Below are 67,379 nucleotides of genomic sequence, written 5' to 3' on the forward strand. Positions count from 1 at the left end.
ATGTAACCACTAGAGACCTCACATCCCTGGGGTTACAGGTAGAGATGCTCTTAACACTAGTCTGGTAACCTAACAGGATATAAAAGTGTCCTTTCAGGGTTTTGGAAAAAAATTCCAAAACCATAGTAAATCCTTTCATGAGCTTATAGTCAAAGACTACTACATATGGAAAAAGTGAGAAATTTGTAAAATATCTCATGTCTTGGTCACAACAAGCCTCCAAAGTTGATGGACCATTGCATTTTGCCCAAAACAGCCATTTATTACGGTTGATTGCATATAAATTAGAGTGGGGATTTTTGTAGGACATGAGATAAAATTTCTCATTTAACTTCAATGGGTTGGGGATCAAAACATATGGTTACTTTTGCCTCACTATTTTTTGGGGCAAACAAAATAGGTACAAAAAAGTTGCATTTTTTCCATTTTGCGGACCTACCATCAAAGTTTCTATAGTCACGCTCAATACAGATATTATAAACATGTTTTCTTAGTTCCCTTTGAGCCTTTGGATCCAAAAGGAGCCATGGAGCATGCCAAAATAACAATGGATCTTTTACTAAGTGGAACCTTGGGGACAATGATGAAGTGCTAAATACAGCAAACATGATAAAAGTGGGTTTAGCATTATGAACTCTAGAATCCCATAGAAACTACTCAATATCTAGCCAAATTTATACTTTATGATTAGATATGGTTCCTATCTACAAAATACAAACAATTGGCCTAAGAAACTAGCAATATTGAGAAAGCTATACTTGCTACACTAAAATGTCTCGTATCTTTCAGTAATCAAAAAATTCAACTATCATTATATACTATGCTATATAGCATATTAGACCCCCCAAAACTCAAGGAAAATTAGCTTTATGTTATACATAGTACTTACACAATCAAAAATTTATTTGCATATAAAGAAATCCACCAAAAAAATCATAAAAGTGCTAATTTTGGCCAAAAAACAAGATTAGGCAATTCTTGTAATTTGGTCACGACTTTCAATTTTTACACTTAGTTCTCCCTAGAAGTGTCAAAACATGTTGAGAACTATGAAGGCTTATCCTCTAGAAATCTAAACCTCACAAACATGAAGTTTAGAGTGGTATAGTTGCAAAAAAAAATTAAAAAAAGGCAAAAACAGGACCCATTTTTTACACAGTTTAGGTTCAAAAATGTTGTGCAACAGTAAGGTTAATGGTGAGATTAATATTACCAAAAAAATTGTCAAGTTTTTTTCAGCTCATAAGGCAACTTTGTGGATATATAGCATCTAGAAATTCATTTTCATAGTCTTCAAATAATTCAAGCAAAATGGTCACTTAATAGGACATAAACGTGTCCAAGGACATAAAAGTGTCATGTTACCAATCTAATGTTAAGCACACAACCAACATATTAGTGCATGAAGGGCATACGCCTTCAAATATAAGAAATGTTGATACAAATGTGAAGTGTCAAAAGAGTTATGGATTTAAGGGTCAAAGCTGACCCAAGTGAAGGAGTACGAGTGGAAGTGCGACGCGAGAGAGAGTGCGAGAAGAAGAGCACGACGATATGGTGAACTCGCTCTACTGTAATGTGTAGAGCATAGTGAGTTCTTATTAGGTTTTTACAAAATAATATGTGTACATACCTGGCGGCCCGCCCACTTACCTGGGCGACCACATTGGGCTTTATACCCCAACAACCTCCCACTTAAAGTCCAATGTGGTACTTTAAGTGTGAGAGAAGCTACTATACAAGCTAATATACAAGAGATGTAGAGAAGTGATGTACTACCCTACACCTAACTGCTTGCGAAAATGCGCAAAGCTCTCTGAGGGAAGTCCTTTTGTAAGTAGATCAACAGGATTTTCTGTGGTGTGAACTTTGACAAGCTGAAGTTGCTTATCCTCGAGCATTTCCCTGATGAAATGATACTTCACATCCACATGCTTTGTCTTTGAGTGATAAACTGGATTGCGAGCCAATTGTATAGCACTTTGACTATCACAATATAACACAGGCATCTCTTCTTTGATTCCCAAATCTGTTACTAGTCGATTAAGCCAAATTGATTCTTTGCATGCCTCTGATGTTGCAACATATTCAGCCTCTGTAGTAGACTAAGTAACACAATCTTGTAATCTAGAACGCCATGATACTGCTCCACCAGCCAATGTAAAGACATACCCTGACGTAGACCTTCGATTGTCTAAGTCACCTGCATAATCTGAGTCTGTAAAACCCTTTACACTTAGCTCCTGACTCCCATAGCATATACGCATACTCTTTGTAGCTTTCAGGTATCTCAATATTCCTTTCACTGCCTCCCAATGTTTCTTGCCTGGGTTTGACATGTATCGACTTACTACTCCCACTGCAAATGCAATGTCTGGGCGAGTAGCAATCATTGCATACATCAAACTACCCACTGCAGACGCATATGGAATCTTATCCATTTCAGCCTGCTCTTCCTCAGACACGGGACAATCTTGTGTGCTAAGTTTCACATATGGTGGCAATGGAACACTTAGTGCCTTTCCCTTCTCCATATTGAAACGTTGCAAAACCTTGTCAATATACTCTATTTGAGATAACCAAATCAACTTCTTTGATCTGTCTCTCTCAATGCGCATACCAAGTATATGACTTGCCTCACCCATGTCTTTCATGTCAAACGATTTTGCCATCTTTGACTTCAAAGCTGAAATTTCTTCCAAGTGCTTGCCAGCAATCAACATGTCATCCACATACAAAATAAGGATCAGCCAACTACCATCCTTAGCCTTCTTTGTATATAGACAGTGATCGAACTCACTACGTTTGTAGCCTTGAGAAAGCATAAACTTGTGGAATTTATGGTACCATGCCCTCGGTGATTGTTTTAAGCCATAAAGACTCTTTAACAACTGGCATACCCAATCTTCCTTGCCTTTCTCAACAAACCCTTCTGGCTACTGCATGTAAATTTCCACATCTAAATCACCATGCAAGAACGTTGTCTTGACATCCATTTGGTGCAACACCAAATCTAATATGGCAACCAATGCAAGAAAGCATCTCAATGTAGTCATCTTCACCACCGGAGAGAAGACTTCATCAAAGGCAATGCCTTGTTCTTGCTTAAGCCCTTGGCAACAAGCCTTGCTTTGTACTTTGGGTGACTATCATGAGCGGTGATCTTATACCTGTAAACCCATTTACAAGGTAGAGCCTTTTTGCCCTATGGTAATTTAACTAGCTTCCATGTCTTGTTTTTATGCAGAGCTGTCATCTCTGACTGCATGGCCAATTGCCAATTCCCGGAGTCCTTCATTTGCACTGCTTCCTTGTAACATGAAGGCTCATTGCAATCAGTCAACATGACATAGTTCATAGATGGAACAAACCTATCAGGAGGTCGCGTGACACGTCCAGATCTACGCACAATAGGTGGCTCAGGCTCAGCCACAACCTGTGGTTCCACTCTATCCTGTCCTTGCTCCTCTTGAACCCTGACATGTTGTCTTGCACGTGCAGGTCCATCTTCTTGGAAGACAACTCTTCTAATCTCCTCAACCCTCTCTGGTTTAGAATGATATTTGGATTCATTAAAGTGAACATCATTGCTGCAGACAACCTTTCTGGATTCGGGATCCCAAAGTCTGTACCCCATCTCACCAGAATTACCATAGCCTAGAAAGATGCACTTTCTACTCTTTGGCTCAAGTTTGTTCCTAAATTCCTTTGGAACGTGAGTATATGCCTCATAGCCAAAGACTCTGAGATGCTTGTATGAGGGCATTTTGCCTGACCATACCATCTCTAGCACTGAATCCTTCTGCAAAACCTTGCTAGGAGATCTATTTACAAGATGAACAGCTGTTGATACAGCTTCAGCCCAAAACCCATTTGGCAGCTGTGCATTAGACAACATACTTCTGACCTTCTCTTGTATGGTCCTATTCATCCTCTCAGCAACACCATTTTGATGAGGATTGTAAGGAGCAATAAGTTCACGGTTTATACCTTTTGACTCACAAAAGTCTTGAAAGGCCTTTGAAACATACTCTCCACCATTGTCAGTGCGTAAGCATTTAACCTTCTTGCCACTCTGATTCTCCACAAGTGTCACAAACGTTTTGAAAACACTAAACGCTTCATCCTTGTGCTTGAGAAAGTAAACCCATACTTTCCTCGAGTAATCATCTATAAATGTCATAAAGTAAGAAGCTCCCCCTAGAGATAGGTTAGGCATAGATTCACACAAATCACTATGAAGCACTTTGAAGTGTTTAGGAGCACTTGGAGCCACATTGTCCTTCTGAATCGGCCTAGATAGGGCCTCTTGCGGTAGCTGCTCTTTCCGGGATGTCTTCATTTCCACTTCAGAAGGTGCTGGTGGATTCCATGCCTTGGTATCGGAGTCATAGAGAGTGCATTCTTTCCTAGTCAACCTGACTCTGGCCAACTTATGGCAATATGATGCAGTATGCATCCATCCTTGTGGCAATGGATGATTGCACTTGGTGCGGGCTTCAAACAGGAATTCAACCATCTCTTTGAACTGGGGTTCAGAGACTGACTTATTGGCTAGGTCCTTCTTAGGTATCTAAGGCTTCCACTGTTAGCTAGAGAAGCTAGTTTGTAATCTTGATGAGGCAACTAAGTTGCACCTTTCATTGATCCATCTTTACCTGGAAAACCTGAAGATTTGGTCCTAGCTCTTTGACCTGAGTTTTCTTTAGTGCATCCTAGAGCATTTGATTTGAGGACAACTACTCTCTAGTAGCTTCCTCATACCATTTCATTCTATCGAGATGTAGTGTTGTTGATTTGCTTGCTCAACGTGTGGAGGATATAGTGCTAGAAAGAAACAAGGTAACACTGCTTCTTTGGTAGGAATGGCATACAAGAGTGTTGGGGAATCATGGACAAATTCCAAAAATTTCATTAGCATCCGGTTTTCGTACTACACCATCGTCTTGGAGATCTGAACCAGATGAAACAGAATTTTCAGATGCATCTCTGAGAGTCATATTGGTCTTGGTGTTGGGGTATAAAGCCCAATGTGGTCGCCCAGGTAAGTGGGCGGGCCGCCAGGTATGTACACATATTCTTTTGTAAAAACCTAATAAGAACTCACTATGCTCTACACATTACAGTAGAGCGAGTTCACCATATCGTCGTGCTCTTCTTCTCGCACTCTCTCTCGCGTCGCACTTCCGCTCGTACTCCTTCAACTGGTATCAGAGCTCAGATCGAGGCTCGGGGTAGCACTGCAGGAGGCTAGAGTCACCAACTCAGATTGGAGTGAAATTCGACAGGCGAAGACACGGCCCCAAATCTCGTGGGAAAGCCACCGTTCGGCTTCGACAAAGGTCTGCGCAGGCCATTTTCGACTACGTGGTCTTGGCGGGTGCAGATCCGACTCTGCAAATTTGGGCTTTTCGGCCTACGACTGCAGGTGCTCAGGATATCGACACTCCCAGAGTGTTGATTTGTGGCTGTCTACACATCGAAGGACGGCTCACAGTTCTTGGAGGCGTGTCACATACGAGACGAGCGCATCTACACACAGACTGTAGGCGACATCCACTAGTTCATCAGGTAGCTTGTGTTTGCTGCTTGATATTCCAAATTTCATCCTGACATTGCAGGTACTTCCACATGGGATGTATTGTCAGAGATGATGTATGTTTGTTGAGGGTTTACTGGCTGTGAGTCGCGCAGCAAACAACCGCTGCAGCGGTTACAGCATATAGTGGGAAATTTGTGGATGTATGACTGTGTGGGAAGTCTATGTACTGTCAGATTTACTGCAGCCTTTGTTGAGGGTCGAGTGAGGTTTTATTGAGCTGGGGGATTCTTGAATGTTGAGATCCTTTCGGTGATACAGGTCTTGGAGCGATCCCTCGAGCACCCTTAGATAGGCAGCTAGGATGTATTGACAGTGAGTTAGACAGTTGGGATTGCATCTTTGCTTTACTGCCGTTGAGGCATTGTCGCAGTCTATGCTTACAGGACAGTGACAGGACAGTCAGAGACAGTACAGGTGCAGGACAGGTTTACCCACATCTTACAGTGTTAGAGAGACAGTGGTTTTTTGAGCTGTTTTTTGGTCTGTTTTTAGTACACCAGAGCCATTTTACAAAGGAGACTCTGCCAAAATTTCTACAGAATCTGAAGCTTTCTTGGTTCATTTGACAGGTTGATATTGGTTCAGAGGTCAGTTTACAAGGGAAACTCTGCCGAACTTTTCCCAGGAAAGTAAACTACTGTGAAGCATAGCTATGGCTGGATCACAGGACACTGCTCTTTACAATATCAAGAAGCTGGATGGAACCAATTTCTCATTGTGGAAGAAGCAGATTTGGCACGTGTTGGTACAAAAGAAGCAGGTAAAACCTATAAAGCTCAAGGGGATAAAACCAGAAGATATGGACGAAGATGAATGGAGCGAAATGGATGAATTGGCACTTTCTACCATTATGCTGACTTTGGCAGAAAGCGTTTACTTCAATGTAGTAGACGAGATGTCGGCTTATCAAGCATGGTTAAAGCTGAGTGATCTTTATGAGAAGCAGAGTGCAGCTTCACAGGTATACTGGCTTACGAAGCTTGTTGACTTGAAGATGAAAGAAGGGACACCTATGTCCAATCATCTGAATGAATTCAACACAATCTATAGTCAGTTGTCAGCTCAAGGTGTCAAGTTTGATGAACCTGTTAGAGCTATGTTCCTGTTGATCACATTGCCGGAAAGATGGGACACTTTTCGCACAGCTTTCAGTAATTCTGCACCTCCAGATGGTTTGAACATAGCAGGTGTAGAAGGAAGTCTGCTTACTGAAGAAACCAATAGAAAGACAATGGACAAAGGCAAAGGAACATCCTTAGTTGTCAGGGGAAGGACCAAAGAAAAGTACAAAGGTGGAAAGAGGAATCAGTCTCGTAGCAAGTCCCGCAGTGCTAAAGGCAAGAGTGACATAGAATGCTACCATTGTGGCAAGAAGGGTCACATGAAAAGAGACTGCAGAGAATGGAAAGCAGAAAAAGGCAAAGAGAAAGCTGAAGACCATGGTGAGAAGAACAAGTCCTCAGTGAAGATTCAAGAAATAAATGTGACAAACACTGTTGCAGAGGATGACAGTCTAGTGTCAGGAGACATCTACTTCTTGAAGAATACAATGGACTCGGCTCTTCTTACAGCATCTGATGAAAATGCACTGAGTGACTGGATTATAGACTCAGGGGCATCACTTCATGTGTCTCCAAACAAGGAGTGGTTTACCCCTTATGTGACCACTAAAGATCATGTTCGGCTAGGCAATGGGCAGACATGTGAGATCTTAGGTGTTGGAGATGTTCAATTGAAGTTTCAGAATGGCTCTTCTTTCACGCTAAAGAATGTGAGACATGTTCCCGCAATTACAAAGAGCTTGATCAGCACAGGTTTACTTGATGATGCTGGCTACGTCACCACTTTTGGACAGAACATGTGGAATATATCCAAGGGTTCTATGACAGTAGCACATGGAGTAAAGTCTGGAGGACTTTACATGATTTATGTATCAAATGTCTCTAAAAATGTAATCAATGTAACCGAGCAGCCGAACGTTTCTTTGTGGCATAGCCGGTTAGGACATATGTCCAAGAAGGGAATGAAAATCTTGTCTCGTTCTAGTTATTTGCCTGGCTTTGCATTTAATGATTTTGAATTCTGTGAACATTGTCTGTATGGTAATCAAACACAGTAGCCACATAAGCATAGAAGCAGTAGAAGAGATACACAGTTGGCACTTGTTTGTGTGGACCTATGCCTAACCTATCTCTAGGGGGAGCTTCTTACTTTATGACATTTATAGATGATTACTCGAGGAAAGTATGGGTTTACTTTCTCAAGCACAAGGATGAAGCGTTTAGTGTTTTCAAAACGTTTGTGACACTTGTGGAGAATCAGAGTGGAAAGAAGCTTAAATGCTTACGCACTGACAATGGTGGAGAGTATTTTTCAAAGGCCTTTCAGGACTTTTGTGAGTCAAAAGGTATAAAACGTGAACTTACTGCTCCTTACAATCCTCCTCAAAATGGTGTTGCTGAGAGGATGAATAGGACCATACAAGAGAAGGTCAGAAGTATGTTGTCTAATGCACAGCTGCCAAATGGGTTTTGGGCTGAAGCTGTATCAACAGCTGTTCATCTTGTAAATAGATCTCCTAGCAAGGTTTTGCAGAAGGATTCAGTGCCAGAGATGGTATGGTCAGGCAAAATGCCCTCATACAAGCATCTCAGAGTCTTTGGCTGTGAGGCATATACTCACGTTCCAAAGGAATTTAGGAACAAACTTGAGCCAAAGAGTAGAAAGTGCATCTTTCTAGGCTATGGTAATTCTGGTGAGATGGGGTACAGACTTTGGGATCCCGAATCCAGAAAGGTTGTCCGCAGCAATGATGTTCACTTTAATGAATCCAAATATCATTCTAAACCAGAGAGGGTTGAGGACATTAGAAGATTTGTCTTCCAAGAAGATGGACCTGCACGTGCAAGACAAAATGTCAGGGCTCAAGATGAGCAAGGGCAGGATAGAGTGGAACCACAGGTTGTGGCTGAGCCTGAGCCACCTATTGTGCGTAGATCTGGACGTGTCACGCGACCTCCTGATAGGTTTGTTCCATCTATGAACTATGTCATGTTGACTGATTGCAATGAGCCTTCATGTTACAAGGAAGCAGTGCAAATGAAGGACTCCAGGAATTGGCAATTGGCCATGCAGTCAGAGATGACAGCTCTGCATAAAAACAAGACATGGAAGCTAGTTAAATTACCACAGGGCAAAAAGGCTCTACCTTGTAAATGGGTTTACAGGTATAAGATCACCGCTCATGATAGTCAGCCAAAGTACAAAGCAAGGCTTGTTGCCAAGGGCTTTAAGCAAGAACAAGGCATTGACTTTGATGAAGTCTTCTCTCCGGTGGTCAAGATGACTACATTGAGATGCTTTCTTGCATTGGTTGCCATATTAGATTTGGTGTTGCACCAAATGGATGTCAAGACAACGTTCTTGCATGGTGATTTAGATGTGGAAATTTACATGCAGCAGCCAGAAGGGTTTGTTGAGAAAGGCAAGGAAGATTGGGTATGCCAGTTGTTAAAGAGTCTTTATGGCTTAAAACAATCACCGAGGGCATGGTACCATAAATTCCACAAGTTTATGCTTTCTCAAGGCTACAAACGTAGTGAGTTAGATTACTGTCTATATACAAAGAAAGCTAAGGATGGTAGTTGGCTGATCCTTATTTTGTATGTGGATGACATGTTGATTGCTGGCAAGCACTTGGAAGAAATTTCAGCTTTGAAGTCAAAGATGGCAAAATCGTTTGACATGAAAGACATGGGTGAGGCAAGTCATATACTTGGTATGCGCATTGAGAGAGACAGATCAAAGAAGTTGATTTGGTTATCTCAAACAGAGTATATTGACAAGGTTTTGCAACGTTTCAATATGGAGAAGGGAAAGGCACTGAGTGTTCCATTGCAACCATATGTGAAACTTAGCAAACAAGATTGTCCTGTGTCTGAGGAAGAACAGGCTGAAATGGATAAGATTCCATATGCGTCTGCAGTGGGTAGTTTGATGTATGCAATGATTGCTACTCGCCCAGACATTGCATTTGCAATGGGAGTAGTAAGTCGATACATGTCAAACCCAGGCAAGAAACATTGGGAGGCAGTGAAAGGAATATTGAGATACCTGAAAGCTACAAAGAGTATGCGTATATGCTATGGGAGTCAGGAGCTAAGTGTAAAGGGTTTTACAGACTCAGATTATGCAGGTGACTTAGACAATCGAAGGTCTACGTCAGGGTATGTCTTTACATTGGCTGGTGGAGCAGTATCATGGCGTTCTAGATTACAAGATTGTGTTACTCAGTCTACTACAGAGGCTGAATATGTTGCAGCATCAGAGGCATGCAAAGAATCAATTTTGCTTAATCGACTAGTAACAGATTTGGGAATCAAAGAAGAGATGCCTGTGTTATATTGTGATAGTCAAAGTGCTATACAATTGGCTCGCAATCCAGTTTATCACTCAAAGACAAAGCATGTGGATGTGAAGTATCATTTCATCAGGGAAATGCTCGAGGATAAGCAACTTCAGCTTGTCAAAGTTCATACCACAGAAAATCCTGCTGATCTACTTACAAAAGGACTTCCCTCAGAGAGCTTTGCGCATTTTCGCAAGCAGTTAGGTGTAGGGTAGTACATCACTTCTCTACATCTCTTGTATATTAGATTGTATAGTAGCTTCTCTCACATTTAAAGTACCACATTGGACTTTAAGTGGGAGGTTGTTGGGGTATAAAGCCCAATGTGGTCGCCCAGGTAAGTGGGCGGGCCGCCAGGTATGTACACATATTCTTTTGTAAAAGCCTAATAAGAACTCACTATGCTCTACACATTACAGTAGAGCGAGTTCACCATATTGTCGTGCTCTTCTTCTCGCACACTCTCTCGCGTCGCACTTCCGCTCGTACTCCTTCAGCTAGTTGGGACAATACTTTGAGGGCGATGAATCCAATGCAACCATACCAATCACTACTAAGGGATTAACTATGAAGGGAATCCTTGATGGTGGCACTGAGGTTAGCATTGTGACTAAAAATTGCTGGGAAACTATGGGAAGACCTCACTTGCGGCCACAACCATAGTAGTGAAGATGGACAATGGGTCTATTGTTAAACCTATTAGGATGCTAGAAGATCTCAAGATCAAGGTCTTTGGACATAAAATAAGAATTACCTTCATTGTTATGGATTTCTCCAAGCACACTATGGCATCGGAGATGATCTTAGGACGTCCTTTCAAGAGGGAAGCAAAAATGGTGCATGACTGGTCTAAAAACCATGTCTACTTGCAGTTCCAAGATTCTATTATTCGAGTGGATCTTGTAACTGGTTGAGCACATTTCCTAGGAAACAGGTTTATAATTGATCATAGATTTGACACCACATTTCACTCGGCCCCATTGCAGTATTGTTACACGTGTAAAGCGGACACTGATGTTGGGGAATATTCTTCTTATATGGATGTACTACCTGGGATGATTGAGTCAGACAATGTGGATTGGGTCCACCTAGCAGCAACCATAGACACTTGGGGAAACAAGAGGACGACCTGGGTAACACGAGGGGGATGAAATGCCACCACTCGTACCCTTAAATATGCTAGAAGCACTGCATATAGCTTCTGACAAGACTCATCCTAATATAACAAAGAAAACATACAAGTGGGTCCCTAAAGCTTCTTTAGCGACCATAGCTAGTGCTAAAAAACAGAAGCCTTGTAAGAAACGTCCCACTCACTCTAAGAAATGTAAGGAAACGTGGCAGTGGATTCCTAAACAACTATTGGAAGCCCAAGGCTACTATCAAGGAAATGATCAAATCTGGGTGCCAAAACGTAAATTGTGTTCTTACATGTCACCTGACCCATGTGAGCCCAATCCTGTAGCTCCAAAACGAATTGACGATCATGGGAAGAAAAAAATCACAGAATGCTACACACTCGCTCTAGAGCTAGTTTGGGTACCGAAGAAAGAACGATTTTTTCCACCTAGCTCAGGAAGAGGGGAGTCCCATGAAGCTTCTAGCTCCTCATGTAATGCATCCATAGAGGTAAAGCTTCTCCACAGCCTCCACCTACAATAGTGGACCTCCATAAAGCTACAAAGGAAGCCGACCTCCCAGTGTTCAAGAATCACCTGATGAACCACTTCAAGTTCGATCCTGGGAGAGTACCTTACCACCCTTACAACTTGATGAGGCACCTAAGGTAATAGAAAACTACTGGCAAAAATCATCACCTATTACATACTGGAACAATTGGTTTCAAAGGTGATGACATCTTTCCAAAAAGTATGATCTACCCAAGGAAGAGGGGAGTGTTTGCTGACATCCATCATTCACTTGCTTCCCTCTCAACCTTCCTCCCTGACCTCTCAATCTCCAATCCTAGGGAATGTATATGTAAAGCCTTTTACTCACAAAAACAAGACAAAAATAGTAAAGAGCAAGAGCAATTAGCAAACGAGTGTGCACAATAAAAGTCAAAACATTGACCCATACCTACATATTCACATCCGGTACACTGAAACAAAAACCTATGTCATCAAACACCTTTGATCCTCATCACTAGAGTGATGGAGGGTAGGTAGGATTAGTACAATAGGAGTGTTTCTGTTTTAGAGTTTAGTGATTAGCAAAGTTCTTTCTTCCCACTGATGTGCCTCCTAGAGGTATTGTTTGTGTTTCTTCGTGTGTATAAGAACGTGTTGCTGTGGTTAGGATTTAGAACTTCATGGAATCTTTCTCTCATCCACTTTTCAAATCAAGTGCGATCATCAACACAAACAGGTGTTTCTTGTCCATTAGCATGGCCCCTTATCTTTTTTGCATCTATGTTTGTCTGCTTTAATTGTGGTTGGTAGCATAATATTTAGCACATTTGCTTAGTATCAAACATTAAATTCAATGTAATTTTTTGTCATAATCACTTGTCTAGGTTTAAAAATCAAGCAGTCCGACTAAGCTAGTTTGACCAAGCTAGGTGTTACAGATCTTCTCTTAATACCATGGGGAATGCCTTCCTAATAATCAATGGTTACTTAGGTTCTTAATCCGATTTAGGCAGCATTGTGTGCAATGTACTAGGGCTTTCTTGTGGGCTTAGTCCATATTGACCTTTAGCTTAAGTATTATAAAGGGAGTCTACTAGTGTGATGAGCCTGGGGAGGGTAACAGTGTTATATGACCCCCTAAAGTTACAAAATTAAAATGCTGAAAACGCACAAACAAACAAAAAATCAAAGTGCCACAATATAAAATCTTAAGCTGGAAGAGAAATCTCAGCTTGATTTGGTACTTCACTCACATGTATCGCCTATGGTACTAGAGCCCTAGAGGTTCCCAGTGTGGGCGCTTTTCCTTGAAAAGCCAAAAACCCAAGGCATACAAAATAAGCACACACACACACACATCAATATTGAAACAATGTGAAAAGACTTTAAAAGGAAATAAGGCAGGCGATGATTTCATGAGAATTCCTTTTATCGTAGCTTAACTACTAGGTCTTCCAGGTATAGCCTCTAGTCAGCCCTCGTACATGAAATACTTGGCTCTCGCGATTAAACAACTTAATTGACCAGAGAAAATTGAGAAGCTTGCCCATGGTATTAATAGTTGATCTTTAGTGCCTTTTGATCGTTAAATTAGCGATCCTAAACTTGTTTAGTTTTTTACCTTTACAATTGTTTATGCGTTTGATTATATTACAATTTAATGTTTATTGCTGACAAATGGTCTAAAATTTTGTTACCAATCAACTTTTATGTCTACAACTGCATATGATTTTTAATTGTATATGAGAATGCAATTACTGTACCAATTTTGTTTGATTTTGCAATGACTGAAGAAGGCTAAGGAAACTCATCTCAAAGGCTCTTCCACCTCAACGAAGGAGCTTCAACTCAATAGCTTCGGAGGACAGAATCTACATCAGGAAGGGGGCATGTTAACCCTCACACACATTCCTATCACCTACGACAGATGCCGTATTATTTATTTGGTACAGTCAGGTACCGAGCTTGTCGGTCCAATAGAAAAAGGGTAAGAGTGATCGCCAATGAGAGGCGCACTCTAACAGGAACATTCAAGGGTTAGTTGGCTAAGTATGGGCGCCCAAGTGTGAATGGGGTGAGTTCATATAAAAGTCACCTAAACCTAAAAATCTCTCATTCTTTCATTTATGCAATTGAAGAGTGCTCTTGCTCCATCTCCATCTTCTTCTTCTTCACCTCCTTGTGTGTGTATGCATGAGAGAGAGAGAGAGAGGGAGAGAGAGAGAGAGAGAGTGTGCGCGATCGAGCATTGCGACGATGGCACGGCAGCGAAGCGGTTGAGCGCAGCACGGCGGTAGCTCCTTCTTCTTCGCCGGCGAGGAATCCTCCACGAAGGCGAACGGAGGGCAGTGAGTGACACACCCTTGCTCTCTTGAGCTTGCTAGATTAGTCTAACTGTGTGCTTGGAGCCATTTGTGGCTCGCACACAGTGTATCGGCAAGTCCCTTGCATTGACACGTGCGACGGACCCGCACAGTGCTACATGAAATTGGGAACATCCCTTAGCCGGATGACTACACCAGAGGATTTTAGAAGCAGTGATCCAAAGACAGTGATCCAATCAGCTATAAATAGAAGCCACTACTTTATTTCAAGTCTATGAATCTTTCTTCCCATTTACCCTGAATTGTAATTCAAAGCCCAATACTTGTATCTTGAGCCATTGACTGATGTACTCTGCACTCTCATTAAGCTAAACACTTATTCAGTACTAATTCCAGTTGTACTCTTGTATAATCTGAATAATAAAATCCCAATTCTAGTTGTCATTTCCAATGTCTTTTATATTTTCAGTTCCAGTGTACTAAAAATTGAAGTCTTATCTGAAGTCTTTCGTCTCAACTAAACAAACTCTAACTACCAACCTCGAATAGATGTCTGAACACATTTAGCTCATTCCAGAGTAATATATAGACACCAAGCCAATCAAACCGATGCTGGTATGCACAATCGCATGGTTAGAGTGACATGGATTTAACATGGACAAATCAGCCCCAATATAGTTCACTTTTGGATGCATGCCTGCTCGCCGACCTCATGATACACCAATGTCATGGACTGAGTATACACATTGCCTACGTGCAAGATACATCATCACATATATTAGAGATAGGGGTTGACATATATAGAAATGAGAAGGAGGAGTTGAAGGAACGGGAGCGACGTTCCAAGAACATTGTTATTCGTGGAATTCCCGAAGAGAAGTTAGAGACACCTCCTTCTCTTGCCATTGTTATTGAAGATTTCTTCAAAACCCACTTTGGCATGTCCGGAGTTATGGTCTATGGAGCACATAGAGTGGGGAAGCAAGGAGCTCCTCGCTCGGGAGAACGGCCAATTGTATGCACCATGCCGGATGAGACCAAGCGAAAGATTATCCTTGATAATAGTTGGATCTATTTGAGGGATACAAAATGTTTTGTATGTGAAGATCGCACTATTAAGCAACAAAATATGCGTCGCAAGGCATATGAGGAAAAGAATAATAAAAACAAGGAGATCTCTCATGAAGAAAATGTGCCCAAGGAGGAGGCAAGTCTCTCAAGCAAATAGGGATGCGTGACCTATGAGACCGAGTTACAATTGAAAATATGCTTTTGGAATTGTAATGGATACCCATGGAATGCGGGGGTTGGCATTGATGAACTAACAAGCAAAGCCGATGTTGTACTTCTTGTTGAAACTTGGGAGCATGATACACAAAGGATTGACAGCTTGGAGGATTACAATGTACATTCATTGATGTGGTCAAAGAATCTCAAGCAACGAAGAGGACAAGGAGGGTTAGCATGTATGGTTAAGAAAGGATTGGAAGATTTTGTATCAATTGTGAAAGATGACAAGTACAAACGTTATGTATGGCTGAAAATTATGACACCAAAAAGAGCACCCATTTTTGTAGCCGGTTGCTACATTCCTCATCATGATTCTCCCTTTTATGCTTGCATGGATAGAGATCAACCATTTTCTGATTTGGAAGAGGACATTGCTTATTTCAAAGGTGAAGGTGATGTTATTGTATTTGGGGATATGAATGCTCGCACAAAAACATTGCAACACGATACTCAACAATTTGATATGCCATACATTTCAAGGGAGTTGGAGGAAGTTCACTTGTATGATCGTACTTCAATGGATGAGAAAGAGCCGGATCACTATGGAAAGTTACTTTTACACATGTGTAATAGCACGGGTATGCTCATTGCCAATGGTGTATCTTTGTGGAGTGGAACCAATGGATTTACATGTAGAAGACATAATGGGGATAGTGTGATTGACTATATGCTACTCTCTGAAGCCATCATGTATCGCATAAAGAGTTTTATGTTTGGTCAATGGACCCCGGAATCCGACCATCGCACCTTCCTGATATCAGGCATCCTCAACACTAATGTTTATATTAGCTTTTTTTTTTTGGAATTATACCTAAGAAGCCAAGCGTGTGAATACTCCAAGATATGAATACATGTACATAAGCAAGAGGAAATGGTTTCAAAATCATTATTGAAAGGCATAGAGAGATCTCAAGGTGAGTGCCAACCCGTTTCAATCCGAATAGGATCTCATCATGGCAAATTTTCTAATCTATGTGGTTCTTTATATAGGCATGGGGGCTTGAAATAACTTGACCGTGGTTAAGGAGAGGTAGGTAGGAGGCTTAAGTGGGGTATCATTTTCAAAGGTGTATAATATGAAGCTTTTCCAAGAGAAATTTGAGACTTTAATGCTTGAATTGAGTATCCACTTGAAGGGGTCATGTACCCACAATCAAAGGGTGTAAAGATAGGGGCTTGAAGTTTTAGGACATTAAAACTTAGACAAGAGGGTTGGGAGGAGGTACATCCTACTTACAAGGTGGAAGGGACTCAAAGTTTTAGACAGATCTTAACTTTTGGAGGAGGTGGTTTGGAGGCTATCACACTACCCAATGTTGAGGGTGCAAGTGGTTAGTAGAAAGGGATACCAAAGCATTGACACTACATTGTATGCTATTGGGGCAAGGACTAGAGAGAATAGTTGAATTGAGGGTAGAACATGGGTTGTCATGATGAGCTTTAACGGTTGGGCTTGGGGTTTTGATGCAAGTTCTTAGGGATAGGGCTTAATTTCAACTAGGGGACAAAGGTTGGAGTGGTAGGTCAGCAAAATTAAGCTAAGGGCTTTAGCATAAACAATTGAGATTTGAAAACTAATTCTAGAGTTTGAGTGGTAGTCATAAAAGATTGGGATATGATAGGTGAAAGGTTTTTAAAGGATGTAGGCTTTTAAGACTAAACGATGGAAGCAACATGATTTCCTTATAGAAAGCTAGAATATTATTCGATTGGAGGTGCTATTCAAAAGTATAGGCTTGACATATGCCTTCAAATCAAAGAAATGCTAATACATATTGCAAAGTGCCAGAGGAGTTCTGGATTTAGGGATCAAAGCATTACTGGAGAAACATGCAATTAGTACGATGGTAACTGACAGTACACAGTCAATGTGACATCAATCAAAGGCTATAAATAGGAGCCACTACTTTATTTCAAGTCTTTGACTCTTTCTTCCCATTTACCCTTAATTGTAATCCAAAGCCCAATACTTGTATCTTGAGCCATTGACTGATGTACTCTACACTCTCATTAAGCTGAACACGTATTGAGTACTAATTCCAATTGTACTCTTGTATGATTTAAATAATACAATTCCAACTCCAATTTTCATTTCCAATGTCTTTTATATTTTCAGTTCTAGTATACTAAGAACTTAAGTCTGATATGAAGTCTTTAGTCTGAACTAAACTAACTCTAACTACCAACGTGGAATAGTTGTTTGAACACATTCAACTCATTCCAAAGTAATCTAAAGTCTGATATGAAGTCTTTAGTCTGAACTAAACTAACTCTAACTACCAACGTGGAATAGTTGTTTGAACACATTCAACTCATTCCAAAGTAATCTATAGACACCAAGCCAATCAAACGTATACACAATCGCATGGTTGGAGTGACATGGATTTTAACATGGACAAATCAACATCAATATAGTGCGCTTTTGGATCCATGCCTGCTCGTCGACCTCAAGATACACCAATGTCATGGACTGAGGTATACCCATTGCCTACATACAAGATCCATCGTCATAAATATTAGAAATACGGGTTGACATATATAGCAATGAGCATATAGATCCCTCTCTCTCTCTCTCTCTCTCTCTCTCTCTCTCATTACACCACCTTTATTGCTCTCGACTACAAAACCATGTTCTTCATCATAAGAGGAAACCATACTCACCTTTCCCCTTGTCAACAATACGCCCATCGCAATCATTCAACTTAGGTCCCACTCCATTCGAAGCGAGACAGGGCATCGAGGCAACAGAGAAGTCATATTGAATGTGCGCGTTACGCTCACTAGTACCACACACTTATAATGTGCTCAACTTCTAGTCAAATGCAAAATTGCTACCCTCACATTTTTAGTTAGATCTACACACTTTCCTCTCCCAACCACAATGTGGTCTCTCCATTGATCACCACAATTCTCAAGCATCAAGAATCACTTATCAACCCCATACATACTACATCACATGTAACTTTGGTCCCATAGGTTATATTTGACCTCCGTGGACGATAAAAGAATCGCTCTCTCTCTCTCTCTCTCTCTCTAACATTGATAATGCTCTTTAGGGACCAATGCAAGCATTTAAACAACACCCGATGCCAAGCATTCTCAACACTGATGTTCTATGTTAGCTTTTATGTTTTATTTTACGCTCTTCAAGGACCAATTCAGACATCCTTAGACAGCACCTGATGCCAAACATCCTCAGCACTGATGTTTATATCAGCTTTATCTTTTATTTTCCTTCATTTTATCTTGTACCCAGACATTTGTATTAGATCCACCAAGATTGTATCAGTTTGGTCTCAAAGGTCATTTTGGCCTTTTGAGGTCATTTAATAGAACATTTCATCTCAGCATGAGCATGTTGACGGCGGAAATGCATGTACGCACACCAAACTAAAAAGACACCGATCTAGAGCGGCGACTGCTTATGAGCAGCTTTGGCACCATCAATTCGCTGATTGCAATGGTTGTGAGCAACAGTGATTCATTGATTACAATGGCTGCACCTTGAATATATTCAAGAACGTGGCATGAAATTACACACCCAAAAAAAATCCTTACAGGCCAGGCTTGTGCTGGATGTGGTATATCAAGCTACATATCAAACTTTACAATTAGAGGAATCAACCCTTCATAGAATGATCAGGTCCTACTATTCTGTTTGGAGCCTCAACTAGCTGGTTCTAAATGGCTACACAATTCAGCGTCATTGAAATCTGGAGTTTTAAGTAGACGTTTTCATCCTTGAGATTCTCATTCAGCGAGAATCCACAACTTCACTTCTGGTTTCAAGACATGGTTGAAGAGAGCCTCCTGATTGGACGAGGCTTTCCATTACGTGCTGCTGATGCCAAAATTTAACGACCTATCACCCACATCCTTGGCCCCTGGGTAACACTGAAGAATCAGGTAGAGACGTCTGTTCAGCCCTCATTGATCGACACAGACGAGAAGTTTGTAGCTGGAACAATATTAGGTACCAGCATCAGGACTGCAAAAATGTATCACAAGCAAAAGGTCACTCCCATAAACTTTAAAAGTGACATGGTGCAAAATAAGGATTAATCCTTACCATAGGATTGTGCTGAGCTCCTTGAAAATTCCCAGAACGATCAAAAGCAGCTGTACCTCTTGAACCTGACAGCCTACCCTTGCCATGATAGAAGCTAGCTGCCTCATTACTAAAATCTGCCCAGGCCTCTCGTTGCCTGCCCATATATCCACCCATACCAAAGGCGCCCATTGCAGCCTGAACAGAAAAATAGCAACAGCTTCTGTGAGAAAACTACAAAAAAGGCATTTTTAGCATGCTCCTACCAAGCTTGCAACTACCTGTTGCTGTAGCAACAATAGTTGGAAACTCGGATCCATCATTCTACACCCTGGAAAACCCCACACTGCTTGCAAACACTCACTGAGAAAGAAAATGACACAGGTGAATGAGTCATCACAAATCAGATTGTTGGACTCTCCTGAGAGACGACGCACACTCAATACCTCTTGGTCGCTCTGAACAGTTCAATGTAGCGGGAGCCCATGTTTTGCTTGTGCCGTTCCATTGCCCTTTGTGCCTCATCCACACTCATGAACTCTACAAAAGCTTCTCCAGTCGGACGATCTGCAGCTCCAGTTACAATAAGAATCCCATTCGGAGCAATCTCGTATCCTTCAAAAAACTTGACAATATCGTTTTTCTCCGCATTAAATGGAAGACCTCTCATCTTTACGCACACATTTTCAGAAGTGTCTTTCATCGTTCCATCTAAAATGCTACTAAGCCCCATTCCTGCAGCACAGTTCATTAGTCCCAAACCAGGCAGTCCAATCGCACCCATCATTCCTGGTATCTGATCAAAAAGACTAGAGTGTAGTTACAAACAGGCTCACAAAAAACCTTCAGTGAGAATCCCTGTAGGCTTAAACTTCACCTGTCCATGACTGGAATATCCCCCCATACGTGAAGAAAGACCATACATCTGCTGCTTCACAACCGACACCATCTCACCTTTAGTGCTTCGGAAAAGCTCCACATAGCGCTGACAAGAAGGTCTAGAATCAAAACCACAACTATTGTAGAAACGAACTTTACCAAATCATTCTACAGCATGGTGAATCAAAGATATAAACTTGCCATTAAAATTATTTTCCTGAGGGTAAACAAATGGTCTTACAGATCCCATTGGTTCTCGGTGTAGTTTCATCGCCTGTGAAGCCGTTTCTTCATTAATGAATTCCACAAATGCCTACAACAAGAAAAGATCCAACAACATGAGCAATTTTCAACGTGACACCTCTATCACAAGCATTCCAGTCAAACTAAATACGCACAATAAGAACAATTATTCGCATCTATCGTAAACGATATATTAAGCCCAGTTCTTTGCCTTATTGCTCTCAAGTGCTACTTGTACAAAAGGGTCTTCATGAATGTGCACTGATTGTCGTGTGATCATAAAGATTACAATAAAGAACCAGTTCCCCATTCCAGGTATCAATGACACCTTGGATAGACTTTAAAGACCCCATTGCTATAGTTAAAGTGGCCATCATTAGATTCACATCAAATCAGAAGACGTTCAAAAACTGCTTTCTGAACAACCTTTGGTCGATACGAATTCCTACTCCATGCCCTTTGGGGATTGACAAAACGCACTTGGTAATGTGAACAGAATGATCCCCTTACAGTCCTCAACTCCCACCAAAAAACAGAAGGACTTGTGGTGCTGGCACCACGTGAGCATTGGCCAAGCCAAGGTAGTGAGAACTGCACGTGAACTGTTCAGTATATGTCTCGCCTCTCAAGTAAGGATCATGGCCTCAGCAAAGAATATGAATAAATACCAGGCCAGCAGGCATCCCTTACAAACAGAGCGAGAGAGATGAAGCCATCAACCAATATGACCTCTGATAGTGACAGCGCTAGAAGTGGATCAATATAGAGCCGCAGCACCTGCAATCCACTGCTCTAGAAAGCCCATCCTCTGCCTCTAAGAAATATATACTTATATGAATCCACGATAAACCCCAATCCACCCTTCTCAAAGTCGAGAAGAATAATAGCCAGTCAACAGCCTCAAAAAAGATGAAATCGGCTTCAACAGTGAGGTTAGCCTGAAAGATTGACCTGACTCAGGCGCCCACTCAACAGCCTCATATAACATGGTCTAGGATGCATCAGTCCTAAACAAAACCTGAAACCGGCCTGTTCAATCCAAAAAGGGCGGTAGACTTTACTTTAAACCTTGATTTAGCTTTCACCCATTATTAGTCGTCTATTTTACCTGCGCTATAGTGACACAAGAGAGGGGAATGGGATACAGATGCTAGAATGCACCTGTATGAGAAAACCGACACCAGATTGGCCCCTAACTTAGGCGCCCCTTTCGGTATTTCTTTATTGTTTAAAAGAGGGAATATATGATGTGGTTCTTTCCAAGCTGCCCCGCACAACCTTGGCTGAATTTTGACTGTTCTGACTTGATTTCGGCAACATAACTGTACTAGAACCCTTCACAGTCAGTATTCCCACGCATTGGCCGACTTTCCCGACGCATACGGGCACTTTGCAAAACCTGGCGAGAATCTGCAGCACGCTGAATTCTCTGTTTTCAGCCCTGAAAATGCGCCAGATCACCTGTACAGCGGTCCCCTTGCGTCCCCGAACCTCCTGGGGGTATTAGGGTCCGTTTAGGGCCAAAACCCTAAACCTGCAAAAATACACAGCAGGCTGTAATTTACTGTTTCGGGCTCTGTTTCGCGTGCCGGTCGCATCCTTAGCAAGTCCTCGAGCTCCCGCACCTGTAGGGCTACTTGCCCTTTGAATCGGACGAGATTTCTGGCGTGAAACCTCTCCGAATTCACCTGTACCTGCGGGGGGATTAGCCGCTAGCTAATCCAGTACCTGTGCAAGAGGCTCTTGCCTCAGCAATCGCGCATGAACCCACACAACTGTACATTGGTCAAATGAAAAGCCCACTAGAGGGGCATAACATACTGCCAAAGGGGAGAGAGAGAGAGGGCAGTGCGTAGCGTGCAGGGCATCACTCCTGGCACCGCACTGTGCATAAGAGGGAAAGCAAGCACTCCATAGCTCTTAACCTGTGACAAAAACTGAAAATGAGGCTCTCCCCCTCCTAAATTCAGCGCCACTTCTTGTTGCATGAGGCAAGTGCACCAGAAGGTGCCACTTGGCACATTTATAAGCATTTTCCCGTTTCGGGGTTGCCGCCTAAAAATCTCCCAGCCGGTTGCCCAGTTGACTTCATGGCAGAGTAAGAAAATGTTCCCCTTGTCATTCCGGAGGTAATGACGTCAACACATTTTCAGGTCCCAAAATAGCAGTTCCCTAAATTTTAGGAGATGCTGCCATTGTATCTTTCTAGGTCATCCGACCCTCTTTGTACACTGCGGCCACACCCAGAATTGAAATGTAGCCTCTGTAGCAAAGGATTCCACTTTGGCTAGTCAATGACCCCACTTTGGCTAACCATAGTCTTTGTCCAACCTTAGTGCTCTCTTGCCCTCAGGCCTGGACTCCCTCTGGACAGTTCCACACTAGCTATGCAATGCAGGGCAGTTAGATTTTCTGAGGGGTGTTTCCAAAAAGTGAAAGTAAATAGATAATAAGAAAGAAATCAACAAAAAGGATAGATAGTAGTCACACGCTCTTGACATACCCCCCTCTTGAAATCTCAAACGTCCTCGTTTGCATCTATGTCGTTCATGCTCCTAGTCAACACTGATGTATTCAACACCTGTTGACACATGTACGACACATACATGCTCATTGTCAACCCTGGTGTATTCAACACCTCGTCGACTCATGTATTGCCTGCGTGTGAACCCTGTCCCAATGACATAGTGGTAGCTTCGCACTGTGCCATTGCTTTGAGTCACTAACTTTCCAATGACAAAATGGTAGCTGCACATTTTGCCACTGTCTTATAGTACACGTTGGATCCCGTAACACTTTCGAGCATACCCAAACCGACAGTTTAAGAATGCAGTTACACATGTACTCTTCAATAGAAGCAATCACTGTATCCTTGAAAAACTGACAAGAAATACTCACTTCTATAGCACTAACCAAACTTTTGGACATTCCATAAGAGCAATTGCCAAACTGACAATCTGTACAGCTCTAACATTCATGTAACAAGTATTTCATTTGAGCTCACTTTAAATACCATGTACATCATTTGTTTCAGAAGCCATTGTCACACTGACAATCCATGTAGCTTTGAAACTCAAGGGGTCAAGGTAGGTTGCAAATCGAAGGCTTCCAGGTAAAGTGATAACACAGTTGGTGACTCTGCAAGTTCACCTTCTTCCATCCACTTAGCATCCATTGGTGGATAGTTTCTGAACTTTACCAAGTAACGCCTAGCAACCTTGCCTTTCACTTTCCTTTCTTTGTGTGCCAAAATCTGTTCAGGGACCAAGATCTCGTCAAGTTCCTCGACTTCCGGCTGATCTTCAGCTGGCATATCTTCTGGCACATCACCCACATAGGGTCTGAGAAGACTCACATGAAACGCATTGTGAATCTTCCAACTGTCAGGCAATTTCAGCCTATACGCAACATCACTGATTATGTCGCACACTTGAAAAGGCCCATAGTAACGCATGCTGAGCTTTGGAAACAGTCTTTCCTTGCCCTTCATCTTCTTTAACCTTGCCTTTTCAAAGCGTAAAAGCACCCAATCACCAAGTGAATATACCACTTCACGACGGTGACGATCAGCTGCTTTCTTTTGCTTTGCCTGAGTCGTTTCTAAGGCCACTTTGACCTTCTTGTACATTTCATCCATGTCCTGAACATACTTATCTGCTTCAAATATCTTGTCCTTTGTATGCAGTATGGGAGGAACTTTCTTGCCACCTTCAACTATCTCAAAGGGTGCCTTGCCAATTGATGAATGCACTGTATTATTGTATGCATACTCCACCAATGGCAAATACTGGTCCCACTTTCCTTTATGCTCTGACACATAACACTTTAGCAGATCTAGGACAGTAGAATTTGCCTCTTCTAACTGCCCATCTGTTTGAGGATGAAATGACGAAGAGAATTTGAGCGTGGTGCCCATATTCTCAAACAAGCCTCTCCAGAACAAACTTGTCATGCGTGGATCACGGTCGCTAACAATCGACTGTGGCATGCCATGATACTTGAAAATATTGCTCATAAACAAGCGTGCCATCTGATCTGGCTTTATCTTCTTCCTGACAGGAATAAAATGAGTCTGTTTGCTAAATCTGCAAATAATGGTCCAAATACCATCGTTTCCTGTCTGCGTTCTCGGAAGATCAAAGATAAAATCCATAGCAATATTTTCCCATGGTTTATCTGGAATAGGTAGTGGTTACAATAACCGTGGTGTCTTTTGCCTGTCAAACTTGACCTTTTGGCATATTAGGTATTCTCGCACAAAGGCATCCACATCCCTTCTCAATGTAGGCCAATAGAAGAATGTCTCAACCGCTTTAACTGTAGCATCGATACCACGATGCCCTGCATATGGTGGGACATGACTCTCTTCCATGACTTTGCGTCGCAATGGCTTTGTGACACACAATCTGCCATGCATCATCATGAACCCATCTTTGAGAAGATAGTGTTCATGACGTTGTCCATCCATTAGCTACTCGAAGACCCTTGCAAAATCTTCATCATTTGCATACTGTTCTCTCATATCATCTAGTTCATGATGATAAGGAATCGACACAGCTGAAATTTGTGGCTTCCTTGACAAGGCATCAGCCACAACGTTCTTCTTGCCTTCCACATGCACGATCTGAAAATGGAACATGGACAAGATATTTGCCCATCGCATATGCTTCTCAGATAACTTTGTCTGTGTCAAGAAGTATCGCAAGGTCTGATGGTCCGTTTGGACAACGAAATCTGCACCTAGCAGGTAGTGTTTCCAACTTAAGAGCGCATGAATCACAACCAGTAACTCTTTCCCATAGACCTGCATGGTCATCTCTGGCCCTTGCAAAATTCTGCTCTCATAGGCTACTACCCTGCCATCTTGCATTAGCACTGCACCAATGCTACTACCGCAGGCATCACACTGGACCACAAATGACTTCCTAAGATCTGGCAACACAATGACTGGATCTGAAGTCATCTTTTCCTTTAAGAGATTAAAAGCTGAAATCTCTTTTTGTGTCCATCTAAAGGTGACTGCCTTCTTTTGAAGAGCATGTAAAGGTGAAGCAATCTCAGCGAAATTTCGGATAAACCTTCTGTAATAGGAGCATAGTCCCAAAAAGCTTCGGACATCATGCACCGTCTTCAAATTTGGCCATGACTTGATCGCTTCAACTTTTGCAAGATCCATTCTGACACCATCCTTTGAGACAATGTGTCCCAGAAAGTGAATCTCTTCCAGAAAAAACTCACTTTTCTTTGCATTGATGAGCAACCTATGACTGCGTAGCTCTTTGAACACAATGGCCAAGTGATGCCTATGCTCCTCTTCATTCTTTGAGTAGACTATCATGTCATCAAAGAATGTACCAACAAACTGCTGGTGTGGACGGAAAATTCTGTCCATCATCCTATTGAACATAGCAGGAGCATTTGTGAGACCAAAGGGCATCACTAAAAATTCGTAAAGGCCAAACGTCGTTCTAAAAGCAGTCTTGTGCACATCCTCTGATCTAATGCGGATCTGATGGTACCCACTCTTTAGATCTATCCTGCTAAACATAGCTGCTCCTTCTAATTTGTCCATAATATCATCAATTCTAGGTATAGGGAACCTATTCTTGATGGTATTCTTGTTCAGTGCACGGTAGTCTATGCACATACGCCATGAGCCTTCCTTTTTCTGCACCAACAACACTGGAGAACAGAATGGAGATGAACTCGGCTGAATCAGCCCCTTTTCTAACAGCTCCTGTACTTGGCCCATTATCTCTTTCTGCTGAGCCGCACTAACCCTGTACGGAGGCTTATTTGGTGGGCTACTGCCTGGCACCAAATCTATCGCATGGTCCTCGGGTCTCTCTGGCGGTAATTGAGACGGTAATGAATCGGAAAAACAGTCACTGTACTGTTGTAAAAACATTGACCTTCCTTTATCTAGCATAGATAAATTTGATTCATCACAATCTGACACTTCACGTGCAAAAACCAAGTACGCAGAAAGATGCTTTTTCATTACAGAAGTAATAGCAGAAGCTGCTACAGTAGGAATAGACTCCCCTTTAAGCTTTACATCCAGAATGTGAGTCTTTCCCCTGCTCTGTACAGTGATCTTTTTGTTGTAGGCATCCATGATTCCCTGTACACGAAACAACCGAGGAATACCTAACAACACATCACATCCGTCCAATGGCATGATGTAAAATTCTTCAGCATCTACATAGGACTGGATATGTAGACGCAACTTTCCAATGATGGGTGTCACAACCTCTGTATGGCCAGGACATGCCAAACCTGCCTCTGTTGTATACCCCATCTCTTCAGGTCTGATTCCCAACTTTGAAGCCAATTCTGGGGAAATGAAGTTGGCTTTGGCACCTAGATCAAAGAAGATAAGCACTGTTTGATCCCTGACCTTTCCCCATGCTCTGCAAAGCTCACTTGCATCTGAATTTGGCTTGTCGCCCACCATATCTGGCACTAGACCAGCCATGGGCTTCTTTCCTTTCTTGTCCTCCTTGTCTTCAGAATCAGCTGGCCTTTTCTTTGTAGGACAATTGTAAGCAATGTGGCCAGGCTGCTCACAAATAAAGCATTTGTTCTCTGTCCTCAAGACCTTCTTTTGCTCTTCTGACTTGCGAGGAAAACGTCTTTTCCATTTCTTTGCTGGTCCTTTTTCTGATTCAGCCGTAGCTTTGTCTTTCCCTGCGTTGGCTGACTCCTGAGTCCCTTTAGGAGCCTCATTGGGAACATGCTTCTTGGCTGAATTTTTCTTGCCTGATCCTGCCTTGACGCCAGTGTTAAATTCACAATCTTCTCCCTTGAGCAAACCATTGCCAGTGTTTGCTACCTCGATGAGCTGCGTCAAAGTAGTGACTTTTGTCTTCGTACAGTACTTTCTCAATCCTTTAGGTAGGCCACAACAGTATTTTTCAATCTGTTCTATCAATGGCACAAACCTATAGGAAGTTACTGGAAGTAGAGCTTTCCAAAACTTCCGATTGTAATCATCCAGATTTCTGCAAGTGGCAACATTTAGCTGGTGCCATTCTGTCATGACATCTGCTTCAAAGTCATCAGATAACCATGCTGCTGCAAAAATCTGCTTGAAGTAAATCCATGTGGACGGAGCTTGCCCTTGAAGCAATAAAGTTGTCCACCATTGTCCCGCATTCCCTGTCAAGAAAGTGGTTGCCTTGCGGACCTTTGAAGCCTCTGTAAAGTTTCCCCCTGCATAGGCCTTGTCAAACTGCTGGAGGAATGAGAGAGCCTTCTTCCTGTCATCAAACCCTGTAAAGGTCGTGAATGACACACCTTTGCCACCTTCTTTGTACGGAGTTGGCCTCTCCAGCGGCGTTAGATTGTCATATGGAAGTGACTGAAACATGGGAACACTATTAGGGTTCAGCTGTGTTCCTTGGCCGCTATTAACTTGACCTGGAAATGCCATATTTGGCTACTGATTTGTAATTCCAGCCATACCAAAATTTGCCTGTGGCATCCCAAATTGGCCATGAGTGCTCTGAAACCCTGGTAGCATACCCGTGACACCATACATGGGGTTAGGCATCATCGTTTGAGCACCCCCAAACACTGTTCCTGGCGTGTAAAACTGATTTCCAGGTGCATGACCAACCATGCTCTGGAATACGGATCCACCTCCAAAATAGCCAGGGTGTACTGAAGGTGGTGGGAAGACCTGTTGCATAGCCTGTAGGTTGCTTCCCTGCCCATTAGAACCAGCTATAGGCTGCTGAAAGGTGGCGGGCTGAACTGGTACAGCTTGAAAGACTGGCATCTCAGCCACCTGTTCTTGCACTTTAGGCATAGGTTGTGGAGACTGCATGTTCTCCGTCAAGTGTACAGGTGTTTCCATTGACTGTGCGGTATGAATCACCTGTGCTCGAGCCTTAACAGGCTTTTGAATATGATCCAGTGACCCAACTTGCTGAGACGGAACAGGAGGTTGCAGAAAGGCTAAAAACCTCGGGTTCTGCATTACTTGTGTGAACATAGCCACAGCAGTAGCCAACTAGGTCCTGAATATATCGTCATCTGTCTGTGGTGGTCTTGAGGAATCACCCACTTCATGTGTCTGTTGACCCTGTGAAGAGGAAACCTCTTTAGTCACATCATCTGGTCTGTCAGCCATAATTGCAATTCCCTGTGTCTGGTCTATGATCCCCTGTGTCTTCAAGCCCAAAACTGACCAAGGCTCACTTCTATGGGAAAAAGTGATTTAGTCCCGTCGATGGAACCATGAAACCGGCCTGTTCAATCCAAAAAGGGCGGTAGACTTTACTTTAAACCTTGATTTAGCTTTCACCCATTATTAGTCGTCTATTTTACCTGCGCTATAGTGACACAAGAGAGGGGAATGGGATACAGATGCTAGAATGCACCTGTATGAGAAAACCGACACCAGATTGGCCCCTAACTTAGGCGCCCCTTTCGGTATTTCTTTATTGTTTAAAAGAGGGAATATACGCTGTGGTTCTTTCCAAGCTGCCCCGCACAACCTTGGCTGAATTTTGACTGTTCTGGCTTGATTTCGGCAACATAACTGTACTAGAACCCTTCACAGTCAGTATTCCCACGCATTGGCCGACTTTCCCGACGCATACGGGCACTTTGCAAAACCTGGCGAGAATCTGCAGCACGCTGAATTCTCTGTTTCCAGCCCTGAAAATACGCCAGATCACCTGTACAGCGGTCCCCTTGCGTCCCCGAACCTCCTGGGGGTATTAGGGTCCATTTAGGCCAAAACCCTAAACCTGCAAAAATACACAGCAAGCTGTAATTTACTGTTTCGGGCTCCGTTTCGCGTGCCGGTCGCATCCTTAGCAAGTCCTCGAGCTCCCGCACCTGTAGGGCTACTTGCCTTTTGAATCGGACGAGATTTCTGGCGTGAAACCTCTCCGAATTCACCTATACCTGAGGGGGGATTAGCCGCTAGCTAATCCAGTACCTGTGCAAGAGGCTCTTGCCTCAGCAATCGCGCATGAACCCACACAACTGTACATTGGTCAAATGAAAAGCCCACTAGAGGGGCATAACATACTGCCAAAGGGGAGAGAGAGGGCAGTGCGTAGCGTGCAGGGCATCACTCCTAGCACCGCACTGTGCATAAGAGGGAAAGCAAGCACTCCATAGCTCTTAACCTGAGACAAAAACTGAAAATGAGGCTCTCCCCCTCCTAAATTCAGCGCCACTTCTTGTTGCATGAGGCAAGTGCACCAGAAGGTGCCACTTGGCACATTTATAAGCATTTTCCCGTTTCGGGGTTGCCGCCTAAAAATCTCCCAGCCGGTTGCCCAGTTGACTTCACGGCAGAGTAAGAAAATGTTCCCCTTGTCATTCCGGAGGTAATGACGTCAACACATTTTCAGGTCCCAAAATAGCAGTTCCCTAAATTTTAGGAGATGCTGCCATTGTATCTTTCTAGGTCATCCGACCCTCTTTGTACACTGCGGCCACACCCAGAATTGAAATGTAGCCTCTGTAGCAAAGGATTCCACTTTGGCTAGTCAATGACCCCACTTTGGCTAACCATAGTCTTTGTCCAACCTTAGTGCTCTCTTGCCCTCAGGCCTGGACTCCCTCTGGACAGTTCCACACTAGCTATGCAATGCAGGGCAGTTAGATTTTCTGAGGGGTGTTTCCAAAAAGTGAAAGTAAATAGATAATAAGAAAGAAATCAACAAAAAGGATAGATAGTAGTCACACGCTGGTGACAAAACCAGTCTGAGAAGCATGAGTAATATCTCACACGAAATGATGTAATCGTGCACTGATGATCATTCGAGCCCATATGGCCTCCATTGTCATACGTAGGAGGAATTTCCGCCCTTTGGTATAAGAGATATCACCTGGAAGACACAGTGGGAAGCATTGTCACTAGTTGTAACATGGCAAGCATTGTTAAAGTTCAGGCCTGGGTTTTGGCTCTGTTCCATGGCTATTAGGCTCCTCCACGGTGGGAGTATTTTTCCCATCCTTGCCGGTATTTTTCCCTGGGCATCTGCTACATCTCCACCCTATTTTCCCTACTTCCCCCATTTTATGCCTGGTGATGATGGCTGGCTGGCTGGCCGACCTGACCCTTCTTGGGTATATAGGTGAGGGTAGGAGCGCTTGGGGAGAGCATTGTGTGCAAGCTTTGGGGGAGCACAGGGTGCCCCCTAGGAGGCGCAGTGGGCACAGGGTGAATGAAACCCTAGCGTTTTACCCATGCAGCCCAGCGTTTTTCTTTCCCAGCCACAGGGCAGCACTCAGCCCTAGCATTTTTGGTGGGCAACAGTAGCAATGCTTGGAGATCATCTCTACGGTGCAGTACCATCTCAGGGCAGCCTATAAATGGCCCTTGCAACCATGCAGTGGCAGGTTTCCTCGACCGACATCTAGATCCACATCTAGATCTAGCAAGGAGGAGATGCACCAGATCTATGCTCTCAGAGCATGTTGGAGGTCATGCCCATGTGGAGACCGTATCAGTGGTCTCAAGCTGCAACAGAAGGCAAGCTTTCACGCGCGCACACTCATCACACCTGAAAGCAAGCCTTGAGAGGACAACAAGCAGCACACATACACAAACTCTAAAGGCATGCTTCCACACATACACATACGCACACACATGCATTCTCACGCACGCCGAGAAACAAGCCAATAGAGGGACACACAGACCAAAAGCAGAAAGCATAAACCACCACAAAAGAAAACAAAACAAGAACCAAAGAGAAAAGACCAAACCCGAGACTAGAGCATCGACGAACGAGCAGGATTAACATAGAGAGAAACGCCCGAACAAGTATCAGGGAGTCTGTAGCACCACTTGGGGCAGCTGGTGGGGGAGCAAAGCTGCAAAGGCAACCTTCTCCGGGTAGAAACATTTGTCTGAACGGGCTTCCTGTCGAGGAAGATGTCACAAATCGCTGACGTATCAAGCCTACTTGCAGATCTCGGCCGAGGTACCTAGACCCAGAAGCAGCATAAGAAGTTTTACCAACTTGCAAAGTCTTGCCGAGTGGCCTATTTTGAAAGAGGAGTTCCCACCAACTTATGGGACCTCGTCCGATGGTGGCCCAAGTGAAGTGACTAAAGGCAAATCAGAACCCCCACACACACACAGATGTCAATGTGCAAGCAACGGATGATGACGTGGCAAACCTATATGGAATTCTACATATTGCGCTGACAGTGCCACGAAGCAGCATGTACGGACTTTCGCGTTTTACACTGCTGTTGATGACGTGGCAGGTGTACGGATTTCTGCGTTTTCAATTGTTCCACGCTTTTGGGACCATATGCTTTTCGAACTTGAAGATTTTCATGTAAATTGCTTTGAGCCCAAGGGCCTTTGAATATGACCCATGGGCTCTCACTCTGGCAATCTACACGCAGGGGATGCAGAGCAGAGCCATGGGAGTTGTACCATGTCAATGCAATATAAAGGAGTATCGAAAAGGGCGCCAAGGTTGGGGCCAGTGCTCTCTCGGGTTGGAACTCCGCCACTCCCCATCCCATGAGTCGTACATCTCTTTCAGTTCATTTGTTATTTGAAGTGCTTAAAGTTGTTCAACTTGGTCTTTTCCGTTGGCAAGTGATGCCTGTTCCAATTACAGAGGATGGGGCAATAGCCTAGAAATCGGGCTTGAAGATGGAGAAGCTGAGGGAGAGGCCACGAAGCAAAGAAAAGCATAGGCCAACGGCAGGGCAGCAGTAGCCAGCAGGGGCAGCGCTGTCGGTTAAAAAGCTCGCGAAGCTGTGATCTACGAAGACGGAGGGGAAACCAGCCAGCAAGGAAAAGAGGGGAGCATGGTCATGGAAAAGGGGCGCAAGTTGCATGGAGTTGGTTTCGATGGCTGAGCAGGGCGTGAGGAGGGCAGGGATAGATGGCGGGGTAGGGGCAGATGATCACAGGGCTGCGAGGGAGCTGTCCGCACAAGGGAAGCCTGCCGCGAGGAGCAGCCTGAGCCAGTGCAAGTGGGAGACTTCCGTGATGTGCAGCCATCGCAAGGGGTAGCCTTCGTGAGGAGAAGCCTGCCGCGAGTAGCACGAGCCATCTCTCTCTCTCTCTCTCTCTCTCTCTCTCTCTCTCTCTCTCTCTCTCTCTCTCTCTCCAAGGTGAGCTTCTTCAAGTCAAAAGTGGGCGACTTGAAGAAGGGGAATTTCAGCCTTCCATGATGGAGGAGCTAAACACAATGAAAGAACAAGTTCGGGTCATCAAGGAGGAGGAGGAAAAGAAGTCATTTTGGGTCGAGGTCATCACCAAGACACAAAAGAAAGTGGCCGAGGAATGGATCGAGGTCGCCAAGAAAAGGAAAGGTAAAGAGGCTTCTTCTACACCTGCCATCATTAACATGACCCTCGAAGAAGAGCAAAGAAGGCGGCAACGTGCCTTACAAGTGAGGGTCACCGGCCTCAAGGATGTCAATAATGTTGAAAAAGAGATCACAAGCCTCACGTCCATGATGGGAATGGAGGAGGAATAGAGAAGCCTCTACACACAAAGGTATGGAGGGTGGGCAAGAGGAGTGAAGGCACGGAAGAGTCATCAAAGCAAACAGCACTCATACTACGTTTCCCCTCCTTGGTGGAGGAGGAGTTCTTGAAGAAGAGGCCAACCCTCAAGAAGACAGGTATTTTTCTCAATGATAATCTCACCCTCTTGCAACTAGCTCACATGAGAGAGGTGATGCCAGAGAATACATCAACAAGGGAGAAGGGAAAGACTGCCTTCTACAGAGATGGTCGGATGGTGATTGTAGAGCGACGCTTTACATGACGGTGTGAGACATATGGGACCATACTAAAGACGGCAGCCTAGGATTGTAATGGATCTTATAGGTTGGATGTGGGCACTCAGATTTCGGGCACTTTGACCAAATGTCATGGAACTAGCTAAAAAAGGAAAACTTACAAAAGAGATTCTACATGAAGCAGGTGACTGCATACGTCTAGAAATAGGGTGGAGTGATCCAATGGACTCAATGTCTGTGCATGCCTACATCACAAACTGCCAAAACCATGAAGCCATTGTAGAGGAAAAGCGAAGGCATGAAAATGGTGATTGTCCTTCAAAAAGAGCTGCAAGAAGTGGAGGAAGGAATGATGCAACACCTCCACGAGCACCGCCAAAACAAGAGACACCTTCACCAGAAGTGACCATGGAGGAGTCTACAATAGGGAAGAAAGAGCCAACGAAAGGTAAGCCAAAGGGACCAGCTTACAAACTACAATCTGACATTGAGCTTGCTACAAACTTGAAGAAAGTGCTAGAGGAGAGGATTTTGAATAGCAAAGTTGAGTTTACTTTCGGAGAGGTGCTTGGCATGAGTTCCATGAAGAAATTATCGACGTCATCAAGAGAAAGAGACAGACACTTGGAGAGGTTATTCGTCCACAAGCTGAAGGTGATACTGTGAAGACACAAGGAGTACAAGTTCAAGCTAAAGAAGGTGATGAAGCTATTGTAGGATGCCACAATCTTCTTGGATGGTAAGACAAGTAAAATTTGATGATGATGGGGAAGAAGCTCAAGGCCTTCCTAGGAGCCACTATTCTAGAAGCCACTGGGCGCAAGCTACACAGAGACATTGTTCAAGGTAGGTGATCTTGAAGAACCATTTGTTGCCTTAATTGACCATGGAACTAAAATAAATATAATGTCAAAAAGTCTCTACAACAAATGTAAATGGTGTCACGTGACACATCCAACCCTGTGTGTCCGTGGACAAGCTGCAGCATGATCAAGGTTCAGTCAGTCCAGTCAGTCTAGATTAGAAGTGATCTGGCACTTTTTATGAGTCTATCGTAGACCGTGCATGCCCAGTCACTTAGTGTAGATGCATATCCTCTGGTTGCACACAACATAATCATCAGTATTCCCATCAGAATCCATTAGAATCAGTTAGGGGATTTTTCCAGTGCATTTAGCATATTTTTCCTATTTTTGACATTTTTCACTTATTAATTTCAGTGACTTCCCAACAAAAGTAGGTAGGGCAATTTGCGTAAGAAAATATATAAGCAAACCAAAGCTAGCACTCTTGGGCAAATGAGCAAGGAGCACAACACGCCTTTGGCAGCAGGTACTCCCTCTCTCTCAGCAAGAACCCCTCAAGCACCCCATCAACCCTAGCGTTCTTGATCATCGCCAGCCCCCCCATCTTGCTTGGCGTTTTCAGCCATTGCTTGACCGCGGTAGCCTTTGCATCTAGCATTTCCTGTCACCAGCAGAACCACCAGATTAGCAGCAGTTCCCTTAGCGTTTTCAGCCGTAGCGACAACAGTCAAAACAGCGTTTTTGCAGCAGTCAACACAGCGTTTTTGCAGCAGGTAAAACAGCGTTTTTCAAGCCCTAACATCCCTGCAGATACTCAGCGTTTTTCAGCCCGAAAACAGCAGACCAAATCAGCGTTTTCAGCCCTCAAAAACAGCAGCCAAATCAGCGTTTTCAGCAGCCTGAATCAGCCCCAGATTTTCAACAGATAGCGTTTGTGGACCGCAGTTAGAAGGTTGCAGATTTCAGCCCTTAGGTCGTCGTCGCCGTCCCCGTTGTCGTCATCGACACAGTCCCAAGTTGCATCAGTTTCCATGCATCATCATTGTACCACTTTGTGCAATCAATAGTAGACCACTCTCGCCGACGAGAGTGGGGCCTTCGGAGGAGGGTTTTACAACGTCTCTGGTGTCGTATCTCTCTTCTCTCTCTATCTCTCAGTCTCATACACTTTCACGCACAATGTCCATTCACTTTGTTTGTGATCATAGCATTCTCTCATTAAGAACGGAAGGCTCTCCCTTTCATAAGAACAAAAGGAACCTTGAGCACAGTTCGGAGCACTCATCTTGAGCAAAGCGCAAACATTCATTCCGCTGCACCTAACATTGGTATCAGAGCTTTGGCTGTGTTCTGTATCACTCAAGGAAAGAGCCACAAGAATCACAAGAATTTTATTCTTTTTTTGCTTGTTGCGGTCGCACGAACCCAAGTTCGCTTGGGCGTGTCGATTCCTAATCCTGTTTTTGAAGAGTGACAGGAAACCCAAGAAAGAGGGAGCTTGTCCAACCTCCCCTTGTGTCTCTTTTCACTCATTGAGAGCGGACCGTGCACTTAACGGCCGGCCAATCGACGTGAGGCGGGAAAAGGCAACCTTGGTGTGAGCGCAAGGCCGCCAAGGGGTGCGCCCACGGAAAAGAGCAAAACTCAAGTGAAGAGAAGATCCTTCTCAAACACAGATTGCAAGCGAAAGAAAACCTCAAGACCCTCAAGAACCCCAAGAACCCAAGTTCCTCGTGAACTTAAGAACCCAAGACCACAAGAACCCACGACTTCAGAATGGTCATCACTCGAAGCGGAATGGATACTTCGCTTAGACGTGATGAGCATGAGAGAGGCGAAGAAGAATTTTTCCCACTAGGAGGTTTTTCCGACCCTCCCCCTTCCCCATCTACATCAAGGATTGCCCTAACTCCTATGGAGGCTGTAGACCAGATGTTTATGGAAAGGAAGTTAGAACGCGAAGCAAGAAATGCAGAAAGAATGGCAGAAATGGAGCGCAGACACGCAGAAAGAAAAGCAGAAATGGATCGCAGGCATGCAAAAGACAAAGCAGAAAGAAAGGCAAGACAAGAACAGCGCGAGCGACACATGCAAGAGTTCTTGCGACTCTTTTCTCAAGTGCCGGCACAGATACAAGAGATTCAGGAGACGGAGACTCTCTCAGTCTCTTTTTCTCCCTAGCATGACACACAAGATTTGCATGATTATGATAAGCATGATGAGTTGAATGACAATGACAAGCATGATGATTTGCATGATCAAGATGTGATTTCTCACGAGCATGATGATTTGCATGATCAAGATGTGATGTCTCACAAGCATGAGGAGTTGCATGAAGATAATGTGATTGTTCACAAGGATGATGTGTTAGTGGATGCTTTTTCTAGCGAAGCTAACCTCGTTGTAGATTCGATCAATCACGAAAAAGCGATCTTGGCTTTCGAGTCGAGGTTCACAGATCCACCACAAGAAGATTCGATAGATCCCGAAGAAGCGATCTTGGCTCTCGAGCCTAGGTCCAACGAACCTCACAGGAAGTATTATGTGTTCGCATGATTGATACGCACGCATTGTTCGAATGTTCCATTCGTGATTGTTTCCTATATTTTAGTCAGCATCGTTATGTGATCCCTTTTTCTAGGCATGACATATTGTATGTTGAGCACGTTTCTCTCATGGATGAGCACGAATGTATGCAGATTTTTCATGAAAAGCTGAAAAGTATGTATGTAAGGAAGTCACATTCCATGTCTCTTCCTTGGCATGACACAGTTTTCGAAAGAGCACATGAAAGTATGAGCACCAAGCGTCGGCATTTCCATTGTGTTTTGCCACAGTTGATTGCTCTCGATCATAAGAGAAAAATTCGATCTCATTGTTTGTATGTGTTTGATGAAAGGGTTGTCACTCCGTCTCTATGTTCATCTACATTGCATACACAGTCTTTAGCGAAGACAATATTTTTTCCACTCACTTTACATGGAATGGGTATGTTCATGGTTTTGTGTTAGAAATGGTTTCAGGATTTTTAGCCATGGAGATTCTTGAAGAAGAAAGAAGCATGACTCTAGACGAAGTTGAAGCATTGAAGGAGCCACAGAAGACTTTGTGTCGCTTTTGGCGCGGCCCAGAGAAGCAAGCGTTGCAGACCTTTATGAAGTTCAAGTACCGCACGATCCACACATCAGAGTGGGCCGGCGAAGAGTCCCTTCCAGGATTCCGGATGCTATTGGTGGTCTCCCTCGACGCCATACAGTTCGGTACCAGTACCTCACTTTGAAAAGGAGAGGATGTCACGTCACACATCAACCCTATGTGTCCCTGGACAAGCTACAGCATGATCAGTTCAGTCAGTCCAGTCGGTCTAGATTAGAAGTGATCTGGCACTTTTTATGAGTCTATTCGTAGACCATGCATGCCCAGTCACTTAGTGTAGATGCATATCCTCTGGTTGCACACAACATGATCATCAGTATTCCCATCAGAATCCATTAGAATCAGTTAGGGGATTTTTCCAATGCATTTAGCCTATTTTCCCTATTTTTGACATTTTTCACTTATTAATTTAAGTGACTTCCCAACAAAAGTAGGTAAGGCAATTTGGGTAAGAAAATATATAAGCAAACCAAAGCTAGCACTCTTGGGCAGATGAGCAAGGAGCACAACAAGCCTTTGGCAACAGCTACTCCCTCTCTCTCAGCAAGAACCCCATAAGCCCTAGCGTTTTTTATCATCGCCAACCTCCCCATCTTGCTTGGCGTTTTCAGCCATTGCTTGACCGCGGTAGCCTTTGCATCTACCATTTCCTGTCGTCGCCAGCAGAACCACCAGATCAGCAACAGTTCCCTTAGCGTTTTCAGCCCTAGCGACCACAGTCAAAACAGCGTTTTTGCAGCAGTCAACACAGCGCAGCGTTTTTGCAGCAGGTAAAACAGCGTTTTTCAAGCCCTAACATCCCTGCAGATACTCAGCGTTTTTCAGCCCGAAAACAGCATACCAAATCAGCGTTTTCAGCCCTCAAAAACAGCAGCCAAATCAGCGTTTTCAGCAGCCCGAATCAGCCCCAGATTTTCAACAGATAGCGTTTGTGGACCGCAGTTAGAAGGTTGCAGATTTCAGCCCTTAGGTCGTCGTCGCCGTCCCCGTCGTCGTCACCGACACAATCCCAAGTTGCATCAGTTTCCATGCATCATCATTGTACCACTTTGTGCAATCAATAGTAGACCACTCTCGCCGACGAGAGTGGGGCCTTCGGAGGAGGGTTTTACAACGTCTCTGGTGTCGTATCTCTCTTCTCTCTCTATCTCTCAGTCTCATACACTTGCACGCACAGTCTCCATTCACTTTGTTTGTGATCATAGCATTCTCTCATTAAGAACGAAAGGCTCTCCCTTTCATAAGAACAAAAGGAACCTTGAGCACAGTTCGGACCACTCATCTTGAGCAAAGCGCAAACATTCATTCCGCTGCACCTTACAAATGGCCAATGGACACAGAACATGGTTGGATGGTCAAAGTGGCAAACAATTCATGAGGTGAATTGTATGCAGCATGCCCAAGTGTAATAGTGACAATAGGTGATGTAAAGGTTGAACAAAATTTCTTTCTAGAGGACATGTCTCCCTATCATCTTATCCTTGGGCAGCCCTACATTGTGGGAGTTCAAATGGAAACAAAAGGTAATAGTTTAGCTTATGCCAGGATACGAAGAAAAGTTGGTAAACCTACTGTTCAATTTCTCGCAGTTTGTGTAAACCATGAAAAAAATTGTGACAATCTCAAAGATATCCTCTACAAAAGGTGAGTAAAGAGTTTCATGATCATAAGGAAATGATGGGTTTTGGCAAAGTACCATTGTAAAGCGGGATTGCAATGGTACAGAAAGAAAAAGGTCTCGTCTGATCCAAAAATGGGTGAAACTTTTTCTACGGGCTCCTTGGTAACAAGCAATGAATCAGTATGTTTTACAAAACTTGAAGATTTGAAGAGATGTGAGAAGCAATATGTACATAATGTACAACTAGGCATCAAAGAGAGTGGGTTACTAGAGCCTACTGAAAATATTTTGGGTTTGTGTGAGCAAGTTTCTTTTGTAGATACTATGGGTAAGCTTGATGCTATAATAAAATCTAGTTTGCATCTTGAGAATGAAGTTGTGAAGGTTGCTCTATGGAAATGTATCAAGTCATAGAAACCTTTAAAGAAAACCAAATTTTCAAACAAACACTTGGCCCAGAGGTCCATGTTGAAACTACATACAAGATTGTAGCAAAGAAGGTGCAATCAATAGCTTTACCCTTACCACCCAACAACAGGGAAAAGATTGAGCCGACTTCTTTGCAATCAAGTTTGAAAAATCCTAAAAAGATTGGACACACCTTCGAAGACAAAGGAGTCTTTTCAAGAGTTGTTGATAGGTTGCGACGAGTTTCTAACATAGGAGGAGACAAAGTGCTTCAAAGAAATGCTTTCAAAGCATGGTAAGGCTTATGCATTTGAGCCACATGAGATAGGATGTGTTGATCCTTCTATTGTAGCTCCTATGGTAATTTTTACAATACCTTGAAAACTACGGCCTATTCCGTTTCCAAAGGCTCATATACCAAAGTTAGTAGAGCTATTGAATGAAAAGATAAAAATGGGGATTTTGGAGCCTTCTTGTGCTCCATACTCAAATAGGTGGTTCTCGGTTCCAAAGAAGAATGGTGCTCTCATCCAAGATATGCAAATGTAGGCACAGGTCTGATTGTGGATGCGTTTGCAAAGACATTTGCAGGGAGGGCAATCTACTCGATGGGGGACCTCTACTCAAGATATGATCAATTTCAGCTTGCAATTGAAGTAGAGACTGGACAACCATGAGGACACTTTAGGTTTGGTAAGAATGTAAACCTTGCCGCAGGGAGCAACCAACTTAGTTGCACATATGATGAATGGAATGAATAAGGTCTTACGTGACTTTATTCCTCAAATCACAATGCCTTTAATTGATGATTTGCCTATCAAAGGATGTGAAGAAGGTGAGAAAGATGAAGCTTTGGATCTCAGGGGGTGCCGCAGGTTTGTGGCAAATCACATAAATGATTGTGATAAAATTTTGTCTAGGTTTGAGGAAGTGAATCTTACTTTGTCAAGGAAAAAGTCAATGTTTGGTGTCAATAAAGTGCTAATTGTGGGACACGTGTGAGAGTGAGCAACGGAAAGAGTGTGAGCCCCGCGCGCCGAAAACACTGGAGAGAGATAGATAGCTAGATAGATAGTTCTATTATCGTCCTGGGAGGTCAAATATGACCTATGGGACCAAATGAACATGTCACGTGGTGTGAGTGGAGTTCATAAGTGACTCTCCATGCTCAAAAATGGCTGAAATGAGCCTCGCAATAGAGAGTCCACATCGTGGTTGGGAGAGGAAGGTATGTAGGGAGAGATCATGGCTGAATATATGGGGAAAAGAGGACCTAATGTGGTCAAAAGCTGAGAGAGAGAGAGAGAGAGAGAGAGAGAAAACACAAGTGCTCTGCAAATGATGCTCTCAATACACAATTTGAATGACTACAAGATCCTAAGCATTCTATTTATAGAATCTTAGGTTAGGTAGGGCAAAATGTGTAACTAGTGCAAAAAACATAAAAGCCCAAAAATGGCTAAAAATGCGTGCACCAATCCAAGCTCAGAAAATGACTGGTCAAACACGTGCTAAAAGTGTTCGCCCATGCAATCATGCCATACAGAGCAAAAGCAAAGACACATTATATATGTCAGTGCACTGTATTACGAGTTACGGGGTCACTTCCACTATCTATTCAAAGAAGGCTTCGGACTCTTCTCGAGTCATGAGCTATCAGGACTAGAGATGTGTTGGCCTATATCTACTTGAGTTACACAAACACAGAGATAGATTATTGAGGAGATCTGGAGAGGGATAATCCCAGAGACAGATTACTGATTTCTTCACACCAAACACTGGACAGATAGAGGAGCAGCCACCACTACAAAGCTCAGCTCATACTCACACCCGCAGTACTCTCATTGACCGAGCATTGGAACTAGGGAGATCGAGACACCCACGATTGTAAAGAGAAGCTTCACAGCATCAACGGAGACAACAGAGGATTCGAGCCATACTATCTCGACATCCAAAGTACAGATGCGCATGGATCCATCACCCATTGTATCTTTCTCTTGTATTGGGCACCGATTATACCAGTGATCACACATACCCCACACAATTCGAGCTAATAGCACTTCTAGCTTCATCTTAGTATTTCTTTTTTTATACTCAAATACAGTACCAGGTTCACAAGTTTGTAACGGATTGGTCTCATAGGTCATTTTGGCCTTTTAAAGACGTTAATATATCATTTCATTTCATCTCTCTCTCTCTCTCTCTCTCTCTCTCTCTCTCTCTCTCTCTCTCTCTCTCTCTCTCTCTCTCTCTCTCTCTCTCTCTCTCTCTCTCTCTCTCTCTCTCTCTCTCTCTCTCTCTCTCTCTCTCTCTCTCTCTCTTTTTTTTGGAAAAATCAGGGCTGTATATTACGGAGTACAATATAATCCCCAACGGATGCCAAAATAGCCTATCACGTGGGGTGTACAAGCTGAATGTAAGGGTGAGAGCCACTAAAGTGACAACTCGACTAGAACAATCTCATGATGGTCTGTGTGATGAGTGGAGGAGAAACCACCGAGGAGGTGCATAATGCCATGTAATCTGTCCACCTGTAAGTGTGAAGAAGAGTGGAGATCGGGCCCAACGCCGAAGGAAGTCAAATCGACGAGCCTCGACTGCTCTAGATGTACCTGAGGAAGAATCCCATTGCCAAATGAAGGTGTGAATGATGTCCAGCCAAATGGCAGCACCAAAACCCTAATTCTGCGGAACCCTAACAGCCGACAAACCCTAACTGCTCCAAAACCCTAATTGCTCCTAAACCATAATAGCGCGCTTCCTTCTACCACCTGCAAGAGAAAGAGAGAAGAGAGAGAAAGAGAGAGTACATCCTTCGTTTCGGGTCTTGCTTTTCCAGTTTGCCAGTCTCGCCCATTCTTCATGGCGGCTTTGCCGGTCTCGAGTGCTACACACGGCGCTCCATCACCACTTGCCTGTCGCGTGGACTGTACTGGCGACCTGTTGACACGCATTGACTCCAAAATACAACACTTGGCACAGCATGCCTTAGTTGGTAGGATGATTGGACAGTCTCCACCTCGATCTTCTATACGTGATTGGTGTCAGACTGCATTGGACACTACTCAGGGAAGGGTCTCGGAGCTTACATTCCTTGGCAGAGGCATCTTCATGGTACGTCTTTCAGATCCCGCCACTGCCTCGGCTCTCCTGGCTCGCTCTCCGATACTCTTTGATCGCAGGATGATATACTTGACGAGGTGGTATCTAGAGTTTACTACTGAGGAGTTTGACAGTAGACACCTTATTCCCAGATTCCCTCTGACGCTCTCCTTCCCGGATATGCCTCTCCATTTTATTGATGAGCATCTCCTTCAGATGATTGCTGCTCATTTTGGCACAGTAGTTCCAGGCTCCTGCATCTTCTCATCTGGTCCACCTCGCATTCAGGTCCTCGTGTTTGGGGATACTTCATTACCAGATACAGTTACTGTGGCTGTGCGCGATCGAGACTACTCTTGCCGAATGGTGGTCACTGGCCGCCCAGGACAGTGCTTACGTTGTCACGAGATGGGACACTTGGCACGAGATTGCCCCACTCAGCCACGTCATCGGCGACATCAACAGTCGGTTCCTGGCACTCATGCTCAGCCACGTGGTCAGCGTCCACAGCCGATTCCTCCTCCTACTACTCGAGCACCTCAGCAGCCTACGGGTGCTCCCCGAGCTTCAACCCTCCATGTTCCTCCCTCTGCTTCAGCTCCTACTGAGACTGCATGGCAGACAGTGGGTCGTAATCATTCCTTCCGTCCTCGTCAGCAACCCACACCGCATGCTGCCCCCAGTGTTAACTCTCCTGCTCCCTCTCAAGTTTCGGCCACTCCCTTACCTCCTGCTTGTCCTCGCCATTCTTCTTCTTCAGCCTCTCTCTCTCTCTCTCTCTCTCTCTCTCTCTCTCTCTCTCTCTCTCTCTCTCTCTCTCTCTCTCTCTCTATATATATATATATATATATATATATATATGAGGAACCATCAGCCAGCTCACCTCACCAGTAGGTCGACCATCTCCATGAGAGCATAGAAAAATTCCATCAGGGACAATCTGCATGCCTTGAAAAAACACACTAATGTCGGCCAGAGTGCAACTGCATAAAAGCGCTACAAATTATTAATTGCAAACAACAAAATTAGTTAAGTCAAACTTGAAAAAACATTTTCCCCACCTGTATGGCAAGCCTCTCATGCGCAAAACACCTGCATATCCCATATCAGTTGTTCCTGTGGTGCCTGATAACCCTGTGTTAGCGTTGCTGGCACTCTCATTGGCATTAGAGCTTCCTCTCCCAACCATTTTCAATGCAGCCTTATTGATGAAATTCAAAACAGTGTAAACAACAGTGATCAACCAGTACCTTCATCTAAACTCTTTTACATATGCAAGAATCAGTATTAATCATGTAGATAACCTGCATATCAGATGGATGTCCCTTAAAGACCTCTATGTAACGACTACCCATGTGTTGCCTGCACACAATGGCACTGTAAATGATAATATGCTTTATTAAGTACATAGATTTTTAAAAAAAACTGCAAGCAGTACTTGTACTGTAAATGTACCTTCATAAGTTCAGAATAGTCTGAACTCACGAATTATAAGAGGGACTAAAGCACTCATAAAACTATAAAAGCAAGGAACACAAGAAAAGAAAAGAGAAAACAAAAACAAACAAGCAAACAAACTTAACCACTTTGTTTGCTACGAAACAAAACTAGATAAAACAAAACATTATTAACTTAAAAAAGTTTTTAGAAAAGGCATGCGTAAAATAAGTTGACGCAACTTACTTGGCTTAAAATAAGTACTCAACTTTTAAGCAAAAAAGGATAAGACATCTTAAAAACTTAATCCTAGAAATCAAACTTCACACAACAACTTCTAAAGGAACACATTCTTAAGTCCTAGGTAAGCTAAATATGAAATCGAAAAAAAAATACTACTATAAACCTACGAAGAGCAAAGATCCAAACTTGACAATATGTGACCTCAACTTCGCTGCTTGTCCAAACAGGAAGAACAAGATTATCACCTTTACTTGTACTGTAAATGACCAGACGACAAAGTCATGCTATTTTTATGTTCTTTTTATAAACATGGTTTATCCATAGTGCATTGCACTATCAATAAGCTAGTTCATAAATTCTTTACAATCCCAAAGTGTGAAACACTCAACCACTTTTCGCTAACGGAACTCAACAGCTGCATTCATTTACTTCATCTACATTCTCAAGCTGCAACTAACACAGACTAACTGTTTGCTAATGTGTAGCTTAACAGCTACGTTGTCAATGCTTACCCCCTGTTCAATGACATGGATTTTAACATCTGTATTCTTCTATAATGTCAATACTGTTTTGAATTGCTAAAATATTTGCAAGCAGTGCTTGTACTGTAAATGACCAGACGACAAAGTCGTGCTATTTTTATGTTCTTTTTATGAACATGGTTTATCCATAGTGCATTGCACTATCAATAAGCTAGCTCATAAATTCTTTACAATCCCGAAGTGTGCAATACTCAACCACTTTTCGCTAACAAGGAACTCAACAGCTGCATTCTTTTACATTCTCAAACTGTAACTAACACGGAATGTCTGTTCGCTAATGTGTAGCTTAACAGCTACGTTGTCAACACTTACCCCCTGTTCAATGACATGGATTTTAGCAGCTGTACTCTCCTATAATGTTAATACTGTTTTGAATTGCTAAAATATTTGCAAGCAGTTCTTGTACTGTAAATGAGCAGACAACAAAGTCATGCTATTTTCATGTTCTTTTTATGAACATGGTTTATCCATAGTGCATTGCACTAACAATAAGATAGTTCATAAATTCTTTGCAATCCCAAAGTGTGCAATACTCAACCACTTTTACTAACAAGGAACTCAACAGCTGCATTCTTTTACTTCATCTACATTCTCAAACTGCAACTAACACGGAATGACTGTTCGCTGATGTGTAGCTTAGCAGCTACATTGTCAACACTTACCCCCTGTTCAATGACATGGATTTTAACAGCTGTATTCTCCTATAATGTCAATACTGTTTTGTATTGCTCACCTGTTTCGATCAAGCGCCTTATCAGCAATCTCTACAGATGCAAATTGCACATAGGCTTGACCAGATGAGCGACCTGCGTGTCAATCATTACCAATGATAAAAAAACATTCTAGTTTGAATGTTGATTTTGCTAGTAAATTCAGAAACTGATGTCCCTTAGGGGACAAGTACCTTGAAAGTTTACACAAATGACAATTCCATCAGGACCCAATTCCAAGCCCTTGAAAAATTCCTCAACATCTGACTCTGTTGCACTAAAAGGAAGTCCCCGCAACCTAACCACGTTACTGTGGTTTCTGCAGGTAATTTACAACGCAAGTATGTTTAAGAGAAACTACTTTTTACAAGAGAAATAAATATGATGTCAGGCCAAAGGCAGAAGACATGCATAGACGTGAGAAGTGCATTCCCACACCACAACAACACACTCACAATTCCTCCTCGAGAGCACTTGCTCCCACCAGCCCTCCAGTGCCCACCATTTCTGTCTGGAGACAGAGACAGTGAAAGAGAAATGAACCTACTACACGTATAAGGTATTCATATGAGGCCATCAACCCCTTTATAAAACTATAAAAAACAAACATGGGCGCGCGCGCATATACAAGACCTTTACATAGTTCAGCAGGAACTGCGATATGTACAAACCTGAGATGAGAACCTCCCGAAGCATTCGAGGAGGTTGGTTATCTGCTTGCCTTCTTGCCACTTGGTTTGACAGGGTTCCCTTGCCCTTCTCTCTCACGCACACGCTCGCGCTCGCGCTCTCCCTCTCTCTCACACACAGTAAGGGAAAATTACCAAAATGACTTAACATTTTAAGAAATTCTAAAAATACCCCTCAAATTTCATAAATGCCCTCTATGAATCAATTTATTCGGATGGAGCAAGGAATATGAAACTCTAAGTGCCCATAGATCATCGTGCATGTGCATGCCGCTTTTCTCATCTTTTGCCTCCCTCTTCTGCTGAGTGCTTTTTCCCCTCGCCCTTTAGGAAAGCACCATTGCCAGCATGGCTTTGCAAGAAGCCATCGACTCATTCAAGAAGGAAGCAACTCAAGATATCAAACTCTCTTTCCTTGGTGCACCATGGATGTTCCTTGTCACTAACCTCTCCTCATCCCACCATTGTGATTAATAAAAGAAGAATGAGTGATCCCATCTGCAAGGCTTTTTGGAAGCAAGATGGTTCTCTGCAATTAGTCAACGTTGCATAATCCACACCTGGCTAAAACCACTCAGGCAGATATGAGGCTTTACTAGAGCATCTCAATCCCCCACTATTGCTCTCTACTCTCTTTGGAGAGTTGCTAGTGAAAGGCTCCTCATTGGACTTCTGAGTTCTTATCGAATTTAAGGCAACATCCTTAAATGTGACTCTTCTCTACTCAACCTCTGACAGGCTTCTTATGCATCTTTCATTCATTGAAGATCACGTGTGTGAGCTGCGAATAATTTTTCAAGATTCTGGATGTCAAAGACGATAGCCCATCTCTCCATTTACACCACTAGTCAGTTGACACATCCTTCGAACAGGGTTAAAAAGAGAATCGAGGGGGAGGCTACATTTTCTGTACAGCTATCTAGCACAAACACACATGCAAGGTCACCAATGTTGCAAATATCCCATGCAATCAAGCAAGAATTAACACACAATATAATTCTCAATCTAATTATCATAAACATTGGCTAGGGTAGTGGCCATATAGACTTTCCCAAACTAATGGTAGAGATTATTAGAATCGATCTAGTCCTAAAAAGAGTTATGAATTGATTTAATGTTGAGAGAGAGAGAGAGAGAGAGAGAGCACTAAATCTAGCATAGATATCTAGCTAATGTAATTGGGAGATACTAATTACGTTCAAGCTCTGACAGCACATGCAATGCCTATGGTGGATAAAGCAATGAGACATTTATCATTGCAAGAGCATTATAAAAATAAGGACTGAGTGGATTAGAGATAGTGTACTCAAGACAATGCAATGAACTTTCTTGATTCATTAGAACTGGGGAAAGAGATTACAAGCTTTGGATAACAACCATATATAGGCTAATGTTGGGGGATTGGATTCAATGAGTGGATGGATATAGCATGTGGCTATCAAGTGGGTAGCATGTGTATAGGGAATGAGTAGCATGTGTGAGGCTTATAGGGTTCCATAGAGAAACTGTGACTGCACATAAATGGTGCATGCCTGGCTTTTATGGAGTGTTCTCACTGTGAGTGTAAGCTAAGGCTTACCCCAACAACCCAAGGTATCGATATATCTATGTGTTGATGATGACAATCACATGTGATAACTAAGATATGATGAAATATCGTACTAATATTGAGTATCGCTATAATTTTGCCACCCATTGGGGTATCTATGTCACCGTTTATGGAAATGTATTTCATATTTGTGTATTAGATGTTATAATCATGTCTAGCTAATGTAGTTAAGTTCAACCCCTGTGGTGAGGTTGCCTTATATGCATGGTAGTAGTGCACAATGTAGCATTACAAACTCTTCTGGTCGACAGTATTGTGAGTGGAAATATCAGCACCAAATATGATACTTGAGAGCATACTCATATAAACACCTTCATTACTTGCCAACTTTGTAGCTATTCATCAGCCTCACATCTTAGCACCGTCTTTTTATAAACATTGTATTATGATGTGGAGTTTTATGGCTCATGAAACTACTAGCAAGATACTTATAAACTACTTGGCAATATGCTTCGACACTACTTGCCCTCTCATCATCCTTTGTAGTGTCATTTTCAAGGTTGAAATTGGTCTCCTTATTTTTAAAGCTAGTAATTGGCATCCTCACACACTCGTGGCATTAGGGTTAACAAAAACCATGAAGGAGTATGTTCATCTTGCTTCACTCAAAAGCATGCCTATACATGACCCTATGAACTTTGTTCCCATATAGTCTATTAGCACAACCCAAATTCTCGGCCATTAAACCATAGACCTTGTCAACCACCTCGCTTTTGACAGTGCACTTACCTCAACCGTTCGATATTCTATGTTTCTACCACTACTTGCCACCCACCACACTCTTTGCTCTTTCAAAGTGCAAGATCTTCAATCAATGCCCTCAGTTCATGATTGGGTATCTGCTTCCCAAAATAGTCATCTCATTTTCAATATCATAACGGGGAAGAGAGAGAGAGAGAGAGAGAGAGAGAGAGAGAGAGAGAAAAGATAGATTAGATATATAAAAGAAAAAAATGAACGCAAGTCATTATAGAGAGTTCCGGCAATATACAATGGGATACAACTATATGCTAGGCTTGTGTTGGATATCCTTTCTTAACTGGTAAATTCTCCACTCTAGGAGGGGAAATCAAAAGAGAGAGCTCTTAAAATTGTCGCATTGTGCCTTCAATATTGGAGTAGGCCACCTCAACAAAGGGACTTCAAAATTCAACATGAAACCCCCTTTGATCCATTGTACCACTAAGTGGTCTTTTTTAAAGCCCATCCCTCTTGATTTGACACCACTTGACATGCAATTGGTCGACTCAGCCTGCCTCTCCTCCAATGCATATTTAAAGCACTTTCAATGTATTGCATTGTCTAAAGCCTCCTTCTAAGGCCCTATTGGTGCATCGTCTACCCACCTTCCAATGTATCATCGTTGTACATAACACTGCTTGTACACTACGTACATTGTTCTTAAAAAGAAACATGGGTTTAGTACACTCCCACCTATAAATTTTCAAATCTGTCGCTAAATGTAAGATTAGAAGTCTATAAACCCTACAACTTTTAGAGGATTTGATGTTTAAAAACCTTGAGTTGTAGTCAGTTTACCTCTAAACGTTTTTTAGTAGGTTTTCCAAGTTTTATAATACAAGTATTTATTTATGAGCACTCTTTGCAGCCAAAGTTGCTTGCCAACTGAGTGCCAACTTTGTCGAGCCTACCTTGATTGCCCATTCATTCATGAAATTGAGTAGCCATAGTCGCCCAACATCACACCTACTTCTCTTTCAAAAAAAGTGTCACACTACGTAGTAGCTTGTAGCCATGGTTTGACGCCGTTGCTTGTTGCTCAATCATAAACCCCTCGACATTTGCACCTCCATGAATTTTGAAGATACAACATTGCAATCCAACACCACCGTGGTCCACCATGTGCTCAAGGCCATCAAAATTGACATCCAATGCAATTCTATCGTGCTTGCATAGCCATTCATCATCTTGAAGACCTGCCATTGCGTCAATGTATTTGTAAGAGGATAGATTGGGCTCGATCTTGTTGTTGGGTATGATGTGAATGGGATCGTGCTAGCTATGGTGGATGGAAGACAAACATAATGAACACAAGTGAGTGTGTGCAGGTTAGATTGTTACTCAAGCGAATTAGGTTCCAAGATAGATTAACTTGGACTCATAAACACGATCTTGAGTAGTTTGGTAACCCATTACAAGCTCACCATAAACAAGAGAGATGTAATGCAAACATGGATTGGATTTGTTTATTCATGAAATGAGCTTTAAGCAGCTCTACAGCCTTGCACCACTACATGTGGGATAATTCCACCTTTTCTCTCTTTGACTCGTACTCTAGTGAGTCTAGGACAAAGGTCACACCTTACAATCCTCCCCTTGAGGTTTGGACTAGGACAATACATTGAAGATTCTTTATCCACTAAGAATGACACAGTATACACACAAATGTCAATACATATCACCACTAAGGATGACAGGTCCATAAAGGATAACAAAAAACCTCCCCTTGGGCTTTGGGCCATAACTTGATGAAGAAAGAGACAACACTCCAATCCAAGAGCATAGACAACATACATCCTCAATCCATGAGACAAACAACATAACACTCCAATCTAGGAGCCACACTCCAATCCAGGAGCAAAAACAACGCTTTAATCTAAGAGCAAAATCCTGAAAAATGTCTGCTTCACTCTAATCCAAGAGCACCTTCCTCTTCTTCAATGCTTTGTCTTCAACTACTTCATGGTCTTTGTCTTCTAGCCGCAACATGTTGGTTCCAATGATGTCGATGTCTCCATAGCTTTGTCTTGGGCTTTATTGAAAAAACAAGTGCAATGCAAAAATACTGATGCAAAAACTACTAACGCGGATGTGAATGCTATTGTTGCCAAATGACCTCCCCTCGGAGAGAATTTTTGAATTTCCTCATGGTGCCTTGGAGCGGTCTTTGCATTTGGAGACTCTTCAAGGCTAGTGTTTGGAACTCCGTACATGAGCACGATAACAGTATTTTCCTCAATGCGAAGTACCTCATCACGTAAGTCATCCTTCACAAAAGAATTGTCTTCTTTGATTTTCTTGGGGAAGCCTTTGAAATTTGCCTTTTGAAGGTGCCAAGAAAAATGCCTTCAAGAAGACTGTGAGCACTCCCCCTTAACAAAGAGTTTTACCGATGTTTGATGATATGCTTTGATACTCCACATTGAGGCCTTGAAGCTTTGAAAGTGCCTTTAGCCTTGGAGTCCCTTTTTGGGATGCTTGGCAGCTCACAAGAATGGCCTTTTGTAAACAAGCCTGAGGCTTTGAAGCCTTGATGCAGCAGACTCATGGGAGGCAGCTCTAGTGGAGCGGGGCTTGGGGATTATGCAATGCAATAGGCGGGCCATGGGACGTGGGCCCCCTATAAGGGCAGATCCGAATAATTCTTTTGTTTGAATTGAGCGCACGGGTGAGCTCCACCAGTCAGACACAGTAGAGGAAGCCAGTCTTGGCACTGTCGGTTGTTCGCATGCAATGCATAAGCTTTGGGGAGCCATCAAATGGCTAGTTTAATGTGTAGCGGCCACCGATAGTCCGATCGGACCCAAAAATGGATTGCAATACAATTTACCACTTAATTTGGTGTTCGTCGACGAGCTATGGGCAAAAATGACACACGAGAAGAGGCCCCAGCAGACCCCAAGATGGATAGGTTGGATTTGAGCGCGTTTTAAAAGTCCGCCCAGCTTGCCCGATTTTTGGCTGCCCAACTCGAGCAAGAGACCACGTCCACACCCCAAAATAGAGTCAATGCTCTAAGCCACAAGGCCTTGCCACCTTCCTTGCATAGGAAAGCCAAAAATAAACTTTTATGCTGGTTAGGCAGACCCTTCTTCACACAAACATACACACCCAATAAAGGGGGGTAATGATTTCACTTAAGCACGGGTGTTAAAGGCTTGACTTTAATAGTGAATGCACACACACAATGCTCTCACACACACCTATAATTGGAAATTAAATTGAATGGGGCAATCAAGGGCTCTATGGAGAGCTTGTGAGGAGAGCTTCGGGATTATGTGACCAATGCAAGGAGAAAAATAACTTGATGAAATTAATTTAAGATGCAAATTAGCAAGAAATTGACACAAAATGCGTTTTAAGTGTAAACAAAAAAGATACTAATCCTCTCCCTAATCAAGCCTACCTAGCCATGGAGGATAGTGGTCTCTTGGGTGTGCCAAAGACATGCTCACACATAGCTAGATTAGTGAGGGATGCAACTAGTTATGGAAAATGCCACAAGATAGTAACGATAATTAAGAAATACTTATCCCTCTAATGTAAACACACAAATCCATAATAACAAGCCTAGCTAGCATAGCATGGGGCTCTGATATCACTTGATGGGAATGGGATTGTGCTAGCTAGGGTGGATGGAAGACAAACATAATGAAAACAAGCGCATGTGTGTAGGCTAGATTGTTACTCAAGCGAATTAGGTTGCAGGATAGATTAACTTAGACTCATAAACACGACCTTGAGTAGTTTGCTAACCCATCACAAGCTCACCGTAAACAAGAGGGATGTAATGCAAACATGGAATGGATTTGTTTATTCGTGAAATTAGCTTTAAGTAGCTCTACAACCTTGCACCACTACATGTGGGATTATTCCACCTTTTCTCTCCTTGACTCATACTCTAGTAACTCTAGGACAAAGCTCACACCTTATAGGGTGTTATCAGGTTGTTGTGTTATGACATTTATTCTCTATGTGAACTTGCAACATGTATTGGGAATCATGTACCATACACCCAGCTAGTTGACTAATGACACCCTACGAGCTACATAGCAGTATTGTTTGCCTTCAATGCTCAACCAATTATGTGTCCCATGCCTATTATGTCTAAGCATTGCCACTCTTGGTAGACTCAAGAGATTTCCTATAAATCTTCTCAGTGAGCGAGCTATTGACTATATCATTATAGACCAACTCACCATTTGGGCACATAGCTACTTATGGATGTGCAATTGGTATCCCATGAGGAAGGTAGAGAGTATAACAAGAAGATAGACTGAAATTCTTCATTAAAATTGACTCCTTTTGATGTCAACTGATTGAACGTAACATTGGACTTGTTCAAGTGTCCAAAAACGGTGCTACCTTCTTTCATATGAAGCTTCTTCATCAAGGTAAATTTTATTGCTTGCTCTCATATATGCTACATCACTTATCTTGTAAGTCGCGAGTAGTAGCTTAACCAATAATAGTAAAATTCACTTATTGTGCAAGACATAAGCAAATAGTGGATCTAGATTTAGCATCAAGTGATTTCCGTTGGGCATCTATGTTACCATCACCCTCTTTGGCATTCAAAAAATGGCTCCAATCAACCTTTTTGGATCAAAACATCTTGAATTTGCTCCTTTTGCATATTGAAATTTGCGCCATCAAATGTCTGAATGATATAAATGTCCTTCTTAGAACTAAAAACCATGATTGCCAAGTGACAATTTCATGGCAAAATCCTAAGAAAATTATGGCAAAGTTTCCTCAGTAAAATAAGCAAAATCTCAAACTAAAATGAGTAAAAATGCTGTTAAATATAATGGCATTTAATTATGACCTATATTTTTTTATATAGAGGTGGCAAGCAGGTTGACAGATGGCAAGCACAGTTGGTGTATAGCATATACAATTTAAAAATAGTTTATTGACATTTTATTAGTTGAGCGCTCTTTACGTGCAATGATTATATTATGTACATGTGCACGGTTGTAGGCATTCTGAGCATTGATTGATATCTACAAACAAATACATGCAAGATGGAAATGGTCACTCTTGCACGGGAAAAGATTGTACCCAATGCCTCATGTCTCTCATCTTCTCTCTCTCTCTCTCTCTCTCTCTCTCTCTCTCATGCATGCATAGCACTCTAATGCCGAAGGTGCATATGCCACACTCTCTCTTGCTCTCATCCCTCTCTCTGCTCATGCCTCTTGATGAAAAATGCATATGATCAATTTTCAAGGTAGGCATGTTCGATTATGCACATGCTATGCTATGAGTATTTGCACTGACTATGTTTATGCTAGGTTTCAAGCCCATTGGCCTGTGGAAACATATCCTATGGCATGCAGGCAAGATCACTGTAGGTGGAGTTCTGCAAGGAAAGTTGTTACTTTATTTGTAAAGCCTCTTCAAATTAATGCAAGGTGAGTTCTATTATTTTGTGTTGGATCTCTCTCTCTCTCTCTCTCTCTCTCTCTCTCTCTCTCTCTCTCTCTCTCTCTCTCTCTCTCTCTCTCTCTCTCTCTGTGTCTCATCCCTTCTTCATCTCTACCCCTGCACATCTTCCCAAGCCGCCATGGATTCTCCTTGATGCCATCCACCTACAAGTGGTATGAGAGCCCAGGCGGTGCCTCTATATGGTGGCACTTTTTAAAATGTTGCCCTATTGTGGTGCTAGCAAGGCAAGCTTGAAGGAAGTGCTAGAGTTGAAACCTTTCAAAAACATAGTCGCCAAGAGCTTCCGGGTGGGTAGCATCTCAAAACGCTTGCGATAAGCAAAGCAGTAGCTGAAGCCACGCTCCTTGGCTGATGGTACAGTAGGTTGGCATCTCAAAATGCAATGGTCCTAGGTGCTCGTAGCGGCCATCAAAAGCAACATCTCAAAATGCCAATGGTTCCAAGCGTTCCAAAACGTTGTCTGCAGTCAGCAGTCATAGTCGGCAAGCTCTCATCAAAGGGTGAGTTTGTTGGCAGTTTTTGGCATGCTTATCAAAACGTTGTTCGATGGCAAGGTAAGCATGGTGGTTGTAGCAGACAAAGCGGTATAGCAAAGCAAGTTTTTGCAAACATCTTGAAAAGCTAGCAGCTAAGCAAGGTTTATCAAGGCGAAGGTGCCATCTTGCATAGCTTTTTCAAAAGGTAATCAACAGCAAGTATTGGCGTCCCACAATCGGCAAGTTCAAGAGTATCTTGAAAAACTTCCATTGGCTTGGCAACGTTGATTACATTGACAAAAGAGGTCTTAGCAACATCATAACATAAAACTATATTGAGCATGGCATCAAAAGTGGACAAGTTTAATGGATTTGGCTTCCACACTTGGCAAATAAAGGTAAAAGGCTATCTTATGCGAAAGAATCTATGGAGTGTCATGAAACCTCTTCTAACCGACGAAGTAGGCACATCGGTTGCTGTTACGAGAGCATTATTTGCAGAGCAATAACGCAAGGGGACAAGCAAGCATTATGTATTATTCTCACATCTTTGGAAGATGACTTTATTCATTATTTGGATGAAATCAATTCTTATAGTGTTGCCTGGATAGAGGTAGAGAAGCCTTTTGGGGCTAAAGCTAAGTATTCAATGATGAGTCTAAAGATGGAGTTGTACTCTCTTGTTATGCGTGCCAACGAAAACGTAACATCTTTAGCCGACAGACTGAAGAGTATCAAAACTCAACTTGTGTATTTTGAAGCCCCAATGCTAGAAGAAGATCTCATAGTCGTTTTGCTCAAAAGTTTGTTGAATGAATTCCATCAAATTGTCATTGTTTTAAAGGAAAAAGATCCGCTGCACTCCTTTGGATGGTATCATCAATTCACTACAGGAAGAAGAAAAAAGAGTATCTCGTACCAGTTCTCCCATTATTCCTAGTGCATATGCAATATCCCCTACCAGTTCTTCTGATACTCCTAGTGCCTATGCAATCAGTATTGTGCTTCTACATCAGCTTCATCTAGAACCTCCACTAGTACCAGATCTTGTGCCATTTATAGGTGCAATAATCACGAGACAAAGGACCGCTTCAAGAAGAATCCTTGTAATCACTGCGGTAAGACAAATCATCCTTCAAATAAGTGCTTCAAAAAGGATAAAAATGAAATTCATGTGGTTGATGGGGATACTACAGAATCCCAAATACTTTCTGTTGACAGTGATGTTCTTTATATCAACTCTTTTTATGTTTTTCCTAGTAAAAAAAAAACATGTACGTGTTATAGACATTGCCACATACACACAATTGGTAAGATCTCCCGAAAAAATGTCAGTTTTTGTTTAAGTCTTATTTTGTCCCACTTCTCATGAGGTTATTGGGTACACCAAAAATCCAAGGTTTGGAAGTCAACCAAAAACTCCTTTTGTTGATAGTTAATTTCTAACCTACACCCTATCTATTCAAGGAGGGGTTCATTGCCATAGCACCAGGTTATGGGTATCCAAAACCCTTGGTTGTGAGAGCATTTAAAACTCACGATTCATGAGTACACCAAAAACTCAAATATCATGAGAATGATTAGTGTAGTTTGGGATTGAGGGGGGGATTGTTAGGTTTCAAGCCCATTGGCCTATGGGAACATATCCTATGGCATACATGCAAGATCAGTGTAGGGGAGTTTTGCATGGAACAATTTTACTTGATATGTAAAGCCTCTTTCAAATTAATGCATTGCGAGTTCTTTTATATTGTGTTGAATCTCTCTCTCTCTCTCTCTCTCTCTCTCTCTCTCTCTCTCTCTCTCTCTCTCTCGTTCCTTCTTCATCTCGGCACCTGCACATCTTCCCCAGCCGCCATGGATGCTCCTCGATGCCATCCACCATAGCCCTGGCACCTACAATTTATCTATTTTTAGTAGTTTTATTAGAGCCATTCTATATTCCAGAATAGGATATGGTAGTTGTAGAAATCTCCAAACATCAGCTAAGTACTATAATTATTTCCTACTATATGAGACCTGAGGGAACTACCTTAAGGATTCTCCACCCTACCACCCTATTATATAGTCCTTGGCCGTCTATAACTAGAATACCCTGTTTACATCTAGCAGCCGGCCCTTGGCCTAGGTCCGTGACCCCCCTGGTTTTCCCTTGTCCTTACATTACTCCCCCCTTGGAGAAATGCTTTCATCTTCAAAAATAAAAGTGTAAAAATTATTCACAATAACACTAATGTTTTCCATAATGGCATCCGTCATGGATCCAACTGGCCATTTGAGCTGAACACGGTTCAGTAGGAGGTTCAAATGAAATCAAGAAGAGCATCTTGACTTTCTGCATTGTTGTCCCATTGAAACCGTCTTGTGTGACTAGCCCATATCCACAACCATAGCATATAGACTCCATTTAGAACTCACTCGAGTATGCTAAACGAGTTATCACAAGCATATAGACTAAACCATATCCACCAACATAGCATATAGACTCCATTTAGAACTCACTTGAGTATGCAACACGAGTTATCACAAGTAAGACTTACTAGCCTCAGCTTATTCTGAATAAAGTAGCCGATGGTATAGCGAAAGCGTAAACAATGATTCAATGGGAATAATCTCACCGTATTGGCACTTCATGCGTACATGTCCAGAAGTTAGAGTTGTAAACCCTTGGCTTTAACGATTGTCTCAACAGTTTGTGTCATGCCATACATGCCTTGCACGATTTGTAATGGCATTCATAGTTCGTTTTGTTGCCAAACATAAGTGTGATCATATATTTTGTTATTGCCAATTTGCCAAACCTATGTGCCATTATCCTCGATCCTAAGTCAATGGATAATACTATGGCATGGAATAGAATCCTTGCTTTGCATGAAGTGTGTCAAAGCACTTTGCTAGGCATAGAATAGAAATCATTTTCAAATGAAATGTTAAAGACAGAAAAAAAGTGAACTTGAAAGATTAACCTTGTCACCCCTCTGAGATCCAATCTCTTCACTTGAATCTGGCTCATAGCCATGTATGATGAGAAATTTAGAGTTTTTAGATGTACCTTGCATGTTGTCAGCTGTACATCGTATGCCCTCGTGGCTTGGTTTATACCGACCTCCAATAAAAATATCAAGTAGACATGTTGCCAAGTTTCCCCAAGCTCGTATGCTATGGTGCTTTTTATCGCTATTATTATCACATTTTTAATTGCTATGATTACCTCTACCATTACCACCCAATGCTTTGGCGCTAAAATATTCAAATTTGGGTACTTCTTTCTATTTTACATTAAAAAAGTTATAGAGCATGATATTTTTCAAAAAAAGTAGACAAAGAAAATGGTATTGAGGCAATAAATGATGGTTGTTTAGATAGATTAGCTTGCACAAGGTATCTGGCTTCTCTGTCACCAATGATGGCTCGCAAGTAGGACACACTGTATTTGTGGCCCAATGTGGACAAACCTACACAAAACAAAAGGGGCTCGCACTCTTTTCCCAAGCACCGCACGCATTTCACCCGAGCGGCTGCATCCTTCCATTATGCAAAGCACTCTTCAATGGCGGGAGCCCTCTCGCACTGTGCACAACACAAAACACTGACTCTACTTGCAGCCATAACTCGTCAGAACAACAACATAAAAAAAAGTGCGAAGGTGAATGTGTATGCGAGAGAGAGAGAGAGAGAGAGAGAGAGAGAGAGAGAGAGAGAGAGAGAGAGAGAGAGAGAGAGAGAGAGGTTATAACCCCCGTTATTACCCCTAGCATTACTGCACAATGCTTGGGAGCTAGAATATTCAAATTTGGGTACCATGCTTTATTTTACTTTTAAAAAAAAAAGAGCACGATATTTTTCATACAAAATGAACAAAGAAAATGGTAGATATTTGATCATTAAATTAACCACATACATATGATTCGCATAAATTAGAATGCTGGATAAAATTAGATAGATAGATAGATAGATAGATAGATAGAGAGAGAGAGAGAGAGAGAGAGAGAGAGAGAGAGAGAGAGAGAGAGAGAGAGAGAAAGGTATAACACGACAAAAAATTCTCATAGAATAAAATATACAAAATGTTTATGAATTGGCTTCCAAAAGATGTCTACAAGTGGCATCATCTAGATCTAAACCCATGGCTCCTAAATCAACAAAGAGAGAAATTGAATCGTCATTTGTAGATGTGTTGGCTTCATCATCTTCAAATTTGTTATCTTCCATCTCATCATCATCACCATGACAATCATCCCCTTCGCTAAGATTGGTGATGGGACTTGATTTATCAATCTCTCTCTCCTCAATCTCCTCCTCATGCAAAGTAGTTGGTGGGAGAGGGTCAAAGATGGTATCCACTTCATTAGAGACAAAAATGGTTCTTCTTTGAGTGTTACTAGAACTATGAACCAAAATTTTGGTTGGTGGATTGATGGGATATAGATGACTTGTAGAACAAAAGTTCAAAGTGAGTCACATTGGTATTATGGTACAAACAAATAAGGGTAAATTTGGTTATTACTCACCCGCTCACAATTGCATGGCAAAATTAAGTTGTCATAACTCCCTGTGTGATGCATCATAAGGAGTCCACCATATAGATTCCATTCTCATGCTATCTAGACACATTCACAAACCACTTGCACTCAAAGATGTAGGTATGAAAGATTCTAAAATCGACCGTTAGTATCCTTTCAATAGTCCCTTAGTACCTGGCCTCATCACTATCTCTGTCAAAGTTTCCCATGAAGGCACAATCCATGGTGCTTAGACACTCGTCAATGTGGCATGCACAAAAGTATCGACTTTTTGACCACATAGAGTTAAAGGAAAGACATTATACAATAGAAAAAAAGTATACAATTAATTACAAAGATAAAATCAAGTAAAAACTAAGATATAGTTTAGGCATATGAGTACTCTACCTTTGGCACGCAACCTCATGCATACTTTCATTCTTTGTTGATGATGTCCTCTCTGTGTGCCTTTGCTTCGGTCATTCTTTCATGGATCCACTCAAGATTAATGAGTTCTAGGAAACATGCAAGGTGTCAAGAAATTGGAGCTTCCCTCCTGCCTCCATGAGCTTGCTTCCATGCTTCCCTCTCTTGCAAGCGCATTGCCTTTTCCATTGTCCACAAGTCCACCGATTTGGTCATAACCTTTACATTGAGGATGCAATTTTTTTTTACCACTTGGCATAGATCCACGTCCATGTTAATTAGTTTTCCCTTTCCACTTGGAAAGTGTGAAGTCATCCTTGCATCCTCCTCATCTGACCACATGTGAGGCATAGAGGGATCACTAGAAGCCAAATACTCTGAAATATATACAAAGGCCTCTTGCACGATCCATCATTTGGTCATGCATGCCTCTGGTTGGGCTCGTAGTTGCACAAAATCATTAAGAGTTTTTTAAAACCTCTCTAGAAAGAACATCCATCGTGCTACATGCACTACTCCACATATAGTTATCTCGAAGGAGGTGGACTTGACTAAGAAGAACAGCTTGAGGAAATGCATCCTCAATGGCACACATGTTTCCATGGCAAGCGTGTTAGCAACAAGTATGGCATCTATTTTAATTTCTTTGGAGCTCACAAATCTACAAGATAACACATAACAGTACACTAAGTGCATTTTGAGGATTTAGTGTATATAGAGTAGTTTAGTGGAATAGAGATATGATACACCTTACTAACTTGCCGAGTTTGAAAATACCTTCCCTCACTTTCTTGTCCCTACATGTGCACATACTCATGGGCAAAATAAACTACAATGTCAAAAGATTAAGACAAAATATTGTCTTAATCATACACAAAATCCAAGATCGAAACTAAATGAAGGACAAGATAAAAATTGAAGAATTTTTTGTAATATCTTGTGCCAATCATGAGACTTCAACCCATACAATCGAATGCTTCCACCTTTCTTTGCCTTTGTGAAAGCTCACCTCATGTATCTTGTTGGTGTGCAAATAGAGGCAATGGAACCCTTCACTCGATCAAGCTGATCTTTTGTTAGAATCGATGGGGATTTAGGAAGCACATATTTCCATTGGGGTCTCAACATGGTGTGGAAAATGCAAGGAGACATTTATGGTCCTCAAATCCTCCCTCACCCCCAATGAGTACCTTTTGCCCCTAATGTGGTACCAAAGGGTGTGAGTAACATTCTTGAATATGTGCATGGGATCCAAGAGGTGTTGAATTTTTCAGTCCTTCAAATATGGAGGACCTTGACATACCTTTTGGTGGAGTAGATGGGGGTGGATCACAACTGTAGTGCTCTTCCCAAATGCTTCCCAATCTATCATTGTGCACTTTAGAGGGGTCTTTTGATTTGTTGGAACCTTGTATTTGCTATGATTTTGGGGTAGGAAACTATGGTTGTTTGGATAGATTACCTTGCGCTAGGCATCTGGCAGCTCCATCACTAATGATGCCATACGAGTAGGATAAGCATTACGACCCGATATGATGTGGATGACCCTGCACTCATACTGTTAGAGAAAATCTTTACTCTTCAAATAATAAAGAGCGAGAAGAATGAATGCAACATACCAAAAATCTCTTATTAGGCCAAGGGCCAGAGGCTAGGGGCTAGTCTAAATGGCTCGAGGATGCATATAAAAAGGGTAATGGATGGATGGAGAGTTCGGGTTCAGGATCCCTCTGGTCTCACACTATTATCAAAGCTAAACTTGGTCATGGAGCTAAGGAAAGGCATGCATGAAAGCTTGCTAGTTTGGGCTCTTGATGAGAAACAAGACCACATGTGAAGGGTTTCTTAGCAGGGGGGACAAGCCACGACCTGCACCAATTCACGAGAAACCGGCACCATTGAGGTTGCGTTGGGGAGTGGGAGAGATAGCATCACTATAGCTCTCGCTCTCGCGGTCTCGAACGGGCATGGCAAAGTTGTCTCTCTCTGCTCTAAGAACCCAGGGGACTAGGTTAGGAAATCCACCTCCCTACCACCCTATATATAGACCATGTGGCTCATAGCCCTAGTCTTATTGGATCCCTAGTCCATATTCCAAGTCATCCAGGCCCTTGGCCTAGGTCCGTGACCCCTTGGGTTGCCCTTGGCCTTACACATTACTCCCCCCTTGGAGAAGTGTTTTTGTCCTCAAAAACAAGAGTGGAACTTCTTCTTCAGAACACTAATGCTTTCCCAAGTGGCACTTCTTTGGTTCGATCTTTCCACTTGACTAAATCTTGTTGACATTCATGATGGCGAGTGCGTAAATTATGACAGATTAAGATGCGCTCAAGGTCATGTGATTGGACTGAAGGTTCGATGAAATCGACCAAAATTTGTTGGTCAATGACATTTGGCATCCCCATGCAAGCGTTTGTGTAAATGACTTACATGAAACACCAGATGGTTATGAGAGTGCGCAGGTAATGAGAGTTTGTAGGCTTGATCACCAGATCGCTTGAGTATCTTGAAAGGCCCACAATATCTCAAAGATAATTCAGGTGTTGGCCCAATCTTCAGACTTTTTGAATGCTTTGGAACACAGAAAAATACCTCTTTCCCTATTGTGAGAGTAACTTGCCGATGTTTCTCATCAACATACTTCTTATACCAATCTTCGGCTTGTCAAACATTTTGATGAGTCAGTCTTAGCATTTCCATATGGTCTTGGAGAAAATCCTTGACCTGCTAGAGATTTTCAACTGCCAACCGCACCATAATTGGTGACCTAGGTTGTAAACCATACATGAGCATGAAAGGACTAAATCCAATCGTAACATGCTTAGCACTATTGTCGAGAATAGGAAGACAATCTTCCCAATCTAATTGCTTCTTGCTAACATATGTTCATAGCATATCCTCTAGCACTTGATTGACTCGTTTGACCATCCGTTTCAGGGTGATCTGTAATACTTGGTTGAGTTGTGTACCTAATCATCTAAACACAACCCTCCAAAAGCGACTGTTAATCTTGGGATCACAATCACTCACAATGTTACTTGGAAACCCATACAGCTGGTACATATTTTCCACAATAACTTAGCTAATTCTAGAGTCTTTATTGTTCACTTGGTTGGAACGAACTTGCAAAGTTTAGCCAACTGGTCTACGACCACCCAGTCCGAGGCATGACCTCGACTACTGGTTGGTAAATCCACAATGAAATCCATAGAGACACTTTCCCATTTTCCATTGGGAATCTCCAAAGGATGTAAGAGTCCTCCTGCCTTCAGGCACTCTGATTTATTGACTTGACATTTCTAGCAATGTAGGACATAGTCTTGAACATAACCATATAAGCCTGGCTAGTAAAACTATCAACGTATTAGAGTGTAAATTTTCTTAATACCTGGGTGCCCTACACTTGGACTTTCGAGACATTCATAAAGAATTTGGCGCCAAATGTCCGCATCCATCAGTACACATACTCTCCCCTTGTGGAGTAGGTACCCATCATCGATGGAAAATTCTTACATCTTTGCAGCTCACCACTCAATAGAGGAGAATTGAGTGCGGAGGTTAAATACACACTACCAACATTGGAGAGAGAAGGATCCCTCATTTGTACATGGCTCCACACTTTGGAGTATGCTTCGCCATGCTCACATTTGCCTTTAAGAGATTCCAAAAACTTGCTTTGTATCTCGGTAAAGAGAAGGGATTTGATCTCAGGCATTCAACTAAGAGCATCATCTACCACATGATATCGTCCTTTACAATACCATAGCTTATTATCATACTCTTGAAGAATCTTAGCCCACTTGGACTTTTGACCCTTCACATTAGACTGTAGTGTAAACCATTTTATGCTTTCATGGTCAAACACCATTTCAAATTGTGCCCCATACAAGTAATGCCGCCAAGCCTCCAAGGCTGACACTATTCAATAGAGTTCTCTTTCATAAGTAGAATAATTCTACTAAACTGAATCAAGCTTCTTGCTTTTGAACGCAATTGGCCTTCCCTCTTGTAAAAGGACCGCTCCAATAGCACAGTTACTGGCATCCCTTTCTAAAATGAATGGCTTCAAAGGGTCCACAATAGCTAAAATAGAAGCTATAGCTAATGCGTCCTTGAGAGCCTCAAAACTTTGTTGTTGAGATGGACCCCACTGAAAAGTTTTTCTTTTGACCTTCAGTTGGTATGTCTCATTGGATTGCAATATGAGCATAGTTTTAAACAAATCTTCGATAAAAACCTACAAATCCCGAGAAAATATGAAGCTCTTTCAGATTTCTGGGAGAGGTCCACTTCCGAATGGTATCCACTTTGGATCGATCCATGTGTAACTGGTCAGCAAAAATAACATGCCCTAAATAGTGAATCTCCTCCTTGAGAAAATCACACTTTGATTCTTTAACATATAACTTATGTTCTCATAACAAGTCAAACACCTTCTTTAGATGTTGTAAATGCTCTTCTTCAGAAGCACTGTACATGAAAATGTCGTCGAGAAAAACAATAACAAACTTGCCCAAATATGGTCTCAAGGCACTATCCATAAGCTTCATGAAAGTAGTTGGCGCATTGGTCAACCCAAAGGGCATAACCAAAAACTCATAGTGTTAAAACCGTGTTGGGAATGCAGTCTTGGGTATATCTGCAAGTCTTATGCGTACTTGTACCTTGATCTTAAGTCTATCTTTCTAAAGATATGAGCATGTGTAAGCTTATCAAATAGCTCCATCCACTCTTGGTAAAGAGGACTTGTTCTTAACAACAATAACCACATTCAATCCTCGATAGTCTATGCACATGCGCATGCTATCGTCGTTTTTCTTCACCAATAATATTGGAGAAGCCCATGGTGAGGAACTAGGTTGTATAAAACCTCTACTGAGATAGTCAACAAGCTGACGTCTTTGGTCATCTTGTTAAAGCTTCTCCTCTACCAATATAGTTAGCCTTATCATTTTCAAGCTTGGTGCTTTAGTAAAACTTTCATGGATATACTTTGTAAAATTCACCTAATTTCTTGAACTTGGTGCCAATATATGAGTTTAAGTATTAGCTACACCATGGTTAGTTGTTGTATAGCTCATTGAGTTGGATTTTGGCAAAATGAAGGTGTTATCAGTACAACCGTAATGGAATCTCTAAATGTAGCCTTTCCAAGTCACTAAATGTACCTACTAATCCAACTTCGGTAAAGTCTTTTACTATAAATTTCTCCCTTGTTTTGATTGCTTCTCTAGTGGCTTGTAACTTCACTATTTGTGCAATCACTTCTTTAGTAATTCTAACTTATATCATCTTTGAAATAGAATTAGAAATCTAGGTTGTATCCTCTTTAGTGACGGTGGAAAGCAATGCATGGGGCCTTTTGTAGTCTACTTTGTCAAGAGGAATCTCAACATAGTTTTACAGACCCATCCTTTGAAAAGTCCTTTTGACTTCTGGTGCCTTTGGAAAATCTTCTAGCCCTTTGGCCATCATAGGAGCTTTTTCAATGTGACCTTCTTCATCTTTGAACTTACTCAAAAATATGGTGGTCAAGATGTTATGTGAATTGCTCCTATAAGCATGCAAACAAGAGCTCAAGCTAGGGAGATTGAGTGCTGATGAAAGAAATCATGACTTAAATCATATGAAAGAGATGGCGAGTCTATTAGGATCTGACGTAAATCTTGGAAGGATAGGAAAGAAACTTTAAAAGAAAAACAAGAGCACGAACAAGAAACCATGGCAGTAGAACTTTCTCAAGCTTGAGAGGAATTGAAACGACACAAAGAAAAGAAAGCTTCAACAATGGATCTAAGCAAGCCCTCTACAATTAGTTCATGAGGATCTATAATGGTAGACAGAGTCTTTGAGCCGCTAGATGCTATGTTGTAAGCATATGAGGCAAGACTAACCAAACACTAGGACAAAGGTGGATGCATCCCTACACAAAAGTCAAAAAATAAATATTTGAAATGTGTAAGAAATTGATAGAGACCACAAAAATATTGATGGAAAAATTCCAAACTCTTCACTACATAAAACAAAATAGCAGAGAGTTGGGATCTATAGCATCCAAAGAGAGTAAACCACACTCATCAAACGCTCTACCATCATATACGGGAGAGCATGAAGCCAAATCAAAAGTGAGAGTTGTGCCATCACAATGGAGAGAAACTCCTAAAATGATTGATTTCAGGAGCTTATACAAATGGTTATCTACTCCCATCCAGTTTACAATAACGCTAGTAGAACTGCTAAAGATTAGACCACATGTGTGGGCCAAAGTAGGTAAGAATTTAAGAAATATGGGCATAAATATTCCTTTCAAAACCATGGAAGCAAAACCAAAGGAAAAAAAAGGTGCAAAATGAAAGAGTACCGAGCTAGTGCTTATAAACAAAGTGGGAGATTACTATGAAGGAGAAGAAGGAAACACAACATTGCTAGTAGAATATGGGAAAACCAAAATGATGGATATTCTTGAGAGAGGAGCAGGTGTAGCCATAGCTACAAAAGTAATCTGGGAGAAGAAAAAACCAACCACCCTACAAAAAACAAGCATGAAAATACAATGAATAGATGGCTATGTTGAAATACTCGCAAGAATATTAGAACAAGAAATAGTCACATTGTGTGCAATTGAATATGAAGACACATTTGCAATAGTAGATTTTAAATAAGACAACAATTTGACATCATTTTGAGACATCCATTCATGAGATATCCTAAAATGGTTCAAGATTTGGTTGAAGCCCACATCTACTTAAGTCATGACAAAATGGCTAAGAGTAAATCTAAAAGATCATTCGTATAGAGATGTCACAAAGATACCTATTGAGGAGTTTAAGCCCACATCTACTTAAGTGATGACAAAACGACTACAAGAGTAAACCTAAAATATCGTTCTTATAGAGATGTCACAAAGATACCTATTGAGGAGTTTAATTTGGCCATGATAAGTGAATCCAAAGGTCCGGCATGGCTTAAAATAAAGAAATACATTTGGATATGTGGGATGTTTGATTGTGATGTTGGTATAGGTGAGCATAAGAGTCAAAGTCTTTGTGATTTCAGTCCAATCAAGTGAAGGAGAAAAGTCCAAAAAACACTCATGCACTACACAGAGTGAGATATGAGTGAAGAAGCTTCTACATCAAAAACCCTTCTTGAAAAAGTGGAAGCTTTTGAAATGTCTATTGATGTCACATGTGCTATATTTATTTCTTGAAGAACCCATCAACTCCAATTTTTGCACCACATGTTTTTCTTAACAGTTTTCTTGTCTGCATATAGAGTGTCCCATAATTAGAGCTTGCATTAGGCACTCTTCCTTTGTTTCTCCTAGCACTCACCAAAAGAGAACAACAATGCAAAAGCTATGCAGTGCAGGTGCAAGTGCACTGAGTATAGACTGATAGACTATGTGTGGGTGGAGTACTCACTACTAAATGAGTGATAGAATGATAGACTATGTGTGGGTGGAGTACTCACTACTAAATGAGTGAGACCACTTATTCTTTTCTGTAGAAAAAATAAGGTCAGTGGTTAGTGAAGCTAGTGGGCAGATAGACACTGGACATTATCTCTCAAGGCAAGGCACATGCAGCCTTTACCCCAACATACTCCCACTTAAAGATGAATGTGTCATAAAGTAGGTCCTACTAGCTAAACTACTAGTATGTACAAGATATAGGCGAGTGACACTCTTAGCCTACATCGAGTGGCCCGCTCACTCAATCTACATGCAGTTGATAGGCAATCATGCAAATCCATGCTAGAGCCTAGATGAAAACCCCATAGACATCTCTGTATGGTCTGCATTTCTCCACAATGCATCATGCTAGTGTCAATGATCATACACCTAACAATACCTATTACAAATGCTCCCACTATAGCTACTAGTCGGCCCTTGACACTAGTAGGTGATAGATGAGATGCCCAAATGCTGGCAAAATCTATGCAATCCTAGTTGTACTAGCCTTCTCAATGCTATTTGCATACACTGCATCAAAGAGGACTATTCATTATGTATAGATGTGTCATTATCAACACTCGGATGTCTAAATCCCTATCAAAGAATATATTAAAGGACTCCATGTCTATTATCTTTGCCTGTGTCTCTAGGGAGCAAACCTGTTCTACATCTGTCTGTAGCACACAATCTGACATCACTTTTTGTGAGCAATCTCATTCCATCTTTAGCTCTGCAAAGTCCATTGGCATGTCTTGCATAGCTCCATGCTTTTTCTCCTGAGCATATTGGAGGTCACTCACAAATGTGACATGTCTTGTTTCTCGCATACCACATGT

General features: G+C 42.2%; 1 protein-coding gene across 1 annotated transcript; it reads right to left on the bottom strand.

Annotated features, from left to right (window-relative positions):
• Nucleotides 1-18,743: 18,743 nt before the first annotated feature.
• On the bottom strand, nt 18,744-46,001 carry LOC147448522 (uncharacterized). Its single transcript, XM_086521092.1, has 13 exons — nt 45,865-46,001; nt 45,649-45,704; nt 45,388-45,512; nt 45,217-45,289; nt 43,566-43,623; nt 43,323-43,462; nt 43,145-43,244; nt 20,424-20,495; nt 20,181-20,288; nt 19,750-20,099; nt 19,585-19,666; nt 19,325-19,501; nt 18,744-19,243 (listed from the first exon to the last, which is right to left on the bottom strand). Exons 2-13 carry the CDS (start codon nt 45,696-45,698, stop codon nt 19,238-19,240), a joined length of 1,341 nt encoding a protein of 446 aa, XP_086377218.1. The 5' UTR covers nt 45,699-45,704; nt 45,865-46,001; the 3' UTR covers nt 18,744-19,237.
• Nucleotides 46,002-67,379: the final 21,378 nt, after the last annotated feature.

The sequence above is a fragment of the Adiantum capillus-veneris genome, chromosome 10 (assembly GCF_014529385.1).
Source record: "Adiantum capillus-veneris isolate H3 chromosome 10, ASM1452938v2, whole genome shotgun sequence".
Lineage (NCBI taxonomy): Eukaryota > Viridiplantae > Streptophyta > Polypodiopsida > Polypodiales > Pteridaceae > Adiantum > Adiantum capillus-veneris.

Coding starts and splice junctions, on each gene's coding strand:
- LOC147448522 (XM_086521092.1), bottom strand. CDS start 45,698: ATGGTGGGCACTGGAGGGCTGGTGGGAGCAAGTGCTCTCGAGGAGGAA. Junction 45,513..45,648: donor AGTGCTCTCGAGGAGGAATT/GTGAGTGTGTTG, acceptor AATTACCTGCAG/AAACCACAGTAACGTGGTTA. Junction 43,463..43,565: donor GACATCCATCTGATATGCAG/GTTATCTACATG, acceptor TTCATCAATAAG/GCTGCATTGAAAATGGTTGG.